At 39.2% G+C, this 72,089-nt stretch overlaps 1 pseudogene; it reads right to left on the reverse strand.

Annotated features, from left to right (window-relative positions):
- Positions 1–29,243: 29,243 nt before the first annotated feature.
- LOC123464323 lies at positions 29,244–29,393 on the reverse strand (annotated as a pseudogene).
- Positions 29,394–72,089: the final 42,696 nt, after the last annotated feature.

Here is a 72,089-nt window from a genome sequence, read left to right on the forward strand (position 1 = left end):
CCACCTATCTGCTGCCTGAGAGGGGTGCTAAAGTTGTCTGAATGCTCAAGCTGCAATGTACTCAAGCTGCCTGTGTTTGTACTTGGAAAGGGACTGAGGTACCAAGCCCTGAAGCTGCCCAAACTCTGGCTGGGAGCACTGGGACCTGGAAATAGTCTGTGCTCCCCCGCCATAGGAGAATGGAGGATGGCCCATGCGGCAGACAGGTAGGGGATAGCACCTGAGCTGGCACAAGCAAGATACGCAGTCTGGGCTTGTGTGGCAGTTGCTGTGGGACTGGGCTCGCTGAACATGCAGTGGAAGGAGCAGTAATGTGGGCAAGTGTGCAGAGCAGTTTAAGCTTCTGCTAACAGGGATTGGTTGGCACACAATTGGAGCACGGCAGCTGCAGTGGCAGGTGAGGCATTGGGCCTCAGTGGCTATTTGGTGGGAGGGGTGGTCTACCTGCCTGCGAGGGGATCCACAATTCCCTGTACCCACCCCCCTCCATGCCCTCCCACTGACAAGAAGACCTAGAAAACCCTTAATGTCTTGCCTTTCTTTCCCCAGGATTTGCAGCACAGCTAGGCAGTCACCATCTTGGCTGGAAGTCCCTCATTCAACCTTGATCAAACTCTCTGGCATGTGCAGAAGAATGCAGCCAGGCATTATCCTAGTATCCCAGTTCCAAAAAGATTCTCTGTTGTCTTTCCTTCCACTTTGAAAGTTCCAAAGCAAAGTCTCCAAATACATTTCTCTCTGCATTTTGCATCAAACTCTCACTATAATAGTGCATATAAATTGGTTTACCACTCTGTAAGGCTTCTGAGATTGCAATTACCAAATTCTGCCCCATTCCTCCAGCACAAAAGTTACAAGAGACCAAAATCCATGCAGTTAGACTCAACTTCAGCTACACCCCAACTCTCTGGTACAGAATTCTGTTGTAGATAATTTCACAATGCTATGATGAACCTATAAACAGGAAGCAGTATATGGGCAAAGGGGATTTATTCCAGGCTTATAGATTTGGGAGAAGTTCTGTCAGTGGCAGAAGAACCAGGCTCCCTTTCATAGATACAAGCAGAGAAACAACCAAACATGCAGCAAACACCAAAAGCAATGAGCAGAGTTCTGCCAGATTTCACGCAGCTCTCTCCACACTTTGGCTGGAATGAGATCCACTCCCAACACCTTTGGGCTCTACGCCAAGATCCATGCCCAGAGACTGCTCATCCAGCCCAAAAGCTGGAAACCCAAGTCACAAGCTTAAAAAAAAAAAAAAAAAAAAAAAAAAAAAAAAAAAAACACTGAGTCTATTGGGGAATATACATTCACATTCAAACCACCACAGACTCCCTCTTGTTTCCCACAGAGCAACTATAGCATCATGTTTAAAATCATTGATTTGATCTAAATATAATAAGTCTAATGTCCAGAACCATAAATTACTTTACTTAAAGTAATAGAACAAAATGTCCCTATAAAAAATGCCAACCCATGGGCTGGAGTGATGGCTTAGCCAGATGCACAAGGTAGCACATGTAACTGAAATTTGTTTACAGTGGCTACATACCCTGGTACACCCTTCCCTCTCTCTCTCTCTCTCTCTCTCTCTCTCTCTCTCTCTCTCTCTCTCTCTCTCTCTCTCTCTCTCTGACTTATACACCCCTTGACAGGTAGATTAATTCAGAGTCTATTTTCTGAGCTGTAAAATGACAAACATTGCCTTAATAGTTTCACAAAATATCAGTCTAGCATATAACAAGTATTCATGAGAGTCCCTGAAATGATCACCAGAATCCCTACAGTATGGAAACAAGTCCTTCAATGTACAAATTTAGTCATTTCTCCTTGCATCTTTTGTGTTCTCCTTGGAACTGTCAAGCCTGACAAGCATCAGGTCTTCTGAATGGTTTTGTCAACAGATTCTCTATTTATAGGCCTCTGGGTCACATCTCCTTTCCTTTGGCTATTCCCATGTGCCTCACACAGCTTCTAGCATAGTCATGACTGTTTATCCTATGTGGCTGGGCTAGGGTGAAAGCTTATAAGAAGATCCTAAGAAAAACAAACTGTACCAGTTGCAGGTATAAAGGAAGTAGATAAGTAACTGTGGTTATTTATGTCCTTTCTCAGAATAAGCTTTTTTAGCGAAATTGTCTAGGTAGTATATCCCACCATACAGTTTCTCTTCCCTCAAGATTTTCTGAGTTAAAAGAAGTTTATCAATCAGGAATAGCCTGTCAAGGCTACATGTGACTTCTATATTACCTGCTAGTTTTAGGGATAGTTATTAACTCCTTAGTTCCCTCTAGTTTTCAGGGAAAGCTTTTAACCCTTCAATACTAGTCAACTTCTCATTGCAGAAACAAAATACTTAACCAAAATCAGCTTAAGGAAGGAATGGTTTACTTTAGCTTACAGCTTCAGTGTGCAGTGCATCATGACAGGAAAGGCATGTCAATGAGAGCTGCTCACAGTCATTCCATCAGTGAGGAAGCAGAGTGATGAATACTGCTGCCTAGCAAGCTCCCTCCTTCTAATACAGTTCAGGGCCACAAACCAAAACTGTACCACCCACCACTTCAATTATCAGAATCAAGATATGCTCAGAGACTACCTTACAGGTGATCTGAGGCCCAGCCATATTGACATAATAAATATAAACCATTACAAGTCCAACCCTTGTCAACTTGACACCCAAACACATCACACTTTTAAATGATAGCATTTCACCCCTTATCTCCATTAAGCTCATAGCTATTTCATAATGCAAAATACATTCAGTACCCATAGTCTTTATCAGTTCCAACAATGTTTAAATTATAAAGCCCTGTCTGAGACTCAAGGTAGTTTCTTAATAATGAGTTCTATAAAAACAAACACAAGTTACATACTCCCAACATATAATGGCACAGAATAAATATTCCCATTTCAAAAGAGAAGAATGGGGGCATAGCAAAACTGAAACCCAACAGGACAAACATGAAATCTTGCAGCTCCAGGTCCATTGTCTGTGACTCATGATGAAAACCTCTGGGATCTTAGGCTTAGATAGCTCCACCCTTCCTTATCATGAGCTAAGCTTCCATGGTGCACATTTTTTTTTTCTCAGCCTTTCTATCTTCCAAATTGCCACAAGAATGCCCATTAAGCTCAGCTTGTACTATTTTAAGGCCTCTATAGTCAAAAGGTTGAAAACCTTCTACATTCTTCCTGCAAACCAGTTCCAAAAGACTTAGAACCAAATGATCAAGTTCATTATAGCAATAGTCCCACTTCTCAGTACCAGTTTGCTGTATCAGTTACTCTACTTTGCTGAAACAAAATGTATGGTCAGAAGTAACTCAGGGAATAAAGAATTTATTTCAACTTACAATAACAGAGGGTGGAGTATACCATGGCAGGGAAGGCATGGCAGGAGAAGAAAGCAAACTTATGTCAGCAGTAGGGAAGGAAAGAGTGATGAATGTGAGATGGTCACCCAGCTCTCTCATTTATGCAGTCCAGGATCCAGCCAATGGAATGATGCTACTCACAGTTAAGATTGGTATTCCTACATTCTCACAGACATGCACAAAGGCTAACATAATCTACACAATTCCTCACAGGTGATTTAGGTCTGTCAAGTTGACAGTCAATATAATCATCACAAACTCTATCTCAGATGTTCCCCTTTCCCTTCAAAAGAAAAAAGAACTTTCTCTGGAGGTTAGAAGATTTAGAAGAAATCCGAAGCTGAAGAACAGACAAGTGAGTCTTGTGAAACTGAGGTCTCAAGTGCTTCGGACAGCAATAAAAGAGATAATGAGACACTGACCCACAAAATGGAAACTAACATGGAGACCTGAGAGGGACAAATGACCACTAAGCTGGAAATTCTGCAAGAGGAGGACCTGCACACTAAAGAAATGCAGAAGAACAGAGAATTAGAGTGTTTGCAAGAGTAGGACCAGCACATTGAAGACATGCAAAAGAAAAGAGAATCCAACTGACAGAAAGCTGGAAGAAGCCATTCTACATGCAGTTCAATGGGAGAGATACCACCAGTGAGAATACACAACAGTGGACACTGCAAGCCTTAGATTTGGCCAGCCAGGCCAAATGAGCCAACAGGTGCAATAGTGGCATGTCTGTCATGGTGGCAACCAACTACGCTCCAATTGGACTGGAGGCCCGCTCCATGGGAGGGAATACATCCCTGATACTGAAAACTTAAAAGAGGGGTAGTCATGAGCACTAGGGGTATAACATCTGCTGATGTCTGCATAAATGTATATACTATGCTTATCAAACTGCCCAGTAAGCACTTTTCTTAATATTCGTGCCCTTATATTAATGCTACTCTCACTTTGGGTAGAGAATCTTCTCTTTTCAGATGGCAGTGACCTTGGGATGACTCAGAAGGTATCATAGTACTGGAAAGAAGTGACTGGAGTATTGAGTAATATCTCAATCACACCTTCCAAGGCTCAGGGTCTAATGTGGAAGAGGTGGCAGAAAGAATGTTAAGAGCCAAAGGAAAGGTAGGACTCCTTACAACGTGCTCCCTCAAGACATAAAATGGCCTGGGTATCCATGATCTCACAGTTCCTAACACTACCTAAACAAGACCATCATAAGAGAAGGAAACAATCATGACATCAAAATAAAAGAGAGACTGATTGAGATGGGGAGGGGATATGATAGAGAATGGAATTTCAAAGGGGAAAGTGGGGGGAAGGGGGGTATTACCATGGGATATTTTTTATAATCATGGAAAATGTTAATAAAAAAATGAGAAAAAGAAAAGAGAATCCAAACGAGCTGGTGTTGAGACTGAAGCTGACAAATTTGTCTTGAAAACTTTTTCTTACCACCTTCCTAAATATCTAAAGGCTGTACTGGCTAGTGTCATTTTTCCCACCCTGACAAATATTCTCGAATATATATATATATATCCAGACTATAGGATGCTGCTTTAAGGGGTAAAAAGGGAAAACTGAAAATGTTTTACTCTTTTTCCATAGTGTTGGTCTTTGGAATGTAGCTATTTTTGTTGTGAATCTTCTCAATTTCAGTACACATGGTATTCTGGTACTGCATTTGCTCAGTGAAATCGTTTATGAAAAGAATGTGTAGTGGCTATTTCAAAATATTAATGCTGAATATCCACTTTTTAATCCCACCTGTGTCCCAATCTTACCAGATGTGACTGTTTCTTGAATGGTTAATAAATTTTCTAGTGCTGGTGGCAGCTAATTCTGTGCAGGGAGTAATAAACTGTAGAGACTGTCCCAGTTTGTATTCCAGTTAAGCTCTTTGTGCTCATACAAATACCCAGTATGCACATTACTGTGAGTCTCTGCTCTGTGTCTCTTGCTTAAGCATCCTGTAAATGGTGTTCTCCCACAATCTTCACTCTGGGCTGATGTTTCATCCCAGATCAGCTGTTACTAAATTCTTTCAGATGCTTATTTGCAAACAAGAAGCTTTCTTGTTGTTGTTGTTGTTTCTGAATCTCTGTTAAAAGCTAAACTAAAGGTATAAATGGAGCATCTAGAAAATAGCTGAGCAATAATATTAAGTTCATATGTTTTACTCTTTGCTTAATATTACAGTTGGGCAGTAAAGGTACAATCTAACATTGTTTTTTCATAGAAGCAATGTGTCAAGAGTCAGAATACAATAAAAAATGTTTCTGCTGTTAAACAAAATAATTGCTAGATATTTCCAAAGTCATAATTTCTTATAAAGTGATGAGCTGAGCTTAGAGTTGATGCCATATTTTGCTCTTAGTTTCACTTCTCAAGAGAGAAATTGGTAATGTCTGCTATCAGATGAAACATAAATTATTAAACTAGCTGATGCTGTAGCTTAAATGCCCCCCCAAAATCCCTCTACCAAATTGTTCTAAATAATTACTTCCACTAATAAAAAAATCACAAGGTCTCAATATCCTATAAAAAAGATACTTATATATCCATGTTCATTGCTGTTCTAGTCACAATAGCTAAGAAATAGGATCAACCTAGATGTCCATCAACTGAGGAATGAATGATTAAAATAGGTTACACACAATGGAATTTTATAGATCTAGTAAGCCCGTCCTTTAACTTACATGGAAAGAAATTGATAAATCTATAAAAATTAAGCATTTTCTCTTGAAATGCTCTAGGACAAGGTACCTATAAGGAAGTGTAAGAGAAAAGCAAACGAGAACACCAGACCTGATCTCTACAGATAGTTCATTCAGAGAAACAGTGAGGGTTTTAATAGCCCTCCCTGAAAATTAGAGGGAACTAAAGCGTTAATAACTATCCCTAAAACTAGCAGGCAATAAAAAAGTCACAGAGGTAGTCAGCCTCATTAAGTTTAACACCTTCTCTGATGTACTCCCCTTGAGCTCAGATAGCCTTAAAGGGCCAGGGGCTATCTGAGTATCCTCCCTTAGACATTCCTGGCTAAAGAAGCCTATTCTGAACAAGGACAGAAACAGCTACAATCTTCTTACCAATTGCACCTGGTAAGGTCTGTTTCTTGGGATCATCCATATAAGTTTGAACCTCAACCTGGCTCAGGGCTTCAGCCTTCATCCCACAGGAAAGCTGCTGCCCCTCATTGCTTCCCTCAGTAAACAGTCTGTCTGTAGAGATCAAGTCCGGTGTTTTGTTTTGCTTTTCTCTTACACTTTCCTTACAGCACCCCAATAGAAGGAACCCTGAGTGGATGCCTTCTTGTGAAAAGACTTCAAGGAAACCTATCTGTTTATCCAGAAAATCTTTTTTTTCATGAGGAAGAAATCTGGGTTTCCAGGTAAAATGGCAGATCAGAAGCCTGACTAATAAAACTGGGTGAAATAAAAGTCAAGATAATACCCACTAAGCTCATTCCCTGAAAAAGACAAGATGCACATGAACTTAGTAAGCCAGGTAAGATCTTTACTGAGAATACTGAGAAACACATAGAAAATTGTTCCAGATTGGCCCTCCCAATCAAACTTAGTGAATGCAGTAGCAACCACTGGGAGCAACTTCTTCCCACATGCTAGCCTTAGAAGCTAAAAAAAAAAAATATGAGGATCAGCTGGGGTCCATAAGGCAATATTTCACAATCTCCTATCTGGCATACACACCAGCATCTAGACCGATGAAAACTATAGCTGAAGGAGAGGGTTTCCATTCACCCCTGCTCCACATGGCACCAAGTTAATCTCAGCTCAGAGTGCATTCAGGAAGTGAGTGCTCAGCTCACTACATGTGGGTCAGAAACTCACTCCAAAAGATAACTGCTCTCTCAACCCCACTGGGGCGATGCATACTCCTTATCTGGTTCTACACATTGGAATGGGAAGCTCAAATTATTGCACCTCTACTTTCGGTGCACTTTCCTAAATGAAACCTAACAGGAAAGGAAAGAATTCAAACATTACCTTATCACAGAGGAATGCTGACAGATATAATATTTTTCTTTTCTCATTAATGTATTTTCATTATAGTTTACCTTTTTTGATTGCTTTTTTTGTATGGTATGATGAACTTTTGTCATTTTAATTATGTTTTATCTTTTTTTGCCTATTTCTAATGTCATGATGGTTTTGAATGCATATCTTCTAATAGTTTTTCTTTTGTTCGGATATTGCTTTGTTTGGACATTTAGGATTGTTATGTGTATGTTTTGCCACCCAGTCTACAATTTAACACTCTCTACTGCTCTTTACACAAGAAGGCTAACAGTAGCAAACTAGAGGCTAATTAAACTTGGGTTTGGCCCCTAGCAAACAAAACACCTCCTTCAGCAAGGCCCTACCTCCCAGATGGGGGATTTATAATTCAAACTGCCACAACAGAGTTCTAAAAAGGCAAGTGGTTGACAAATATTTTTAAAGTATTTAAAATCCTCAGTCAGTGTGGAATTCAGAGTGACAGTTTCTCAAAAAACTAAAAAAGGATCTGGGCATAGTGGTGCACGCCTTTCATCCCAGCATTTGGGAAGGAGAGGTAGGAGGATTGCCATGAGTTTGAGGCCATTCTGAGACTAATAGTGAATTCCAGATCAGCTTGGGCTATAGTGAAATCCTACCTTGAAAAACCAAAAAAAAAAAAAAAAAAAAAAAAAAGAAATAAAGAAAAGGAAAGGAAAGTAAATGAAAGGAAAAAACTAAACATAGTATTACCATATGACCATGTTTGACAGTTTGAAAGTAGAATATCCACATAGCTTCAGATGTTTGTGATTCAACCTCTTATGTACTCTCCAGCTAGTGGAGCCTTTGAAAAGTGGAGCTTTGCTAAAGGAGGTGTACTGTTCATGCTCTCTACTTCCTCCTTACCACTATGGCAATATGATGCCTGGCTGTCTGTTCCTGTCATGCTTTCTGTACCATGATGGAACTTTTTCCTCAAAACTGTAGGCTGGAGATAAGCTGTTTCTAGCTTGCTGTTTTGCCCCAGCAATTGAGAAAGTAACTGCTATACGCAATCATACCACTTCTGGACAAGGTCTCAATATCCTACAAAAAAGATACTTATATATCCATGTTCATTGCTGTTCTAGTCACAATAGCTAAGAAATAGGATCAACCTAGATGTCCATCAACTGAGGAATGAATGATTAAAATAGGTTACACACAATGGAATTTTATCAACCATAAAGAAAAATGAAATTGTTAAATATTTAGAAACTGGAAAATATTATACTAAGTAAGGTAACCCAGGTGTAGAAAGACAAACACCATATGTTCCCTCTCATATGTGAATCCTAGTTTCAGATCTTTAGAGTTGTATATTTAAATGTGAATGAGTATCTGCAGAGGTCAGGAAGTTGTAAAAGAGCCATAGCAGGAAGGAGAATCACTAAAGCAGGGAGGGATATTAGAATATATGTGATGTGAAAGTAAGAGGAACACAAGGGTGGGAAAGTTTATGAAGGATGGAGCAGAACAGACAGATGGTGCAGACGAAAGTTAACTAAAACTAAAGATTTATGAAAAATATATGAAAACCTACTGACTTATAACTAATTAAAAATATAATTGTAGCTATTAGTCATAGTTGTGTGCTTGACATTGTTTATAGTCACCATGGAGACAAATCTCTGAGCATGTCTATGAGAGATTTTCTAGGTTTAGTTGAGGTGGAAAGACAGCCCAGGTGTGGGTGGTGTCATTTTACAGGCTGGATACCAGGCCACATAAGAAGGAGAAAGTTCGTTGAACAACAGGATTCATCTCTCTTTCTGCTTCTTGACACTGGACACCATGTGAATAGTTGTATTAACCTCTTGCTGCCATGACTTCATCATTATGATGGTCTGTATCCTAAATTTGAGCCTAAATGAACTCCAAATGACATGTTTCAAAGTAAACTGGACTGTGGGGCTATCATGGCATTCCCCAGAAGATTTATGGTGAACTTCACATGAGATATCATGGCCTCTAGGAGACTAACAAAAATAAAGTATATAAGCCCATAGCCAACTCTGGCAGTCATCCTTAAAGGGAAGAATGAGAGGAAATCTTTCCAGGATGGCAGTTATGACATCAGAGAGCACCAGGCAGAGAGGTCTGTAGGCACTTGCCTAATTGATTAAGGTTTTTGACCCATAAGTGAGCAATGAAATCAATTCTGTGAGTCCAAAGCACTTTTTTTCATAAAGTAGATGAGACTTGGCTGGAAAGATGGCTTAGCAGTTAAGGTGTTTGCCTGAGAAGCCTGAGGACCTGGGTTCAATTCCCCAGTACACATGTAAACCAGATGCACAAGGTGGTGCATGCATCTTAGTGTGTTTGCACTCACTCACCAAATTAATTAATTAATTAATTAATTAAAATAATTCAAAAATAGATGTGACTGGAAGAGTAACTGAATGTGTTGTGCATCGTTAGGATGAAGGCATTAGCTCCTGGGCTTACTGTTATTTCAGTAAAATATCTACATGTATTTGTGTCACGGATCACAATGCAAAATGTGTTATCTTGGCTAATCCACAATAAAAATGTTGAACAATACTTTTTTTTTTTTTACCAAATAACAAAAACAATTAGTAATTAAAAGCAGATACTTCATAAGAAGTATCTTATGGAAGATCTTGTGGGTGGCATCATTCTTCATAAGATGTTGTATGTGTATACATATGTATGTATATATACATTTATATCACATATAAATACAAAGCCTGTAAAAAATGATAATTACAGATGAAAAACTGCTCATATTCCTACTTTGAGGAAAGGTCAGTGTTACAGATGAATTATGTCCCCTCAAAATTCAATTGTAGACTGCATTTCCTTCAGGAAATTTCAACCTTCATTAACGTTTCATCTCGCCCTGGTCAGGATGTCTATCATCAAGAAAACAAATTACAAAAAAATCCTGGCCAGGGTATTGGAAAATAGAAACCCTCATTGACTACTGGTGGGAATACAAATTGGTGAGGTCACTACAGTAATCAGCATGAAAGTTCTCCAAAATATTAAAAATTGTACTACCGTATGACCTAGCTATAGTAACACTGAGCACCCTAAAGAGTCTAGGCCAACCTGTGCAGAGATACCTGCACTTCCATGTTTATTGCCATGATATTCACAAGAGCAGGAAGTGGAGCCAGCCTAGATCTATCTACTCATCAACACAGGTATCACAAGAAAACATGATATACATACCAATGAAATTTTATCCATTATTAACAAAAAAAAATGAAATTATAAGCCAGGCATGGTGATACGTTCCTTTAATCCCAGCACTTGGGAGGCAGAGGTAGGAGGATCACCGTGAGTTCGAGGCCACCCTGAGACTACATAGTGAATTCCAGGTCAGCCTGAGCTAGAGTGAGACCCTACCTCAGAAAACCAAAAAATAAATAAATAAATAAATAAATAAGAAATTATGACATTTCAGTGAAACGGATGCAATTAGAAATTTAAAATGTTAAGGGCTGGAGAGATGGCTCAGTGGTTAAGCTCTTCCCTGTGAAGCCTAGGGACCCTGGTTCAAGGCTCAATTCCCCAGGACCAACGTTAGCCAGAAGCACAAGGGGGCGCATGCATCTGGAGGTCCTTTGCAGTGGCTGGAGGCCCTGGCGTGCCCATTCTCTCTCATTCTCTCTATATATATCTGCCTCTCTCCCTCTCTCTCTCTCTCTCTCTGCCTCTTTCTCTCTCTGTCGCTCTCAAATAAATAAATAAAAATAAAAAATATTTTTAAAGAAAACAAGTTAAGCAAAATAAGCCAGAAGTAGACAAACACTATGTGTTTTCTCTCTTACACAGACTCTATATTTATCTGTGTGTGTCTTTGTGGGTGTGTGTGCGCTTGTGCACACATGTATATGCACAGGTATGTGCACAAGCACATGGGCTTGGGTGTCCACACCATAAAAGAAGAAAGGTGATTAGGGAAAAGAAAGAAATCATAAAAGAGGGAGTAATGCAGAGAAAAGAGAGAGTAATTGGGAGTAGGCCACAGCTCCTGGTCCCCCCATGACTGTGTGAGATGGCTGGCATCTTGGAGTGGGGCATGGAGGAGAATAGGGAAAGAACAGGGATACATCAATACATCAATGAGAGAAAGCCAACTGTCTGCCAGGTGGTGGGTCCCCTCCACCTCATCTGCCCAGACCCAGGAGTCATTACAGGCGAAGCAGTGACACACTACTGCTCTCAGGGCTAGCCTGTAAACCAGTTCCAGGGAAATCTCAACAGACACTGTGTTCACTGAAACTTCCTATAAACAGAGATCCAGAGTCTACAGAGAAAGCAACACTGTATCAGATCTCTATCTTGCACACCAAGGCTAAGGGAGCATCATGTAAGAGGAGGAAGAAAGATTTAAGAGCCTCCAAGTGTATGGAAATAGCCTGAGACACCATGTCTCCCCCACCCCTGCAGAGACTGACTGAGGCCTCTTGACCCCCAGAATGAATTCTGATAACTCCATTGAAGACCCTCAGCAGAATTGGGGTGGGGAGAGGGGATTATGCGTGCAACCTTTTTATTAAAAATAAATAAATAAATAGTAATTGAACACATGTGACATGAAAGCATAAGTGAGGACTATTTGGGGGAAAATGGGTACCAGTAAGAGGTCAGCAGGGAGAATGAGAAAGAGCAGTAGGGGAGGGGAATAAATGACAAAGTAAAACACATATATGTATGAAAATGCCATAATATAACCAATTGCTTTGTATGCTAACTTAAAAGGTTTAATCTTCTTTTTTTTTTTTTTTTCTTTTACAGATTCAGTTGCTACGTCCTGGCCTACAGTACCTCATTTGAACATAAGGTATCAACAAGCACTTACTTTAAATGTGTTCTTTAGAGTGCGTTCTAACCCCACATGCCTGCTATCCTGATGCAAAGGAGAATTAGCACATATACAGACAGAGGGCAGATCATGTGAAAGTTCAGAGAAGACAGTCATCTCTCAACAGGAACCAATCCCTGAACACATTGACTGTGGACCTCTAGCATTCAGAATGATGAGAAAATGAAATATTTGTCCTGTCAAGCATTCTGACTGCTATGGCAATCCTGGCCAATAAAAGTCTTTGATATAAGAAATGGAACTTAGCTCAGAAGAGCTCATGTCAGGATCTGCATGAAACAAGAATTTAAACTTTCTTTGCAGAGCAAGAGGAACAGAATGGGACACTGATTTGAATAAGGGAAAGTGCCTCTGGGATGCAGTGTTCTTGATCTCAGGAAAGAGGATGTGTGCTCACACTACCGTGAAAAGTTATGCTTGAGTCGGCCACCTCGGCACCATTCTCAGTGAGCAGTTGCATCCCCAGCAGGCTTTTCCTTTGTCCCAGTACTCTCCCCAATTTAAAACATGTTTCCCACTCTGAAGGTAGACACAGATCAAAAACGCAGCAGTCTTGCCTGGCTTGCAATCTGAGCTAAGATGAGCTAGAATGGGCTTGCCAGGCACTGAGCCTGCTCTACAGCAGGTGTGGCAGCCTGTGATCTTGCCAGGTCTGCTACACACGTCAAAAGCACAAGCCAGTTTGCCCGGCTACCTGCATAGCTCACAAATTTAAGTTAATAGCCAGATGACCCAGGAAATAAGTAATGTGTCTGTTTGAATGAACACCATCATTTCAGATGTCACCCTGAGTAACACACATCAGGATACCAAATTTTGAAGTGTTTATAGAACCTTAAAGTTCTATAAAACGTCTGCTTATCAGCCCACCTTTATATCCCTTCTGCCATAATTTAAATGAATGGGTTATCACTTTGTAGAGGGATTTGAATGCTAACCGATAAGGCCAATAATACACGTCAGATTTTCATGTAAATTAGAAAACTGCTTTAGCTGTCCTTGGTATAGGCGAGATTTCTTAAGTTGCTTTATTTATTCCAGCCTATCTTAAACGGAACTGTTTTCTTATCCTCTTATTTTGAAATGATTTTTGTTTTCATAAAGCCCAACTAACTTAAATACTGAGTCACAAACAAAATTTTTCACATTTCCCTTGATCTATCAACACATTTCCCATACATTATGAGAAAAAGTCATATTTTCCAATGACTTACCTTTAACCAAGAGCAAGTCAGCTTCTTATATGATCAGAAAATTTAACAAGAAAAAATCAGTATGACTTATGGTTTAGTTTCCTGGAAAAGAAAAAAGTTAATCTGAGGTATTTAATTTAATTTAATTTAATTTAATTTAATTTAATTTAATTTAATTTTGGGGTTTTTGTGTTTTTGAGGTAGGGTCTCACACTAGCTAAGGCTGATCTGTAACTCACTCTGTGATCCTAGGCTGGCCTTGAACTCACAGCAATCCTCCTACCTTGGCCTCCCATGTGCTGGGATTAAAGGTGTGCACGACACCTGGCTTAAACTGATTTTTTAAAATTAACTCTTTTTATGTTTGTTTATTTTTTATTTATTTATTTGAGAGTGACAGACAGAGGAGGAGAAGAGAGAGTGAGAGAGAGAGAACGGGCGCGCCAGGGCTTCCAGCCACTGCAAAGGAACTCCAGACACGTGTGCCATCTTGTGCATCTGGCTAACATGGGACCTGGGGAACCAAGCCTCGAACCAGGGTCATTAGGCTTCACAGGCAAGCACTTAACTGCTAAGCCATCTTTCCAGCCCTAAACTGAATTTTTTAAAGCTTTATTTCTCTAGTGTTTAATGTAGAGTTTTGCCCGATATTGATCATGTCTTATATTTCATTGTTAAAAGTGTTTATCCCTATCCCAATAAAGTTCACAATTCTAGAACTACCCAGCTTAAAAAAAATAAATTTCTCTTTCTCATTTTCATTTTTGTTCAATAGAATCTCTTCCTATACAAATCTGTAAAACTCATAACAAACTGGAAGTCTCTAAACTCAAAGACCATTCTCATTTTTACTAATTAATATTTACTTATTCTTTTCTAATAACTGTGGTTTTTAAAATATTATTTATTTATTTATTTATTTATTTGACAGAAAAAGAGGGAGAGAGAGAGAATGGGTTTCTAGGGCTTCCAGCTATTGCAAATGAACTCCAAATGCTTGCGCCCCCTTGTGCATCTGGCTAACCTGGGTCCTGGGGAGTCAAACCTGGGTCCTTTGAGTTTTCAGGCAAATGCCTTAAACTCTAAGCCATACCTCCAGCCAATAATTGTGTTTTAATGAATACATAAAGTTATACATATTTATGGGGTACTAGTTGATATTTTGGTACATGTATATAAATAATGCAATTTTAAAATCATGGTAAACCTAGATATCACCTCAAGCATTCATTATTTCTTTATAGTTCTTTCTTATAATGTTGTAAAAATCCACATTATAATTACATATAGTCTATCTACTGTGAAATAGCATACCAGAATATTCTTACTTTAATCTACATTTAGTACTCATACTCAAACCTTTCTCAACTCTCCCCATACCAAACTCTCCCCAGACTCTCAACTTCTGTAAGATCAAAAATTATAGATTCCGCATTTGAGTGCTATCTGGTGGTCCTTGTCTGTGTCTAACTAACATAAATATAATGGCCTCCATGGCTCCCCATTTATCATAGTGTCACAATTTCACCTGTCTTATTGTGGAATATTGTTTGATTATGTATATGAACAACATTATCTTTTATCGATTCATCAGTTGATGAGCACTTACATTGTTTCCATTTCTCAGTGATTGTGAATTGTGCTACAATGAAAGTAGCTGGGTAGATATCCCTTTATTACATTGATTTTTTTTTTTCTCTCCTGGATATATATCCAATAGTGGGATCACTGATCTACATGGAAATTTTAATTTTAGTTTTTTGAGGAACTTCCACACTGTTTGTCATACTGGCTATACTAATTTCCATTCCTGCCAATGAGCTCAAGATTCTTTTTCCTTCACATACTCACTAGTGTATCTATCTGTAGTAGGGGAAATGGTTGTCTATTATAGATTTTGTTTGTGCCCTGAGTAGTGATGCTGAGCATTTTTCCACATGGCTGCTAGCCATGGGGACCTCTTGCTTTCCTAGCTGCCTATTGTGGAACACATTGGTGCCTGCTTTTTAACTGGATTAGTTCACCTTTTACCATTGAGCTTTTTCAGTTCCTTATATATTTTGGATATTAACCTCTTGTCAGATATTCTGTTTGAAGGTGCTTTGTCCCATTCTGTTTGTTGTTGCTTCCCTATGTTGATTATGTCTTTTCTTATGCAGAAAGTGTTTAGTTTAATGAAATTTCTTTTAATTTTGTTTTCTGTGTTTGTTGGGGCTTGTAAAAAAAAAAATCTTACTCCACTCCAATGTTCAGGAGCATTTTCCTTATGTTTTCATCTAGTAGTTTCATGGTTCCAGGTCTTACCTATATGCCTTTAATCAATTTTGGGTTAATTGGCAAAACAAGCAAGGGTGATGTTTTCCTGATGAACCGGATACCAGTACAAAGGGGAAGGAGAACAACACAGAGAAAAATCAACTCCTACCAAATCAGAGAGCCAGAGCCTCAGAGGCCCCCAACACCTCAGCACTGAAGCAGACCAAAAATGAACCCAACATGGCTCAGGGAAATTTTGAGGAAGAGGGGGCAGAAAGAATGTCAGAGTCACATGTTGGATCATGATATGCAGAGACATTTATTGTACCAATAACTCTGGGCTAACTCCACAATGCACGTCCCATTTACATCAACAAGGAGGGTCCATTGGGAGGGGTTAGATCATGGATGAGCCTAAACAATGGTAGCAAACTGCCTGTATTTGCTGAAAAGAAAACTAATAAATTAAATTAAATTAAATTAATAAATACTTTAAAATGAAAAAAAAATAGAAAGATATTATTTCATTCATCTCCATGCAGATATCCAAACTTTCTAGTAACATTTATTTAAAAGATTTTTTTTCCAATGCATGTTTTCAGTGCCTTTTTCAAAAGTCAGTTGTCTGTATATGTATGGGTTCCTTTCCTGGCTCTTGATTCTGTCCCATTGGTCTATGTGTCTGTCATTTTTATTTTTGATATCTGAGTTAGCATCCAGTACTACATAGTAAACACTCATAAAATGGAGGGCGCATAAATAAGTTAAAGAGCACATTCATATAATCACTTATAATCTGAAATTCTGATTTTACTTTCCCATAAACTCTTACACACTGTGGGGTCACCTTGTGTCTTCTTGACTATACATGATTCTGTCTTCTATGTTAAAGAATAATAACTATAATTACAGTAAACTTTTGATTATCTATTCCAATGAAACAATAAAAGTGAGCAAAAATAGAAAATCCAATTCTTAATAAAATTGCTGGTTGAAATTGCCCTCATCTGGACTATAAAAATGCTTGTAAGTTGCTAAGACATGTGCCATGTTTTATGGTGGCAATTAATCTAGATTAACATGCAACTGCCTATGTGTCATTCAAAGTGCAGGAATGACTCACAAAACTATACAGTGAAGACATGAAAATCAAGTACCATTTTGCTTATTAACCTTCAAAACCTTAGCTCTTAATGAAGATGGTGTTTTGTTAAGAATTGCCTCAGCAAAGTTTAGAAGCTCCATTGGACACTTATTTGCACTAGGCCTTTATGCCATTCCTCTCAGATGGCTGCACGTCAAAGGGCGGTGTGGTTTTGCCCTCTGCTTCCCTTATGGCATTGCTTTAATAAATGGTTGGCATGATTATTCATGGTTTCGAGGATGTTCTTGTTCAATGAGGTCTGTAGATGGAGCAGTGCAGCCAGTCCTTACCAATCTTTGATGTACAGTCCCTTCCCAACATCAAACATTTGTTTCACACTGTTATATGCAAATTTGTAACCTCCATTAAACAGCTTCTATTTCAAAACCTTAGGTAAGGAATTTCAAAGGAAGTAGTAGGTATCTGTTTTGACTATAGAAAATCAGCAAAGAATGTAACTGTTAATTCTATTACCCTAAAATCTTGGTGAAAGTTTCAAAAGACACTGAAAAATAAATATAAGCTTCAAAATACAAGTGTATATCATCTCTATTAACAATTAAAACAATTCCTGAATTTGTATTTAGTATTCATAAAATTTTGGAGAAATACGGGCATAAAAAATGTGAGCTTTAAGCATTTGTTAGCTTTTTCTGTCACATGTTATAAGTACTCTCAGGCTTGGCAGGCCATCGGATTTTCACAATGTATTAAGAAATAACTAGTACTTTCTAAATTTTATGTACTTCAAAAATGTCTTACCAGACTAAATAACTTGTAAATTTGTGCTACTCCTTACATCTTTGAAAGTTTTCATCTTTGGTCTGTAAAATTAAGTTAAGTGCATGTCACAAGAGCACCTCATGATCTGCCTCCTTCCATTTCCCAAGGCAACTCTGACCCTGTTCTTCCATATCCCATACCCCATTCTTTTACTCCATACCCACCAAGTTCTTCCATATTCCACAGCCCACTATTTTACTCCATACCCACCAATTTCTTTCATACCTCACACCCCGTTCTTTTACACCATACTCAATTTTTTACATACACCATACTCCATTCTCATTTGCATGTGTATGTGTGTGGTGTGCATGTATGTGTATGTGCTCATATGCACATGGGTGTATTTTGTGGGAACAGATGAACATGCATGTATGTGGAAGCTGGAGTTTGACCTTGGGTGTCTTTCCCAATCAGCCTCCCCCTTATCTACTGAGGTGAGGTCTCTCACTTGAACCCAGAGCTCAGCAATTTGGTTAATCTAGCTAACCATTTTGCCCTAAGAACCCTGACTTTACTTTCAGAGTGCTGGAATGACAAGCAGACTTCCATGTCCACCTGGAAATTATGTGGATACTGGATATTCAATCTCAAGCACTCACGCTTGCATGGCAACTGCTTTATCCACTGAGCTATCTCCTCAGACTGTTACTCCATTCTTGTACTTACAAGTTTCTTTATGAAACATCTGACTTTGGTCTAACTCTTGCCCACTTTCCAGACTCAGTTCAAACAACTGAAATGAAAGAAAACATCTCTAACTATTCCCTTCCTCTCTCCTGGGCAAGGCTGCCTCCTTCTGTACCCACTCATTCACAGATTTTATTGTATGCCTTGCCCCTCCATTTAGATGCTGAGTGTGAATCAATAATTACTCATTCCTGTGGCAGTTCCCAGCATCAGATACAATCCATAGCAAGGACATATCTTCTACAGGTAATGGCAAAGTGAAAATAAAAAAATGAATAAATGAAAGGATATATAAGTTATAAAGCTACAATGACTTAAACTCAAGATTCTTGAGTCCAAGTTCTATGCCATTTGTAGAGCACCATATTATTTTCTAAGTTGTACTAAGGCTTGGAGATAAATAGTTGCAGAAGGCATGATCTATAGCTGAAAGCTGAATGCCTGCATGCCACCAGACCCCAAGAAGTTCAGTTATTATGAAACTATTAGACACATTATTTGACATTCTACATTCCTGACTCAGTACAATTCTTGGCATTTCCCCACAGAGCCAACCTTTGTCATCCTGACTCAGCAATTAAATGTATACCTCGTGGTAATATCTTGAACTTTTCTTAACCTTAGCAAAAGCATTAGATAGGCAAAGACACACAAGGAAAACTGTAGATTTTACAGAATACAAAATTAGCAACCATAAATCCTAAGCACCTTCAATTCTATAAAACTTTATCAGGCAGTAAAAGTTCTGAGATTTTCTGGGGTCTAAATTTCTTGAGTGCTGTGTAAATAATGATTACTTATGAAAATATCATATTAAATCACAGAAAATAGATTGTAATTTCTACTTAAAGATATAGGAATAGGCAAGGGATTTCTGAAAAGGACTCAAGTATCCCAGGAAATAATCATAAGAACTGACTAATGGGTTTGCATAAAATCAAACATGGAACAGCAAAGAAAACACTTAACAGTTTTAAAAATGGGAAGAAAACCTTTGGCAGTTTTTCATCATCACAGGAGCATAATAAATATATAAACTATATAAATAACTCCAAAGCCAATACCAAAACAAGAATTTGATCAGTTAATGTACAAATGAATTTAGCAGACAATTTTACAAAGAAGTACAAATAGTCAAAATAATATATGAAAGAATGTTTAACATCCTTAGCCATCAGAGGAATGCAAATCAACCCTACATGGAAATTCCATCTCACTCTAGTCAAAATGGCTATTATCATAAAAAATAACAAATGCTGGTAAGGATACTGGGGGAATATAAATTAGTGTAGCCACTGTGAAACTAGTATGGATATTCTGCAAGTAAATAAAAGTAAAACTATCCAGCTATACTACTACTTGGTGTATACCCACTGAAATATAAATTCATATACTACAGAGATACTTGGACACACACACACACATTATGAACTATTTAACCATAAAGAAAATATTATATCTTTCTGGGAAAATGGATAAACCTAGGCATTACCATGGGAAGAAATATAAGCCAGACTCAAAAAGATTAATACTGCATTTTCTCTCATATGCAGAATCCCAATTCAAGAAAAATAAGACATGAAAGAAAAATGAAAATTTAAAAAATTTAAATAGGGCTAGAAAGATAACTTAGTGGTTAAGGCTCTTGCCTACAAAGCCTAAGGCCCCATGTTTGAATCTCCAGATCCCACATAAGCCAGATGCACAAAGGTGAGGCAAGCACAAGGTCACACATGCCTACTAGGTGGCAAAGTGTCTGGAGTTCAATTGCAATGGCTGAGGCCGTGGCAAGCCAATTCTCTGTCTCTCTATATATATTTTTCTAAAAATAAATAATTAATTAAATAAATAATAACTTATAAATATGTAGAAAATATTATTTGTTTTGTTTTGTTTCTAAAGGTAGCCCAGGCTGACCTGGAATTCATTATGTAGACTTAGGTGGGCTTCCAACTCACAGCAATCCTCCTATCTCTGCCTCCTGAGTGCTGGGATTAAAGGCATGTGCCACCATACCCAGCTACAAAATAATTTTTAAAAGACATGAAAATGAGCTACTTGGGAAGAAGAAACAAATAGAAGTAGGTCACAGGACAGTGTAATGTATATGATAAAAATATGTGATATATATATGTATGTATGTATATGTATATGTATATTAAAATGTCATAATGAAACTGTTTTGTATAATGAATACTAAAAATGCATTAATAAATATACTAATATACTATACTATAATAATAAAGAAGATGAGGGTTAGGAAAATGGCTTAGTGATTCAGGTGCTTGCCTGAAAAGCCAAAGGACCCAGGTTCGATTCCCAAGAATTCACATAAGCCAAATCTACAAGGTGGTGTATGTTTGGAGTTCATTGTCAATGGCTAGAGGCCTTGGTTCCTCCTTTCTCTCTTTCTTTTTTTTCTCTCTCACTCTTTTCTCTCTCTCAAAAAAAAATACAAATAAAATATTTTTTTCAAAAGATGATTATTTTCTAGCAAAACTCTTCATGTCATTAGTCCAACTAAGGAGCAGTTCAGTTAAGAAATTTTATGAGCCAGTCATGGTGGCACACGACTTTAATCCAAGCACTTGGGAGGCAAAGGTGAGAGTATCGCCGTGAGTTCGAGGCCACCTTGAGACTACATAGTGAATTCCATGTCATCCAAGGCCAAAATGAGACCCTACTTGAAAAACCAGGAAAAAAAGAAGGAAATTTTATAGACAGAATATATGTATCTCATTTGAAGACATTACTGAATCAAATATAAAGTGTGAGAACTAAGTACTGTGGGTATGATTTCAGGGAAGCTGAGCTAAATGTGCAAGTTAACCTGTTCCTGAGGGCCAGTCTCCAGACTGGGGTTAGCTCTCATAGAGGCTGTGCTATGAGATTTAAGGAATGATTATCTTACACCACATCATTCATGACTAGGCATGCCATCTTCACAAATCTTCACATAATCACACAGAATATGAATCGGTGTAGAGATGTAAAAGATGTCAATAGGCCACTAGGAGAACAATACCTCTATGTAGGCGAGACATGGCACTGCCTACTTCCACATCTGAAGTATTCAACCTACAGTTTACCTATGACACACAGAAACAAATTTAGAGTCTTCTGCAGTGTTCATCAGTAAACTATCGGGCATGGGAAAAAATCATCAAGATTCTACAGTATTTACCACTACACTATCACAGAGAGGAAGAAATCAATAGGATTCCAAAGTATCCACAACCACACTATCACAGAGAGAAACACATCAACAGGATTCCACAGTATTCACCACCACACTATCACAGAGAAACAAATCAACAGGTTTCCATACTATTAACCACAGTATTCACCACAACAATATCACAGAGAGTAACAAATCAGCAAGATTCTACAATATTCAACACTAAAATATCACAAACAGGAACAAATCAACAGAAATCTATAGTTTTTACAACTACACTATCACAGAGTGAAACAAATCAACAGGATTCCACTGTACTCACCACCACACTATCACAGAGAGGAACAAGTCAATGCGATTCCACAGTTTTCACCACACACTATCACAGACAGGAATAAATCAACAGGTTTCCTCAGTATTCACCTCCATACTATCACAGAGGCAACAAATCAACAGGATTCCACAGTAGTCACCACCACACTGTTACATTAGACATATGTGTTTTTGTTCTAAAGTATGTATGATTCTTTAAAACTCATCATTTCTTAGGTGGAGTAAATTTACTGACAGCAGAATTAACTGGTGAAATAACCAATGTTCTTTGATAAGCAATTATTTTTCCTTGTAATAGTTTTGTTTGGTGACTTTTCCACTGGAATGTAGACTGATTCGAGTCTTCAAGCACCTCCTTGGGGTGCAGGGAAAAGGATCATTTCTTCATGGGGCCCCAGTGGGACAGAAATAAGAGGATGGATAAGTAAAAAGGAGAAAGCAGGATTTAGTTGATAAACATACTATGTTTTTCAGTGGTGTCCATGCACACAGCAAACAGCACTCAGTTAATATGCTTCTCCTTCAGGAGCATGACTCTGACATGGAGTGTGATTGTGACAAGGCCGTGCAACAGAGCAAGTGTTTTTTCTTTATTGTTGTTGTTGAATCTGTTTTGACTAGACCAACAAGGCTGTTTCTATGGACCATCTGCTGGGTGTTTGTGGTTATTCAGAATCCTTGTTGAACCTGCATCTGTGAACATGGAGTTGCTAAGTAAATTAATAGAATAAGCAAAGGAGAGGTGTTGTTGACTGAGAGAGAAGGCCTTCTGCTGAGCATTTGCATGTGCACAATAGATGTACTAATTACCGACATGGCACTGGTCAAGGTACTACCACAGCTTTCCTGTGATGGTGATGGCTGTGTCTCTGCTTTCCCTGGAATGTTTTGATAGCTGAGTTCTTTTAAGAAATGTTCTCTTCATCAAACATCTTATTCGATGGCAGTATCCCTTCATGAAAAATTATGATGAATTTGTGAGATTTTACTTAAAGATTTTGAACCCAAATGTCAAAAAGATTTCAGAGAAGTTACATAGTGGCTGGAGGGAAGGGAGGAGCAACACTTACGAAGGGAAGAGGAAGGAATATAATGAAGAGGAATAAACAGAAAGGAGAGAGAAAGAATAGGAAAAATTATGGGCAAAAAGAAGAAAAACTATGGGCAGAAGCAAGGAAAAAGCAAGGAAAAGTGGAGTAGGGAGTCTCTAAGGAAGAGGAAGTGGGTAGACCTGGAAGGAGAGGCTATGTTCAGGGCTTTCTGTTGAGTCTGTTGAAAATAACTGACTTATCATAGCTATCAATCACATGGAGGTCAAGGCAAAGCAGAATTAACAACTCCGAGAGAAGAAAAACCTTTCAAACTTGGCCTTCTCATTCTGCTATAGGAGGCATGAGAATGGGGGGGGGGGGGGGGGGGAGGAAGAGATAGAGACATAGAGAAAGAGAGATTTTTCTCTGGCCTCCCACTTTTGTCCCTGGATCCCAAATGCAGACTTCAGCAACCAGGTGTTCAATATGCACCATAATTCATAATGGTGGGATTGGAATATAAAGAAAATGATATAATTTTGGGCAGTGAGTGTATGTCCCTAATATTGTTTGTTATGTCCTCTGCATCATCTCTCTCCCTCTCTCTCTCCCTCTCTCTCTCCCTCTCTCTCTCCCTCTCTCTCCCTCTCTCTCCCTCTCTCTCCCTCTCTCTCTCTCTCTCTCTCTCTCTCTCTCTCTCTCTCTCTCTCTCTCTCTCTCTCTCTCCATGGACACAGGGAGAATAAAATTGTATTGGGAAAGAGATATGCTTACTGGGAGAATGGAAGTCCCTGTAGTCATACAACTTGTCTACATTATGAAAACTCCCTCAGAATCAAGCAGGACCATGAATATTCCCTGCCTTTTATACTATCACGACATTTCCTGATGGCTGTAACCTAAATAGTAGCTGCCATTTTCCTTTTACAGTAACTGACTAAAGAGTCGAGGGTTCACTCAATTTCCCCCACTGAACCCAAAATGGAGGGCCAGGTAGAGGACAAGTTCTCTTTGTTCAGATTGATTTCCTGGTCATGAGATTTCTAGGGAAAACTCTGCCCTCAAGGGGGGTCATTTAGAAGCAAGAAATTAATGACAACATTTTCTATTTCTCTTGGAAGCTCTGGAAAACAGAACATTTTTGTTGCTCAGGTTGTCTTACTGACTTCTTTTCCATCTTCTGTACATTCTGCATTCACTGCACTATACCTGGACTTCGGGGCCTATTATGTTAATGGTGCTTATTTTCTCTCCTCTCTTCCCTGTCGAAGATTTTCCCTGAAGCTGATTTCATTATAATTTTAAAACTACCATCTGCCTAAGAGTTTTCATCTCTCTTTCATATAGATCTGTATCTGTTCTCTTTCATGTGGTTCTATTGAACTTCTCCATGTGCAGAGTAGCCAGCCGTTACACAGACTCTGGTCAGAGTCAACGGTTTTTAAGCATTGCTGTGCCATTGTAGGTAGTGTTTGTCACTAATAACTTTGGGCTTTTGTGGCAGTGATTAATTTTCTTTATTAGCTCATCCAGCGTGACATCTGCATAATTTAAAGCAACACATCCTCACCGATGTACAGTTCATTGCATTCACCCCATGTCCGCAGCCTGGCTCATGGGAGCTCTTCTCTTCTCAGGGCACCTTCTGGCAGCACCTTGAGTCCTTCTGTACCTGTGTGATTTTCTGCTGATGGGATTCTTTTTTGTGTTCCATTTTATTGGTCATAACCAACGTGCACAATGCTGACGATGCTCACGATGCACCAGGCGTATTCTTTCATTGTCCTCTCAATTAGTAACACTTTGTTAATAGCGTTATGGAAATGAAATGTAAGAAAATTGTAATAGTTTTCCATGTGACCATTTAATTCTGACTGCTTATGTATGCCAAAGATTTTCTTTACTCCACAGTCTTTATTCCCCTTAGTGCACTTTGCTTCTTCTTAATAATTATTACTATGCTCATGTCCTTGATCACCCTCACTTTTCTCATAATTTCCAAGTCATTATATAAGTTGTTATAGCAGTTATTTTCCCAGTCTGGGACAAAATACTCAACCAGAAGCAGCTTATGGAAGGAACGGCTTTATTTTGCCTTGCAATTTTAAGGGAATGTGTATCATGATAAGGAGAGCGTGGCAGGAGCAGAGTGCAGAACATCGATTACTCAGAATGGAAGAAGTAGAAAAAACAAGCTGAATACACCAAGCAGGGTTGGACTAATAACATCCCATGACCCCTCCAGTGACACAATTCATCCAGTAAGGCGCCACCTCCCAAAGGCTCCACAACCATCCCAAACAGTGCCACAAATTAGGGAGTAAATATTCAAACTCCTGTGGGAGAAATTCTACACTCAAACCACCACAGATGTACTTTAATATGATTGAAAAAAATTTAAAAGCACGTGAATTATTGTTCATGCGTTTGCTCTTTGGTTTTTTTGTTTATTTTTATTTTTTTATTTGAAAATGACAGAGAGAGAAAGAGGCAGATAGAGAGGGAATGGGCATGCCAGGGCCTCCAGCCACTGCAAACAAACTCCAGACATGTGTGCCTGCTACTAACGTGGGTCCTGGAGAAGCAAGCCTTAAACCAGTGTCCTTAGGCTTCATAGGCAAGCACTTAACTGCTAAGCCATCTCACCAGCCCTTGCTCTGTGTTTTTATTATTTTATTTGGGGAGTCTAGCTTTTGTAATCAATGACTTAAAGACAGATTCATGTCTTACCTTTCTTTCTTCCTGCTTTAACAAAATGTATAGTATACAAGTGAACATTTTATGACCTGTCATGGTTTAAACAAAGGCAAGACAGTGCCTCTACAATTTGTGTTGGATACAGAGGTTATAGTATAGAGGATGCATTGTTTTCATTGATCCACCATTTTTTTGCATTACCTTTTATAATCCTATCATAGAAAATAAAAGGAACAAAATTGTTGAGAAGCATTCCTTATTTGTACACTGCATTGCAAGAAGGAGAAGAGGGCTTGTTGTGGGGTCTGGTGTCACACAAGTGAGACCACTGACTCACAAAGCTCTGAGTGAGAACCAACTGCACATCAGAGGTTGGGATCTCTGAGAGCAGCCCCAAACTGCTTGGAGTGTCAGCTTTTGTTGGAGAAAACTACAAGATGTTTATTGCAAAAACAGGATGGGAGTTACCATAAATCACATAACTCACATGTTACAGTTACAGCCATAAAAGTAATTTTAAACATAAAGGGTTTCGGGTGAATTACGAAAGGGGCATTCCATTCTTAGAAGATTATAGGAAAAAAAAAGACCTTGTGAAACTGGTCTGTTGGTCAGTCACAGGAAGCACCAGGGGGGTGTGAGGTAGGCCTGTGAACAAGATTCTCTGAATCTGAATCTGAATCTGCCCTTAAGGATTTTGCTTAACAATGTAGGCCCCAGGGTAATGTTATTGAGACCAGCAGCGCAGCCTGTTTACCTACCATCCTGATCTGCTTAAGCAAGTGTTTCATTCCACTCTTTTATGAGCTACAAGAAAGTGATTTCTATTTTTCTCTAAGTTTGATATAAAGAAATGTAGAGAGATGTAACATTTTACTCTCTTTACAAGCTCACTAGCTGGAGATACTCATAGTAGTTCATACACATGAAAAAAATAGCTGATTTTCTTGGGTACCTGAGCATCATCAAGTCTTGATAGATTATCTTTATGGTGTGCAAGAGGAGCCTTTGTGACTGTACTAGGTGCTGCAGGAACTTTACCTCATGGAATAAAATCAGAAATTAGAAAATAAAAGTATATCACAATTGTGCTTTTGAAAGAGATAAGAAAAATCTTAGTATTGAATGGGTTGTTGCCACGTTTAAAGGTCTTTACTTAGGCACCTTTTTATTTACTAAACATATTAGAAAGACTTGTAGTGTGGCATGGTTTTCCTCTTTCTGTTGATCTTTTGTCTCTTTTATGCATCATCTTGGGTCATTTCCTCTTTGAAAAAATTGTTTGGTTTTTAATAGCATACAAAATAGTGGGTTTTCCTACAGCTGGCCCACACCCGTTTGCCTCTTTCCATCTGGGCCTGAACCCCTTGGAGCGGGAGAGACTGGCCCTATCAGGCCCCCAGCTGTGGCTTGAGATGAGCTACCCAGACAGATTGGCAGCTGAGCACATCCATGCAGAGCACATGGCATCACTGACAAGCTACCCTCTGGCATGACTGCAGACATTCAACGTGACTCCACACCATCACCAGCACTCACACATTCACTCCCACCTCCACCTCCACCAGCAGGACCCCCTTCACCAAGGTTCAGCGGGCCCAGTTCACCTCTGGCTGACCCCTGACCACTGGCCCTCACCTGGCATGCTTCCCTTATCCTCCTGGTACCTTCCTCAACCCTGTGCTTGGACAGCCTCCACATGAACATGAGATGCTGCACCATCTGGTTTTTGGCACCCCCTATCCCTGACACCTGCCTGGGGCCATCCCACCTCCCATAACAGCAGCCCACCAGCTGCAGGCTATGTATGCCCAGTTAGCTAAGCTCCAGAGACTGACCATGGAGCAGCAATGGCTGCATGGACACCCCCACATGCATGGTGGCCACCTACCAAGTCAAGAAGGTTATTACAGTCAACTGAAGAAAGAAGGTGACAAGCAGTCATAAGTTATTTATTTGTTAATGCTGGCTGTGGAAACCTCAGTTCTTGGGGGGCAGAAAGAGGACTTTTTATATACAGAAGGAGCTGCAAAAGCAAAAGGAATATCTTCTGAAGATTTCTTTATATATTTAAAATCCACAAATAAAAATTAATCACATAATAGTGCTCATGTGTTGACGATTTCCTGAGACTGGTTTATTTCCCTGCATGACAGTTCCCCAGAAACTTAGTGAGTTCTGGGCTGGACTGAACACCGAGAAAACTTCCCTGCAACCTTGGGGTTTGGCTTTAGTTTTCTTTACCTTGATTTCTCAGTAGGTGCTAGAATCTGTTCACACCCTTCACTGTGGGTGCAGACACAGAGTCAGGTAGGTTCCAGAGCCCACAAGGTTTGCAGACATGTGGCATATGAGTTGGAAATCAAAGAGCTATAATTTTTAAAGAATCTTTTAGTTCAATACACTGTCGGAAATCTTCATAATTTGAGAAAGTTCTGCAGCATGGCTTTTTACATTTGTAAATAAATTTTACAAGTCTTTTTTTTTTCTTCCTTCCAAAAAAACCCTCTAAAAAACAAAATAGTGGGTTTCATTAAAGCATTTTCATACATACTTATTTTTGTTGACCTCCCTACTTCCCTCCATCCTCTCCCCTCTTCATACACCTTTCCACTTTCATATCAAAGATATTCCATTACCCCCTCTTGTTTCTTTCCTCATCACTTCAAACCCTTTGTCCCTCTCTTATCATCCATTTTTCAGTTTTATTATCTATACCCACTCCCATACACACACACACACACACACACACACACACACACACACACACACACATAACCTAAGATCTACAATTGAAAGAGAACATGTGACATTTGTTTTTCCAAGTCTATTCAGTTTCCTTTAAATGTCACAATTGTATTTTTCTTAATGACTGAATAACATTCCATCATGTATATGTACCTCATTCTCTTCATCCATTCATCTGTTGATGTATGTCTAGGGTGGCTCTATTTCCCTGTTATGGTGAATAGAGCAGCAATGCAAATGAATAAAAGCATCTCTGTGGGAGTATACTGAGTCTATCAAGTCTAGCAGTGGTATAGCTAGATTATATGATGGTTTGTAGTTTTTGAGAGGCCTCTACATTGATTTCTATAGTAAGTTTACTAGTTTATACTCCAACACACAGTTAAGGGTTCCCTTTCTCCACAGTCTCATCAATAATTGGTTTTCTTGATAACAGCTATTCTGATTGGGGTGAGGTGAAATCTAAAAGTAGGCTTTCTTTTTGCCTGCCATCTGCCTTTTTTAAAAAAAATTTTATTAACAGCTTCAATGATTATAAAAAATACCCTATGGTGATACCCTCCCTCCCCCCACTTACCCCTTTGAAACTCCACTCTCCATCATACCCCCTCCCCATCTCAATCAGTCTCTCTTTACTTTTGATGTCATGATTTTTTCCTCCTCTTATGATGGTCTTGTGTATGTAGTATCAGGCACTATGAGGTCGTGAATATCCAGGCCATTTTATGTCTGTAGGGAGCACGTTGTGAGGAGTCCTACCCTTCCTTTGGCTCTTACATTCTTTCCGCCACCTCTTTCTGGAGTACTGAGTAACATCTTGATCACACCTTCCAAGGCTCAGGGTCTAATGCAGAAGAGGTGGCGGAAAGAATGTAAGAGCCACCTGTCTTTTAATACTGCAAGAATTATGGAACAGTGTGAATGTTGTCCCCCACACCACAGATTTTGCAGCCAAGTTTCTCAGAATTGAGGAAGTCACATATGGAGTACAATGCATAAGCCTCACCCTGGGAAAACCACCTTTTTGACTGTGGAATCTCCCCACCAGGCAAGCATCTCAAAGTACTTTCAACTTGCATTTTCCTGATGGCTAAGGACATTGAATATTTTTAAACAATACCAGGGATGGGGAGATAGTTCAGTGGATAAAACACTAGCAGCTCAAGCCAAAGTGCCCAAGTTCAGGTTTCTAGACCTCACATAAAATCAGAAAGACTGCTGATCCTAGCATGCTGAGTGAGTTTGGAGGCAGAGACAGGAGAGTTTCACTGAAGCTTGCAACCCAACTTGCCTGGCCAGTGCAGCAAAGAACAGAAATGACAGCAAGAGATTGTGCCTCAGATGAAGTGGATGGCAAGGAATGACATGTGGAAGTTGCCCTCTGACCTCCATACCTGTCACATGGATGTACACACACACACACACAAACAAGATTTATTGCCATTTATGTTTCTTTTTCTTTTTTGAGATCTTGTTCAGTTCATTGGCTCACTTATTGACTGACAAGCTATTTTTTGTATTCAATCTTTTCATTTCTTTCTACCTTGTAGATATGAACTTTGTCTGAAGTGTGGCTGGCAAAGATCTGCACCTATTGTGTAGTTGTGAGTTCGCTTTGTCGAGAACAACTCTTGCTGCACAGAAGTCCATAAAGTTCTTTTTTTTTTTTTTTTTTTTGGTTTTTCGAGGCAGGGTCTCTGGCTCAGGCTGACCTGGAATTCACTATGTAGTCTCAGGGTGGCCTAGAACTCACGGCGATCCTCCTACCTCTGCCTCCCGAGTGCTGGGATTAAAGGCGTGCGCCACCACGCCCGGCTTACATAAAGTTCTTGTTTATTCCTATATCTTGAACTGTTTTGCTCTCATATTTTTGAACTTTATTTATATGTTTATTTTTAATTTTTTAGATTAAAATACAAAGTCATATGGCATCTTTCATACATATATTTCATTATACTCTTCCTTCATTCATTTCCCTCCACACTGTCCTACTTTATAACTCCTTCCTTTTCCAGTTGAATCTCTTTCCTCCTCCACGTTAGTCTCCTTTATGTTTTCCTATTAAATACATACCACTATCGAGCTATTTCTGGATGTCCTGAAGATACCTGCTCCCTTTTCATAGTCTACTTTCTAGTTTAATGACCTACAAACACACCTACATAAATACACACACTTGTGTACACACACATAGAATAAAATTCAGTTTTTACCTATGAGAGAAAACAGGCAATATTTATCTTTTTGTGTCTACCTTATTTTGCTTAAAATAATGATTTCCAGTTGCATCCATATTCTGGTAAATGTCAGTTTTCCATATGGCTGCATGCAATGCCATTGTGGTGACCTACCACAGTTATTATTATATATTATTATTCAGTCATCTGTCCATGGGCACCTAAGTTCTCTTCATTTCATAGATACTGTGAAGAGTGCAACAATGAACATGGATGTGCATGTAGGCTGAGTTGGAGTCCTTTAGATACATATCCAAAAGGACCTAAGTTCAATGGGACTCCAGCTCCCACTTACATGGCATGGAGGTAGGACAGGCTACCTGTACTCCCACCACCCAGGAGGCAGAGACAAGATATCCTCATGAAAGCTGACTTGTCAGCTTGACTATCTCAAGAGTGATCAAGAAAGACACTGAATGTTAACCTCAGGTCACCACACATATGTGCACACATATGCACATGTATGCCCCCACACACACATGCAACTACATACATGCCAAAGAATTTTGAATCTATGTTCATCAAGGAAATTGGTCTATAGTTTTCTTTTTCTGTTGATTCTGTGTCTGGGTTTGGTATCAGGATAATGCTTGCTTCATTTATTGTGTTCCCTCCTTTGTATTTATGGAATCATCTGAGGGGTATGACTTAGTATTAACCTTTTGTATTTATGGAATCATTAGAGGGGTATGATTTAGTGTTAACCCTTTATATTTATGGAATCATCCGAGGAGTATGATTTAGTATTAACCATTCTCTAACGGTTTTGTAGAATTTAACAGTGAAGCCATTTGAACTGGGACATTTCTTTCTTTGGAGGTTTCTTGTTATAGCTCCAGTCTTGTCAATTGTTATGAGTATCTGTTCAGGTTATTTAAGTCTTTTTGATTTAATTTTAGCAAATTTACAATTTTATATATATCTCTGAGCTTACCCATTATTTGTAGATTTTCACTTCTTTTGGAATATACATTTTCAAAATAATCACTAAGGATTATCTCTGTTTCATGGAAATCTGTAGTAACCCCCCACCCTTTGGATCATTTCAATAAAATGATTTGGGCCTCCTGTTTCTCTTTTGGTTAATTTGGATAGGGGTTTGTCAACTTTATTTATGTTTTTAGAAGCTCTTTTTTAAAAATAAATTCTAACATGGTTCTCTTAGTATCCATTTCACTAATCTTTGCTATGTTTCTAACTGTTTCTTGCCATCCACTGGTTATGGGTTTGAACTGTTGATGTTTCTCCAGGACCTAGAGGGGCTTCATTAGACTATTTATTGGAGATCTTTCTGATTTTGAATGCATATACCCATAGCTACAAACTTTCCTTACATGCATCCCATAGGTTCATTTGTGATTTCATTTTTATTTGATTCTAGGAACTTTGTAATAGAGTCATCTTCCCCTAAATAGTGTACTGGTCATCATCCATAGATTTGGGTAGTTTCTGCAGTTTGTCTTGCTATTGATTTCTAGTTTTATTATACACTATGATAAAACACAAAAGATCATTTTGACTTATTTTCTATTTGATAAGACATGTGTGACATAGGATATTGTGATTGTTTGATTCAGGTGAACCCCACAAACATAAGTGTTCTGAATATAGTTCCCCAGATGGTGGCAATTTGGGAACTGATGCCTCCTGGAGGCAATGTAATGTTGGGGGTGGGCTTACAGGTATTATAACCAGCTTCCTCTTGCCAGTATTTAGCACATTTTCCTGTTGCTGTTGTCTACCTCATGTTGGCCAAGAGGTGATGTCTGCCCTCTGTTCATGCCATCATTTTCCCCTGCTATTGTGGAGCTTCTCCTCAATTCTGTAAGCCAAAATAAACCCTTTTCTCCCTCAAGCTGCTCTTGGTTGAGTGTTCTCTGCCAGCAATGCAAAGCTTACTGCAAAAGATATGATTTAGAGAAGATTCTATGGTTGGCAAATGAGAAGCATATAAATTCTGTTTTTATTGAAGAAAAATTCTGTAGATATCTGATTTCTTCCTTTCCTATTCTTTCCCTTTTATTTGTTTCTCTAGTTTTATTGCTCTAGCTAAAACATTGAGGACTATACTGAATAAACATTGAAAGAATGAGTATTCTTGTTCTAGATTTTAGATGAAATGCTCTTGGTTTTTCCCCATTTAGTATAATATTGGCTATTGTATTGTTGACACCTTTACTATATTGAAGTATATTGTTTATAGTCCTAATTTCTTTAGGATTTTTTAAAATCATAAATCCATGCTAAACCTTATCAAATGCTTTGTATGTATCTATTGAGACCATTCAATTTTTATTTTCGAAATTTATTTATTTGCAAGATAGGGAGAGAGAGGAAGAAAGGAAGGGAGAGAGAATGGGTATACCAGGGCCTCTAGACACTGTAATCAAACTCCAGATGCATGCCCCACCTTGTGCATCTGCCTGATGGATACTGAGGAATTGAACCTGGGTCCTTTGGCTTTGCAGGCAAGTACCTTAACTGCTAAGCCATTTCTCCAACCCCTATTTACACATGTATTATATTAGTGATGTTCACATGTTGAACCAACCTCCCCTCCCTGACATGAAACCAATTTGGTTGTGGTATATAATTTTAATATATTTTTGAATTCTGTTTGCACTTATTTGGTTGAGGTTGTTTTTTGTTTTTTGTTTTTTTTTTTCCATCTATGTCAGTTAGGTAAATTGGTGCATAGTTTTCTTTCTGTTTTTCTTATTTTGCTATGTCCACATCTGGTTTTGGCACTAGCACTAGGGTATTACTAACTTCATAGAATGAGTTTGGTAGTGTTTCTTCCCTTTTTATTTTGTGTAGCACTTTGAGAGATATTAATGCTAGTCCTTCATTAAAAGTTTGATAGCAGTGAATCTGCCTTATTTCCTGGTCTTTTTTTTTAATTTAATTTTTATTTTTATTTAAGAGAGAGAGAGAGAGAGAGAGAGAGGGAGGGAGGGAGGGAGGGAGGGAGGGAGGGAGGGAGAAAGAGAAAGAGAATGGGCACAGCAGGGCCTCCAGCCACTGCAAACGAACTCCAGATGCGTGTGCCCCCTTGTGTATCTGGCTATTGTGGGTCTTGGGGAATCAAGCCTCGAAACAGGTCCTTAGGCTTCACAGGCAAGCGCTTAACCACTACGCCATCTCTCCAGCCCCCAAAGCAGAATTTTTGTAGTTAGCACTAAGTACGAAGCAGATACCAAATATCAGGACATCTTGACCTCTGGGTGAGAACAAACACCAGAGGCCTTGCTGGGAACCATCCTCATTCTTGTAATTAATGCTCTGTGCTAATCTTTAATCTCTTATGGCTCCTTGAGAATGTCAAGATGGTTGAGTGGACTAAGATGGCTTCCCTTTGGTCTGTTCACCAGAGGTTGTTTCACCACAAGGTGCACAAGGTGATGCATGTGTCTAGTTTTTGTTTGCAGTGGCTAGAGGCCCTGATGTGCTGGTTCTATCTGCTTTTTTTTTTTCTCTGTCTCTCTCTAATAAATAAGTAAATAAATAAAATTTTAAAATTATTTTTTTAAAATTGTTTTGAGCCAGGCATAGTGGTGCATGCCTTTCTTTAATCCCAGCACTCAGGAGGCAGAGGTAGGAGGATTGAGTTTGAGGCCACCCTGAGATTACATAGTGAATTCCAGGTCAGCCTGAACTAGAGTGAGACCCTACCTCGAAACAATTTTTTTTTTTTTTTTTTTGTTTTTCTGCCTCTCGAGGGCTGGGATTAAAGGCGTGTGCCACAACGTCCGACTCACTGTGTTTAAAGTAGGCAGAGATAGGAGGATCGCTTTCCTGGTCTTTTTCAGTGGGACACATTCAATTACTGTATCAATATCATAGCTTGTTATGGGTTGGTTTAAATTATTTATGATATATGTGTTTAATTGTGATAGGTGAAATGAGTTTAGAAATTTATCCATTTCTCCTTGGTTTTCTAGCTTTTTGGAATTTAAGTTTTCAAAGTATTCCATAATGGTCCACTGAATTACATTGGAGTGTGTTGTAACAATTTCATTTTCTTCTCTAATTTTATAATTTGAATCTTTTATTTTGCCAGAGGTTGTCAATCTTGTTACTCTTTTCAATAATTCATGCCTTCTGGTTGATTTACTGTATTGTTCTTTTACTACATTTGAATTTGTCTTTTTCTTATTTTTTTATAATCTAGAAATGTATCAATAAGTTGTTAATTGAAAATCTTTCTGGTTATTTTTGTGTGTGTATGTTTGTGTGGTTTGTCCATGTGTGCATGAATCTGCATGTTTGTTAATGGATACATGTGCATGCGTATGCACTGTATGTGGGGCCAGAGGTCTTTCCACAGCCAGACCTTAACTCCCTAGCTCTTGTGGTACTGCTCATGGGTCACTTCACTGGTGGCCACAGCTACTTATGGAAGAAGAGTCAAGGATTTGGACAGCCAAGGTCCTTCTCTTCTCTGAAGAGATTCTCATTTTGGCTTGTGTTTTTCTTTAATATAATTAGAGGCTCATGTATCTTTAACTTATTACACTCATCCATTTACCCAGATACAGCTTCTACTGGAAGTAGATGATGATGGTAGGTGGAGCCTTTAGGAAGTCACACAATGTTAAGCCTAGTGTTTTAGTTATGTGCCCTGCAAAGTTCACCTGTTGTAAGCTAAATCTTCAATGCAATGATGTTGACGGGTGGAGCCTTTGGGAGGTGACTGAGTCTTAGATTAGTCATGGGACTCATTAGTTACTGAAGGTGTAGATTCTTCATGAAAGAAGAAATCTGGCATCTCTTCTCTCTCCCTTTCCTCCTCTCCCCTCTCTCTTTCCTTTCCTTATCTCCTTTACTTCTCCCTCTTCCCTTTCTCTTTTATGCTTTTTTGCCATTCTGCCTTCTGGCATGGGATGATGCAAAATAGAGACCACCACTCAAACTCAGATCCCTTGAGCTTGGACTTTATAGCCATCAGAACTATTAGAAATAAACATCCATTATTTATTAATCATCCAGTCATGACATTCTATCACAGTAGCAGAACCTGGACAAGTTTCTGTGTCTTTCTCCAGCCTAGGAAATTTTTTTTTTTTTTCCCAACTGAGCCTGAGTGGCTGAAGTGATAATCTTCTCTTATCCAAACATGACCAGGGGACTATTCATTCCTTCTTGCTATACTTACTATTTTAAAGATTCTTGCCGGGCATGGTGGCGCACGCCTTTAATCCCAGCACTTGGGAGGCAGTGGTAGGAGGATTGCCATGAGTTCAAGGCCACCCTGAGATGACAGAGTTAATTCCAGGTCAGCCTGGACCAGAGTGAGACCCTACTTCGAAAAACCAAAAAAAAAAAAAAAAAAGATTCTTGACTACTCCTTCCCCAAGGTATAGGGAAGACCCCTTTTTTTACCTCCCCATCATTCTCCTTGAGCTCATGCTCTCAATGCCTCTTTGCACAGAGGCATCTGCAGCAGATTCCAGCACAAATGTAGTGACATGTAAGTGGTGTCATAAAAGTGGAAATTCTAGTGCAGCATGGGAAGACTTAGGCACCTGTGTCTTTGGTCTTTTTCCAAACAGGAAATTTAAGAGAGCCACTGAGCAGATTTACTCTCTAGGGTGGCTATTAGTTCAGCCTCAAAAAAAAAAAAAAAAAAAAAAAAAAAGATTCTGAATGAATCAGAGCAATGGTTCTCTCATTTCCAGAACAATTCAAAAGCTTGATGGGTGATTTGAATTCTGAAACTCATGGTTATTGACTGTGGCCAATTATACTAAGTACCAGTGTCACATACAGAGAAGGAAATCACTATAGAACTTTTTCTGAGGAGGGATCTATAATTCAATTTCCTTGGGCTGATGCTGAAAACATCCAGTATCTTCTAAAACTTTTATTATGTTGACCTACTTTCATAATAAACTTGAGCAAATAGATTTTTCTACATTGATATAGACAATTTTCTTCCATTTATATCAATTTATTCTTATTTTCTTTATTTTTCCCTTTCTTCCCTATTTCAATGAAAGCTTCCTAAAGAGATGAGTTGATGCTTCATACTTTTGCATGTTTAGTATCTAGCAGAATACCTAGTGAAAAGGTATTCAAGAAATATTCATTGAGTGAATAAGTTAATGCATTAAAGTAACCCAGGAAGGACAGGTCTCCCCTGCTGCACAGAAGGAGAAACTTCTTTGGAGGGAGCTCAATCAATGGAAGAAAATGTCAGTGAATACTTTGTACTAGTCCCTTTCTTTTTTCTTTTTCTTTTATTATTATTTTTTTATTTTTTATTTATTTATTTTTTTTGCTTTCCGAGGTAGGGTCTCACTCTAGCCAGGGTGACCTGGAATTCACTATGGAGTCTCAGGGTGGCTTCAAAATCATGGCAATCCTACTTCCTCTGCCTCCCGAGCACTGGGATTAAAGGAGTGGGCCACCACGCCCTGCGTTTTTTTAATTAAAATATATTTTTTTTTATTTATTTGTTGCAAGCAGAGAGACAGAGAGAGACAAAATAGGTGCTCCAGGGTCCCCAACCACTGCAATCAAACTCCAGATACATTCACCACTTTGTGCAACTGGCTTTACGTGGGTACTAGGCAATTAAACCTGGGTCCTTAGGCTTTGCAGGCAAGTGCCTTAACCACTGAGGAATCTCTCGAGATCCCCATTTTCTTTTTGCAAATAATAAATACAGCAGAATGGGTAAGTTTTAATGAAAAGAGGTTTACTTTTGACTCATGGCTCTGGAGGTCAAGTTTGAGGGACTGTAGCAGACAATGGCCATCTTCCTCATAGCTTCCTAAATTGACCTTGGCTGTCACATGGCAGGCAACAGGAAATACCTACACATACATGTCTCTTCTGATCTCCCTTCCTCTTCTTACACAGCCACCAGGAGTTTATTCTGAGGATTCTGTCCTGATATGTAATCTAATCACCTCCCAAGGCCCTTACCTCTAAACACCAGAGTGTTTTACCTTCAAGGTATTTTTTAATTTATTTCAGAGAGAGACAGACAGAGACAGATATAGAGAAAGAGAGATAGAGAGACAGAGAGAATGGGCATGCCAGGGCCTTCAGTGACTGCAAACAAATTCCAGGTACATGTGCCATCTTGTACATCTGGCTTATGTGGGTCCTGGGGAATCGAACCTGGGTCCTTTGGTTTTGTAGGCAAGCGCCTTACTTGCTAGGCCATCCATCCAGCCCTGTTTTACCTTCTTTATCCTTCAATCAGTGAAATCCCAAGAAAAACACAAAACTATATCCAGCTATTGTAAACTTGAACTTTGATAAAAAGAGGAAGAAATTATTTCTGCTCTCTACAGCATTTCAGGCTGAGCTCTGGGGTGAGGGAGGCCCAAGTAAAGCTGAGTGAAAACAAAATGAGGTGGAAATCAAATATCAGCTGCATTTGTACCAGCAGCATTTACAGTAAGATCAAACAGCAGTGTGGTCACTGCAGGGCTGGCAGGTGATATCCGTGTGAGCTGTTCCCATGTCAGCACTGGAGAGGGGCACCATCTTCCAGGCAGCTCAATGGTGGTGGCGACTCTTTGAGCTGCCTCCAGTCATATGACTGTGATGCACAGGTAAGAGGAAATGGAGGATGCTATGGACAGCTGAGATGATGGTTCACTAATGTCCACACTGGGGATGTGCATAAATGTTTGTGAAGCAGTTGAGGGAGCATAAGTGCTTCCAGGCCATTGGAGAAGAGAGGAAAATTGTGACTGGAGTGGGCCTATTCCCATTTCTGCCTATGACTTTTCCATCCTCTCCCATGGGTTGGTAAACATGGATTGATGGAATGATGCTGGTGTTTTCTCCCCCAGTAAGTTTAGCATTGGAGTTTACTTCAGAAAAATTTAACCTTTTACTAAGTAACGACAACAATGGATTTCTCTGTTGATCACAATTAGAGTCTCCCTGCAAACCTCCCTTGTTTATCTGGATAATATTTGAACATTTTTTTTGTTATATGCAAAATATATACATGTACAATATGTCCATGTAGGACCAACATGTCACATTGGGACTCCACATGCTTCCAGGAAATTATGTATTCTAGATAATCTGTCCACAGTCTTAATTTCCTCCCATCTTTTCTGCTTGGATTTTTGTTCATTTGGGTTCAAAAATTCAGAGGCACTGCTCCCTCAACATCGGAGAAGCTCATTTTGTTGAATGCCCTACCATCTGCCACACTTCCCATTTTTTCACTCGAATGTGATTCCTCTGCAAGCTTTCATCTTATATTCTCTGTACCAGGTGTTTGATGCTTATGCACATCCAATCTCATTCTCGTCAACTGTGCTTTCCTTACAGCCTGCAGAACTACAGTTCTATCACAGCATTTCCTAAGGTGTTTGCTGAAAATGTCAAAATTCTTCCACCCAAGAAATTGCCCAGGTGCTCTGCGTTCACCAGACCTGTCAGGTCCATCAGAGTGAGCCAATCACCAAATGGAGACATATTGGACTGTTAGTGACAAAATATATACAGCTGTAAATTCCCCAATCCTGTCAGCTCTGAATGTTCCTAGAAACAAAGAAATTGTATGGGCTGGAGAGATTGTTTAGTGGTTAAGGCATTTGCCTGCAAAGCTAAAGGACCCAATTTCAATTCCCCAGGACCCACGTAAGCCAGGTGCACAAAGGGACACATGCATCTAGAGTTCTATTGCAGTGGCTAGAGGCTCTGGCACACCCATCCTCCCTCTTTAACTGTCTATTTCTCTCTCCCAAATAAATAAAGAAAAAATAAAATATAAAAGAAAGAAATTTTGTTTTGAAATTTGGCAAGGCTAGGAAGTAATCACACTGGTGCTCACCTGAAATTCTTCTCTCCTCTGCTCAGGAGGTTTAAGATGCTCTCCCTGCAAAAGAATGACCTAAATTTCAATGAATAAATTACCTTCTATTCAAGATCTTTGCGTTTTCCTCTATAATCTATCAGTGAAGAAGGTGATTTGGTATTAGTTGTTATATAGAGATACTAGATCACTGGGTGAAAGCATGGCTTCCCTTCTTATTCCAATACCATGTCAGCAGTAATTTTTTTAAATGGACAGCATTTGGCTTAGAACAACTAGGTGAAAGGTTGGAAAGCTCAGAGCAGGAGTGGAAGCTGTGTGCTCTGCTATCATCTACGATTCCAGGTGGAGACTGCCCTTCCTTACGCTAGCTAGGCTTTTGTGTGATACTGCCTAGTTTTGCCTTCTAGTAATTTAAACAAATTTATGTTAAAAAGATGTGTGCACGCACCCACACATGTGTGTGTGATATAAAATTTGATTTTTGGTTCCTCACAGGCATTTTAAATGAAGTTGCTGATAGGATGTGGCATCCTCGAGGGGACTGGAGAGGTGGATCTGTTGAGGCTGGGTAGATACATGCTTAGGAACAGTCGGAATGTCAGAGGTTCTGTTCCCTCAGATTAGACTTTGGATTCAAGAGCCAGTAGAATTTGTAGTCAATGGAAGTATGCAATGAGGCAATGATAAAGTAGACCTGCATGTGACTCCCTGTTACCTAGGGAACAGTGTGGGACAACCCTCCCTATAGCTTTTGCATCCTGCAGAAGAGAACAGGAGATTAGAAACAAAGCTGGCTGTTGGACTCTGGAGGAGTGATGGGAATCTTGAAGATGTGAAAGTTTCTAAAATTGAACTTTGAAAGTTTCTTTTACTCATAAACTCTTCCAGCCATGTGGACAGGTTAATAAGTTTAGTTATTTAACAACCTCCAAATGGAAGTTTCTTTGTTGCTGTCATGTGGTTGATCTGGTGATAGATTGTGCTGTCTTGGGTAGTGACTGAGGACCCACACACTTTATATAATGGTGTCCAAGTAAGTGTAGATGGAAAATCTCTCAGCTGATGTTCAAACTTAGTTGGTGAACAAAAAACGCCACCCCCAAGACAAATATGTTTATACAAAAGCATTTTGTATGAGATTTTGAGGCTTTTTTCTCATTGTAGTTTGAATTCCTGCAATATTAGCTGCTCTAATTTATGCTCCAACATGGACTCCACAGGTGGAATACAAAGGATGACTCTCTTATATTCAAATATGACCATCTCCCACTTTCAAAATTACATGTACAGCAGGATTCTCAACAGGTTCCTGGGTCTTCACAACATGTGTAAGAATTGTGTTGGGTTTATTGTTTATCTCCCAGATAACCAGGAATGATGTAGGTTCCACAACTGATCACAGTTTACATGCTCTGCCTTTCTTCTCTAAGAGTAATTATACTTTTAAATATCTTTCTATAGACATCATTCACTTTTGATTTTATAGACAAAAATTGTTCACTGTTCATGGACTGAATTCTATTATCTCCACATATATCAGATTTTTTTTCATTCTTCTAGAGAATCTTAGTTGTAAAATTAGCTCGAGTCAAATTATGCTAAATTAACCTCTGCTAGGGAAATTTCTAACTTTTAATGTAGAAAATATCTGTTTTGTGCTCTACATTTTAGTACTTTATCTCTAGTCATTTCAGATAAAAGGCACACAAGGCTTCCTGCAGCTAGGTTCTAGATTTTTTCCTGACCTGATGGCATAGGTTGCTTCCACACTACAAGTTCTCTCCCAGGAATTGTGTTAACCTTTCCAAACATCTACATAGCAACTATTTTGGGACCCAAACTAACATTTTTCCTTGACATAGAAATGGACATTTTATGTTGTATTCAGCCATATTATTCAGTAGGCCATTCTACTTGATTAAATGAGGATCCATTTATAATTTATAGCTTGTTAATTTCTGGATTTCAACTGTTCAAAATCATTTTGTCTGCCTGCCAAAGTTCTACAGCTAGAAAGATGGTAATTTAAGTTTCCAAAATCTTCTAGCTCATTACTTCATCTATATTTTATAGGGTGATATTCACTTAAGTACACGTTGGAACATTTGGCTGGCATTAGAACTTGTGAAAGAGTGTTGTGTCCCATTTGCAGGTATCTTGTTTTAAATCCGCACTCATCAGGATGACACATCAGCCAGCAAGCAGCTTCATTGTTAAGGTCATCCCAGCTGGACAAAGACAATGCATGCTCCTTAAACCAATGTTACAGAATACTAACTTAAAATAATCATGAGTTTCTACAGGTCAAATCATCTGATAGTAACCTCTTTCAAAAGCTGGCTGAAGGCTGGGTGTGGGTCGTGGCATACGCCTTTAATCCCAGCACTTGGGAGGCAGAGGTAGGAGGATCACTGTGAGTTCAAGGCCACCCTGAGACTACATAGTGAATTCCAGGTCAGCCTGGACTACAGTGAGACCCTACCTTGATAAACAAACAAACAAAAAAAAAAAAAGAACAACAACAAAAAAGCTGGCTGAAGAAATCTATCTTGGAGAGGGATAGTGATGGACAGATTATGTACCCAAAGGGAAGTGTCTGATCCTCATTATTGAGCCATATTATTAAGATGCCACATACCTAGATCATATTATTATTCTCTGCTCTTTATTTGAATTTCTTTAAAATATTATAACCTTTTGTTTTTAGTTTTCACAAAGTTCTTACACAAGAAACCATATATGGAAGTTCTTCAAAATAGGTTTTTTTAAGTGGTATTTGAAAATATGTCTTTGATGTTGTTCACAGTCTTCTACGTAAATGTCCTGGTGACTAAGCCTTTGTGAGGATGGATGATGACCAATTATTCATCATTCCAGGAAACTAGACTGACATTAAACAGTTTCATAAAATTATTCCTTTGGCTGCTAGAAAGTTAACTTTTAGCTAGTTCTTGCATATTTCCTTAAGCTTCTCATTAATGTTTTATGCACTTTTCCATTTTTTGATTTTCTATCTTTGTTTCTGTGGCATTTATTAATTCAAATGTGGACTTACTACTTTTTGTTTTTATGTTGACTATTACTCACTAATTCAACAAATGCTTTTTGAGGTCCTAGTATGTTCCAGACATGTGGGGATGAGCTATAAGAACAAATTGTGGGGTTGAACTATAAGAATGAAATATGGAAATGAAATATGGAAAAGATTATGGGAATATTTTTTCTGGACCTTATAAATAACTTTTATGAGATTATTGCAGTGAGATGCTAAATTCCTTACTTGTAACTTGCCCTAAATTTAATCTTACAATTGTGTAATCTACACACTTAAAGCAATGTGACGGGCTGGAGAGATGGTTTAGCAGTTAAGCGCTTGCCTGTGAAGCCTAAGGACCCCGGTTCAAGGCTCAGTTCCTCAGGTCCCACGTTAGCCAGATGCACAAGGGGGTGCACGTGTCTGGAGTTCGTTTGCAGTGGCTGGAAGCCCTGGCGCGCCCATTCTATCTCTCTCCCTCTATCTGTCTTTCTCCCTGTGTCTGTCGCTCTCAAATAAATAAATAAATAATGAACAAAAAAAATATTAAAAAAAAAGAGGAAGCCTTTTAAAAAAAAAAAAGCAATGTGACTAGGTTTGTGCCTTGGTGAACCTTTGACCTGAACAGCACAGATCACCAATAGTGACCAGCAATATTTAAAGACCTGCCCTATGTTAAGGTATGCTCTTTGCCCATTTCCTCAGTAACTTGATTGGATGCTCAGAGCAAATATACCTATATAAGAAGTGCTGAGTATAGTGTTGAAGTTAATGAGGTGAGTGACTAAGGGTCCACAGACCTGCTGAAGTGGGCTTAATGTGATCATATTTGTGATCAGAGTCTATGTATGTTCTGGATCAGCAGAATTCATACTCCTAAATACTCCTAAATCCCTCCCTTTAACAAATGATTAATGATTATCTAGAATCAAAAGTTCCTTACCCTTTGTTCATACAATGCACTACTTGTTCATGTATTACTGGTTTTTAGCTGTTTTACAAAAATGGTACTGAGCATGGTGGCTCAGAACTTTAATTCCAGGGAGGCTGAGGTAGGAGGATTGCTGTGAGTTTGAGGCCAGCTTGAGACTACATAGTGAATCCCAAATCAGTCTGGGCTCAGAGTGAGACCTACCTTGAACCCATCCCCCCAAGAAAGAAATTCCAGTGAGTAACTGGACTCTGTACTGTACACAGAGACAGCCGCAGCCACGGCCTCCGTGACATCAGAGCAGCAGTGACCGCAGGTGCAGCAGGGTTACTAATGGCTGACACTAACAACTCTTCAATTTCTCAGTTTCTTTTTTCCTCAGGCTCATGCTAGAGGCAGCTGTTCCACTCCTGGGCTGAGTATACCAGGAGTTAGGTTAGCTCTCCTACTTCTCAGGCTCTGTTCCTAGGCTGGGTTTACCAGGGGTTAGTTCGCCCACCTCTCGGGCTCTGCTCCGAGAAGCAGTTTGCCCAATTCTGGAAGGAAAATTTCCAAAAATTATTCTTCTAAATTCATGTGCCCCCTCAAAATAGGGCATAGGCACAGTAATAGGTTTAGTGGGTAGTGGTTAGAGAATAGAAAAATAAGTTATTCCTGTTTTTAAAATGTTTAGACTTCGCAATCATTTATTGTGAGTTGTCTCCAAATATTGGGTAAGAACTGAAATGTGAGTCTGTACTTTATCTTTACCTGCCATTGTAATGCCTTCAGCAGTCCCTTCTCTGCACACCACCTCCCCAGCTATATCTCAGAGTTTGCAGAGCATGTGTGATGCTTTCTTCTAGGCATATGTTCTCAAGTGCATACCATCTGTCCTTCTTTTATTTTAGAGAAAGAGAGAGAGAGAAATTGGTGCCCCAGGCCCTCAGCTACTGCAACCAAACTCCAGACACTTGTACCACCTAGCAGGCATTGTAACCTTGTGCTCGCCTCACCCTTGTGTGTCTGACTTATGTGGGATCTGGAGATTCAAGCATGGGTCCTTAGGCTTCATAGGCAAGCCATCTTTCCATCCCTCTTCTGTACATTTTTATCCTGGCCTCTTCTCCAGATTGGTCTTCAGAGCCCTCCTATCCAGACGATCTTGCAACACTGTCTGCTGAACAACACTCCTCTGCCAACATGGGTTGTTCCATCTCTTGCTCATCTTGTTCACTCTGTTCCCACCCCTACCTCATTCTATGAGGATAAATTTCAGACTGATGCCATGTATACCCAGTGTTGTGTAGAGCATCAGTGAGAGAGTTCTCTCTCTATCTCTTATTTGCAGCTCAATTCCTGGGACTTTATATGCATCATTGATTCTGGCTATCCAAATCCCCTTATCCATCCTAAGTTCATACTTATGTTGATATATTCACTGTATACTTTTAACCAACTCTGTTGAATGAGCATAAGCTGATGTGGGGTTTCACAACTTTTCATCTACTGTCATCAAAAGCCATTCTATTAGCCTTATCTATGTTGGTCAGCATTTAAAATAGTATGATGATATTTTCTATCAGTTACTGAAGCCATAGTACAAAATTTCTGTTGAGAGCTTAGTGACATGCAGAAAGACACATGATTATCTTTCTAAAGCCTTTATTCCCTTTTTTTTTTTTTTTTTTTTTGAATGAGGAAAGAAACTCTTGATTTTCACTGTGAATTAGCTTCTGCTCAATGTCTGCAAAGCTTTGTGGTCATGACAGCATAAGGAAAGGTAGTTATGCTCTATTTCCAATACATGGTCAATCACGCAGTTAATTACCTGTGAGTGAATTGAGAAGACTTGTCATGTTAGCATTGCAGTGCAGGGAATTGAGCATTACACCAAGGAAGGGAGAAGAAATAAGCTGACATGAGTAATGAAGGGAAAGAACTTGTTTTATAGATAGAGGTGGTAGCATTTCAAGCTACCTTTGGTTATCTTTCTGGTCATTCACTTTATGCTTCTATCAAACTGCTAGAATACTTTAACTTACTGTCAGAGATTCAAGTGTGTTCTGAGTTCTGTAGCAAATCAGAGTAACATACTGACAGGGTGGAAGAGGGACTGATTCAGAAGTGGATATTCTTAAATGGGAGACATTAGCATGATATATGCCTAAGAAATAATTTAATACAATTATGTAGCTGCTTTTTCAGGACTTTCAAAACTAGCTTATTTTGGAAATATCTAAGGGATTTTATTTTTTAAAAAATATTTTATTTATTTATTGAGAGAGAGAGAGAGAGAGAGAGAGAATGGGTGAACCAGGACTTCTAACGTTTGCAGATTAACTCCAGATGCATGGGCCACCTTGTGTATCTGGCTTAAATCTGGTCCATAGGCCTAGTAGGCAAGCACCTTAACCTGTAAGTAATCTCCCCAGCTCTCACTGCTGACTGTCTGGAAGGAAATGAACCACTTTTCACACAAACCTAGGGCCTAGGTGAAAGCACAGAGGAATTGGTGAGATGAACAAGAGCGTTGCTTCCATGGTGAGCCTGACAACCTGGGCCAGGGTGATGGAGACAGACACTGAGGATGCTCAAAACACATCAAAGCAGGAATCCAGAAGCTTCTGAGAGCTCAACACTAACATAGACTTAAAGCACACCCACCAAGGCTCATGGAGGTTTTTGGAAGCGTGGGTTGAAAGAATGTAAGAGTAACAGGATGGGCGGGAATATCCATAGACATTGCCCACCCCTTCCACAAAATGACTGACAGCTGCTCTCACAACTCGTAACCCACAAACAAGTCCTTGGTGAATACCAGAAATCCCACTAAGGAGGGCCCTTAGTGGAGTGGGGACAGGGAGGAGGGAAATGATGTGTCCACACAAAGTTTCTACTTAATAAAAATATTTTATTTATAAGAGAGAGAGAGAGAGAGAGAGAGGCCCCAGAGCCTCCTGCCTCTGCAAATGAATTCCAGACACAAGTGCCCCTTTGTGTATCTGACTTCATGAGTGCTGGGAAGTAGGACCCTGACTGTCAGGCTTTGCAAACAAGCCCCGTTAACCACGGAGACATTTCTCTAGCTCTCAAATGGAATTTTTAGGTCAGAAAATTGGGGCACCTTTAGTGTATCAGGTAAACAACCACACACAGCAGTTAGGGATGGGAAGTGAAAGTCTGTAGAGGAGGATTTGAGGCACAGTCGGTAGGCAGTCTGCTTGCGGTTTCAAAGTGGACAAGTTGGAGCATTGCAGGAGTCTGTGAAGTGAAGTACATCCAGCTGCTGATATGGGTTGCAGAGGCATAGCTGAGGGGTGGTTCATGGAAAGCCTCTGCATCATTACTGCCCCACCAAGTGAGCAAACACCAACTGGCCAGCAAAACCAATGGCTGGGAAGCCAAGCTGGATGTAGATGGCAGTCAAGAGCCAGAATGATGGTGTCTTAGGAAAAGACATTTAAAAAATAATAGTTCTGCTTTACTTCTGCCTTCCAACCATATTCAGGCCCCCCCTTTGGTCAAGCTCTAACTCAGAGATACACACGGAAAGGAACCATAAGAAGGGTAGCTCCTAGCTTAACAAAATGGACACAAGCAGATCCAGCAGATCATTTCAACTGGAAAAGATGCTCTTGGGAGACTAGGGCAGGAGGATCATGAAGTTCATGAACCTAAGCTGTCAAAATTGAAACAAAACAAAACACTACAAAATCCTCCCAGATCTGTCCTGATAAAAGACAGAGTGCAATGGCAAGAATTTTATAGAAAGACAGCATTTCAATAGTTTCCCATTATACTGTACTCAAGGTCTTGAGCACCATGGCAACCCTTAACAAATACCATCCCTGTGTCTACGTCAGAGTTGTTGCATAAATATTGGTCAAACTAATATTAATGAACATTTTGGAAGCCAGGCTCAGTTCTGTTGCTTATCAGTTTTGTTTTCTGTCTCTTGGCTCTCACGTCACATCTCAGTTGCCTTCCTGTGTTCTCCTCCATATTGCAGATGGTGGGATGTCTGAAAAACCACATTTTCTAGAGACCCTAGACTTAGCTAGTGAAAGAACTTGCATAAATAAGTTCAAAGGATGAGAACTAAGAAGAAGCTATTATTTTCTGCTCTTTTCTTCAGCAGCTGCAGGAGCAAATAACTGTGGATTCTACAGATGGGAGAGACTAGAAAAGAAGCTGCTTTAGAACACCTGCTCTGCTGACTTCTGGTTACTGTCATAAGGCATATGGCTTCTCACTTCCTGCTCAGTCTCACATGCTCATTGGTTCTAGGCAATACCATGTTCCCTTGTGTCATCAGCTCTGGGAGTGGTAGTGGCTCCTGCCATTTTCAATCATCATCTCTTTTTCTCTAATTCTTTTGTAGCTCAATCTCTATATCAAGTCAGCTTCAACTGAAATAATGAGTGTGGATGGTTTTCCTGAGTGGATCACATTAACACATTAACACAACCTTCTTCCTGCTTCAGAACCAACTATTTGACTGGAGTTACCACAACTGAAAAATGATGCTAATACTTCTGCCATTGCAAAAGTGCCTTGAATACTACCGATGATTTTGGACACATAATTTAATATTAAAAAACACATGTTTCTTCTAAAGCAACATACACATAAGTTAATATTAAATAAGCATACATGTTAATAGTTAATAACACATGTTTCTTATAAAGGGATATTATTAAAACCTTTCACTTCAGCTATTGACGAAGTTAAAACCCAAACTTCCTTACACGTGAGTGGGCAAGTAAAAGCATTTGTTTCATGTGATATATGTATTAAATGAGATGTGAATATAAAGTGATTAACTTAGTATTGCTATTGTTATTCTGTTCAAGTGGAAGGAGTAGGGGGTGGTAGACCACTGGAGAGCTGCAAGGCAGACACAGGAAGATCAGAGTATTAACAAAAAATGTACAATACATTAACTTATTTCTTGATGTAATAGAGAATAGAAGGGAATATATTTTCATGGTTTTCAGAAAAGACACAGAGCTAATGACTGCTTTATTCCCGGAATACTAAAATATTGATTTCTGTTTACCTTAAAAAGTTAATGTTTTCATCATTAAGAATGTAATAAGTTCTGGGAATGTAGCTCAGTTGGTAATGTGTTTGGCATGCACAAAGCCCTGGGACTGATTCCCACATTGCATAAGCTGGGAGTGGTGATGCATGCTTGTGATCCAAACTTGGGAGGTGGAGACATGAAGATCAGAAGTTAAAGGTAGCAGATTACTAGGGGTAGAAAGGCCTAAGTGAGGTCAGAGGAAAAGATTGAGTAAAGAAAGGGTGGTGGGAGAGTTAATCAAAATCTAAGAGGGTATGAATAAGTCATATAGAGCCTACTTTTTTGGACAATAGTGCATCCAAAACCCATAGATTGTTACTAGAAAACTTACAGTGCCAGGGATGAGATGCGTTCCAGTGTGTTGTAGTCAGGTTTGTATTGCTGGCAGAAAACACCTAACCAAGAGCAGCTTGTGGGAAAAAAACTTTGTTTTGGTTTGCAAACTTGAGGGGAAGTTTCATGATGTCAGGGGAAAATGATGGCATGAGCAAAGGGTGGACATCACCTCCTGGGCAACATCAGATGTACAACAGCAACAGTAGAGTGTGCCAAACACTGGCAAGAAAAAGCTGGCTATAATATCTATAAGCCCACAATAACACCTTCAGGAGATATTAATTCCCAAATCTCCATCAGCTGGGAACCTAGTGTTAAGATCACCTAAGTTTATCGGGGACACCTGAATTAAGCCACCACACAGTGAGTTTTTGGCCAGGGAGGTCGCTAATGTCCCCAAAACATTGCATATTGCTGAGGCTCTTGGTTTCTCACCAAGAATAGATGGTAAGACCCTATGCTGAAGACTCCACATGCTTGGGCTGCAAGGTCACTGAGAAATCTTTCTGGAGCTGAGTGGAAAGCCTCCTCCATGTGGACCAGTTGACAGCTTAAAAAAGCTGCACTGCATGCAGTTCCATGGGAGAGAGAGAAATCACCAGTTAAGATAAACAACTGTGGGTACTGCAAGCCTTAAATTGGGCCAGCCAGGCCAAATGAGCCAATGGGTGCTATAATGGCATGTCTGTTATGGGAGAAACCAGTCACTCTCTAATTGGACTGGAAGCCTGTTACATAGGAGGGAATACATGCCTGATACTGAAAAGCGATGACTGGGGAATTCATGAGCCCTAGTGTGTAAGGCCTGCTTGTGTCTAGCTAAATGCATATACCATGGTCACCAAACTTCCAGGTAAGGGGAAAGTGGTGGGGAGGGAATTATCATGGTTTTTTATTTATAACTATGGAAGTTCTCAATAATAAAAATAATAATAAAATAGAATTTCAATGATGAACAAAGAAGTTAGAGATATTCCTTGGCTACACAGTAATTTCAAGGCCAACTTGGAATATGATGAGACCCTGTCTCAAAAATCTCAAAGTTAATAACAAGAATATACTAAGTATAGAAAAATTCAAAGCTACCAACACAAAAGCAAACAATGAAATACCCTAACTACAATATCAGTTCATGAGTATGTTAATATCTTGTTAACAGTTATTACACTGTAGCCTTTTTTTGTATAGACACTTAAATACATACACAAATGTACAATTCCCAGTAATTTTTATTGTGGGTAATTTTTGAAAGGTTTGATTAAAAATAAGTACTTCAAGATGAATTAAATGTCTACTGAGGACACAGCTCTTGTCTACCCTACTAGCTTGCCCTCAGATTTTACATTTAGCCATTCATTTAACTAACATTTAAAAGAAATTGACATTGATATGGAAACTTGAACTGATGGCTACATCCCAAGTTAGCAAAGTTGTCTAGCTGTCCACTAAAAATATTCTACCCTAAAGGGAAGGTGTATCTGAGACGGCATCTCAGGGGGCAAATATGAGCAAAACAAGGTATATATGGATTAAAATGTCTTAATGTAACACATTGTTTTGTATTATAGCTAAAAACGTCAATCTCAGTCTTGCACCAAGGTAAGCAAGAGGCAGGTGCACAGGTTGGGGTCACATTTGTCAGTCCATCTTCCATTTAAGGTAGTGCCCACTAGATCCATGTGATTGAGAATTACTAATGGAAAGCAAGCAGAAGTGATGTGGGTTACCTCTGTTTCAACATAAGTGGGAATTGATGGGGAGGTAATATGATGGAGAATGGAATGTCAAAGGGCAAAGTGTGGGGGGAAGAGAGGGTATTACCATGGGATTTTTTTTATAATCATGGAAAATGTTAATAAAAATTAAATTTAAAAAGTGGGAATTGAATTTGAATTTTATGCCCTTCCTGTCTGGACCCTAGGGCATGGTGAAACTGTCAGAGGAAAAGTGGTGCCTAATTCCCTGGATCACCTTATGGAGAACAACTTTCAGCAGACAATAACACATGCATCAAACTTGCATTAGTGAGAAATTTCTCTTGGCTTAATCTACTGGAACTAGAATTATAGTCACATATCCAAACCTACATGGCCTAGTCATTCTTTCATCTTCACATCTTTCTTGTACGAATTATTTTTAACATTTTCCACAGCACCATATATGCACAGCTGGGACTGAATTAATGCTAATTAAATTTAAGCAGGATTTTAGAAGTTGAGTTAAAAATCTTTCAAGGCAGCATGCAGAAAGTGTTACATTCAGTATTAAACAGACTGAGTTGAAGAAAATGTTAGTAAAAATATTTAAAAAAGGGGGGGTGGAAAGATTGCTTAGTGGTTAAGGCACTTGCCTGCAAAGCCTAAGGACCCAGGTTTGATTACCCAGGATCTACATAAGCCACATGCACATGGTGGCACATGTGTGTAGAATTCATTTGCAGTGGCTGGAGGCCCTGGCACACCCATGAATTCTTTCTCACTGAAATACATAAAATAAAATAAGATAAAATAATAACTAGAAAAAATGAGTTCCAGGGTTGGAGAGATGGCTTAGTGGTAAGACACTTGCCTGAAAAGCCAAAGGTTTAATTCCTCAGGACCCACATAAGCCAGATACAAAAGGTGATGCATGCGTTTGGAGTTCATTTGCAGTGACTGGAGGCACTGCTCTGTCCATTTATCTCTTTCTCTCTCAAATAAATAAATAAATAAATAAATAAAATATATAAAAAATATTTAGGGCTGGAGAGATGGCTTAGCAGTTAAGATGCTTGCCTGTGAAGCCTAAGAACTCATGTTCAAATCTCCAATTCCCATGCAAGGTAGACACAGCAAGTATGTAATGTCACACATGCGCACAAGGGAGCGCACATGTCTGAAGTTTGTTCAAGTCGCTCAAGGCCCTGGCATGCACATTCTCTCACTCTTTCTCTCTCTGTCGCAGAAAATAAATATATAATGTTTAAAAAATGAACTCCAGTAAGAGGTTTATCTGCTTCTTGAAGTACTTAAAATAGAAAATTGACAAAGGTCACATTTTTGTTGGTATCAGAGTAGCTACAACATTGAGATTGTCTTTGTTTTACCTATTGTTCTCATTGACTCCAAATTTTTTCTTGTACATCTCCAAACATATTAGCGTTGCTTAAAGAAGAGAATACCAGAGAGCTGTCTTTTATTAAAGCAGTTCTAAAAGGATCATCTTAACAATTACTTCCTCTCTATGACATTGTGGTGGTGAATACTGTAAAATCCTGTTGACTTGTTCCTCTCTGTGATAGTTTGGTGGTGAATACTGTGGAATCCTGTTGATTTGTTCCTCTCTGTGAAAGTGTAGTGGTGAATATTGTGAAATACTGTTGATTTTTGGCCTCTCTAATATTGTGGTGGTCAATAATGTAGAATCCTGTTCATTTCTTCCTCTCTGTGATAGTTTAGTTGATATGGATTTGTTCCCGTCTATGATTGTGTGGTGGTGAATACTGTGGAATCCAGTCGATTTCTTCCTCTCTGTGATAGTGTGGTAGTGATTACTGCAGAATCCTTTTGATTTGTTCCTCTCTGTGATAGTGTTCTGGTGAATCTTGTAGAATACTTTTGATTTGTTTTTCTCTGTGATAGTGTGCTGGTGAATACTGTGGAATTCTGATGATTTGTTCCTCTTATAACAGTGTAGTGGTGAATAGTGTGGAAGCCTGTAAATTTGTTCCACTCTGTGATAGTGTGGTGGTGAATGTTGTAGAATACTGTTGATTTGTTCTTCTCACTGATAGTGTGGTGGTGAATACTATGGAATCCTCTTGATTTTTCCCTCTCTGTGAGAGTGTTGTGGTGAATTATGTAGAATCCTGTTGATTTGGTCACTCTGTGATAGTATGGTGGTGAATACTGTTTAATCCTGTTTATTTGTTTTTTTCTGTGAATGTGTGGTCATGATTTCTGCAGAATCCTGCTGATTTGTTCCTCTCTGTCATAGTGTGTGGTGAATACTGTGGAATCCTGTTAATTTGTTCCACTCTGTGATACATTAGTGTTTAATACTGTAGAATCCTGTTGCTTTCTTCCTCTATGTGAGAGTTTGGTTGTCAATACTGTGGAATCCTGTTGACTTTTTCCTCTCTGTGATAGTGTAATTGTGAATACTATGGAATCCTGTTGATTTGTTCCCTCTGTGATAGTATACTGGGGAAAACTGTAGAACCCTGTAGATTTGTTCCTCTCTGCGATAGTCTAGTGGTGAATACTGTTTAATCCTGTTGATTTTTTCCTCTCTGTCATAGTGTGTGGTGAATACTGTGGAACCCTGTTTATTTCTTCCTCTCTGTGAGAGTTTGGAGGTGAATGCTGTGGAATCATGTTGATTTGTTCCTCTCTGTGATAGTGTAATTGTGAATACTGTGCAATCCTGTTGATTTGTTCCTCTTTGTGATAGTGTAATTGTGAATACTGTGCAATCCTGTTGATTTGTTCCTCTCTGTGATAGTGTGTTGGTAAATACTGTGGAAACCTGTTAATTTGTTCCTCTCTGTGATAGTATAGTGGTGAACACTGTAGAATTCTGTTGATTTGCTCTTTCTTGTCATAGTGTGGTGGTGAACACTGTGGAATTTGTTGATTTGTTTCTCTCTGTGATATTGTGGTGTTGATACTGTGGAATCCTCTTAATTTGTTCCTTTCTGTGATATTGTTGGAGTGAATATTGTAGAATCACGTTGATTTTTTCCTCTCTGTGATAGTGTGGTGGTTATTATTGTTTAATCCAGTTGATTTTTTCCTCTCTGTGATATTGTGGTGGTAAATACTGTAGAATCTGGTTGATTTGCTCCTCTCTGTGATTGTGTGCTGGTGAAATCTGTTGATTTGTTCCTCTCTGTGTGAGTATATTGGTGAATACAGTAGAGTCAAGTTGATTTGATCCTCTCAGTGGGAGTGTGGTGGTGAATACTGTGGAAACCTGTGGATTTGTTCCTCTCTTCGAGATTGTGGTGGTAAATACTGTGGAATCCTGTTGATTTGTTCCTCTCTGTGATAGTTTGTTGGTGAATACTGTGGAATCCTATTGATTTGTTCCTCTCTGTGATAGTTTGTTGGTGATTACTGTGGAATCCTGTTGATTTCTTCCTCTCTGTGTAAGTGTAGTGGGGAATAATGTGGAATACTGTTGATTTTTTCCTCTCTGATAGTATGATGGTGAGTAATGTAGAATCCTGTTGATTTGTTGATTTGTTTGCTCTGTGATAGTTTGTTGGTGATTACTGTGGAATCCTGTTGATTTCTTCCTCTCTGTGTAAGTGTAGTGGGGAATAATGTGGAATACTGTTGATTTTTTCCTCTCTGATAGTATGATGGTGAGTAATGTAGAATCCTGTTGATTTGTTGATTTGTTTGCTCTGTGATAGTATGGTGGTGAGTACTGTTTAATCCTGTTTATTTGTTTCTCTCTGTGAATGTGTGGTCGTGATTTCTGCAGAATCCTGCTGATTTGTTCCTCTATGTCATAGTGTGTGGTGAATACTGTAGAATCCTGTTGCTTTCTTCCTCTCTGTGAGAGTTTGGTGGTGAATACTGTGGAATTCTGTTGACTTTTTCCTCTCTATGATAGTGTAATTGTGAATACTATGGAATCCTGTTGATTTGTTCCCCTCTGTGATAGCGTGGTGGTGAATATTGTGGAATCCTGTTGATTTGTTCCCTCTGTGATAGTATACTGGGGAAAACTGTAGAACCCTGTAGATTTGTTCCTCTCTGCGATAGTCTAGTGGTGAATACTGTTTAATCCTGTTGATTTTTTCCTCTCTGTCATAGTGTGTGGTGAATACTGTGGAACCCTGTTTATTTCTTCCTCTCTGTGAGAGTTTGGAGGTGAATGCTGTGGAATCATGTTGATTTGTTCCTCTCTGTGATAGTGTAATTGTGAATACTGTGCAATCCTGTTGATTTGTTCCTCTCTGTGATAGTGTAATTGTGAATACTGTGCAATCCTGTTGATTTGTTCCTCTCTGTGATAGTGTGTTGGTGAATACTGTGGAAACCTGTTAATTTGTTCCTCTCTGTGATAGTATAGTGGTGAACACTGTAGAATTCTGTTGATTTGCTCTTTCTTGTCATAGTGTGGTGGTGAACACTGTGGAATTTGTTGATTTGTTTCTCTCTGTGATATTGTGGTGTTGATACTGTGGAATCCTCTTAATTTGTTCCTTTCTGTGATATTGTTGGAGTGAATATTGTAGAATCACGTTGATTTTTTCCTCTCTGTGATAGTGTGGTGGTTATTATTGTTTAATCCAGTTGATTTTTTCCTCTCTGTGATATTGTGGTGGTAAATACTGTAGAATCTGGTTGATTTGCTCCTCTCTGTGATTGTGTGCTGGTGAAATCTGTTGATTTGTTCCTCTCTGTGTGAGTATATTGGTGAATACAGTAGAGTCAAGTTGATTTGATCCTCTCAGTGGGAGTGTGGTGGTGAATACTGTGGAAACCTGTGGATTTGTTCCTCTCTTCGAGATTGTGGTGGTAAATACTGTGGAATCCTGTTGATTTGTTCCTCTCTGTGATAGTTTGTTGGTGAATACTGTGGAATCCTATTGATTTGTTCCTCTCTGTGATAGTTTGTTGGTGATTACTGTGGAATCCTGTTGATTTCTTCCTCTCTGTGTAAGTGTAGTGGGGAATAATGTGGAATACTGTTGATTTTTTCCTCTCTGATAGTATGATGGTGAGTAATGTAGAATCCTGTTGATTTGTTGATTTGTTTGCTCTGTGATAGTATGGTGGTGAGTACTGTTTAATCCTGTTTATTTGTTTCTCTCTGTGAATGTGTGGTCGTGATTTCTGCAGAATCCTGCTGATTTGTTCCTCTATGTCATAGTGTGTGGTGAATACTGTAGAATCCTGTTGCTTTCTTCCTCTCTGTGAGAGTTTGGTGGTGAATACTGTGGAATTCTGTTGACTTTTTCCTCTCTATGATAGTGTAATTGTGAATACTATGGAATCCTGTTGATTTGTTCCCCTCTGTGATAGCGTGGTGGTGAATATTGTGGAATCCTGTTGATTTGTTCCTCTCTGTGATAGTCTGCTGGTGAATACTGTTTAATCCTGTTGATTTTTTCCTCTCTGTGATATTGTGGTGGTGAATACTGTAGAATCCAGTTGATATGCTCTCTGTGAGAGTTTGGAGGTGAATGCTGTGGAATCATGTTGATTTGTTCCTCTGTTTGTTCCTGTGATAGTGTGGTGGTGAACACTGTGGAATCCTGTTGATTTCTTCCTCTCTGTGAGAGTTTGGTTGTGAATACTGTGGAATCCTCTTGATTCGTTCCTCTGTATGGTAGTGTAATTGAGAATACTATGCAGTCCTGCTGATTTGTTCCTTTCTGTGATAGTGCTGTGGTGAATGCAGTGGAATCCTGTTGACTTGTTCCTCTTTATGATAGTGTGGTGGTGAATACTGTATAATCCTGCATATTGGTTCCTCTCTTTGATAGTGTTATGGTGAACACTGTAGATTCTGGTTGATTTGTTCCACTATGTGATATTGTGGTGTTGAATACTATAGAATCCTTTTGATTTGTTCCTCTCTGTGATAGTGTGGTGTAAATACTGTGGAATCCAGTTGATTTCTTCTCTGTGAGAGTGTAATGGTGAATACTGTAGAATCCCATTGATTTGTTCCTGTCTGTGATGGTGTAGTGGTGAATATTGTAGAATCTTGCTAATTTGTTCCTCTCTGTGTTAGTGTAGTGGTGAATACTGTAGAATCTGTTGACATGTTCCTCTCCATGATAGTGTGGTGGTGAGTACTGTAGAATCCTGTAGATTTGTTCCTCTGTGTGATAGTGTTGTGGTGAATGTTGTAGAATCCTGCTGTGTTTTCATCTCTGTGATAGTGTGGTGGTGAATATTGTAGAATCCTGTAGATTTGTTCCTCTCTGTGATAGCACCATGGGGAATACTGTCGAATCCTGTTGATTTTTTCCTGTCTTTGATCTTGGGGTGGTGAATGCTGTGGAATCTTGTTGAATTATGCCTCTCTGTGATAGAGTGGTGGTGAAGACCAGGGAATCCTGTTGATTTGCTCCTCTCTGTGAGAGTGTAGTGGTAAATACTGTAGAATCCTGTTGATTTGTTCATCAGTGTGTGCATGTGGTGGTGAATACTATGGAATCCTGTTGATTTGTTCCTCTCTGTGAGAGTGTATTGTAGAATACTGTAGAAACCTGTTGGTATGTTTCTCTTTGTAACAGTGTGGTAGTGAATGCTGTGTAATCCTATTGATTTGTTCCTCTCTGTGTAAGTGTAGTGCTGAATATTGTGGAATACTGTTGATTTTTTCCTCTCTGATAGTGTGGTGGTGAATAATCTAGAATCTGGTTGATTTGTTCATCTCTGTGATAGTGTGATGGTGAATATTGCTTAATACTGTTGATTTGTTCCTCTCTGTGAATGTGTGGTACTGATTTCTGTGGAAAACTGTTCATTTGATCCTCTCTTTGATAGTGTAGTGGTGAATACTGTGGAATCTTATTTATTTGTTCCTCTCTGTGATGGTGTAGTGGTGAATACTGTGGAATCCTGTTGATTTCTTCCTCTCTGTGAGAGTTTGGTGGTAAATACTGTAGAATCCTTTTGATTTGTTCTTCTCAGTGATAGTGTGGTGTGAATACTGTGGAATCCAGTTGATTTCTTCCTGTCTGTGATTGTGTAGTGGTGAATATTGTAGAATCTTGCTAATTTGTTCCTCTCTGTGTTAGTGTGGTGGTGAATACTGTAGAATCCTGTTGATTTGTTCCACTCTGTGATAGTGTACTGGTGAATTTTGTAGAATCTTGCTGATTTCTTCCTCACTGTGATAGTATTCTGATGAACACTGTAGAATCCTTTGGAAGTGTTCTTTTCTGTGATAGTGTGTGGTGAATACTGTGGAATCCTGTTGATTTCTTCCTCTCTGTGAGAGTATGGTGGTGAATGCTGTGGAATCCTCCTGTTTTGTTCCTCTCTATGGTAGTGTATTTGAGAATACTGTGCAATCCTGCTGATTTGTTCCTCTCTGTTATAGTATAGTGGTGAATACTGTAGAATACTGTTGATTTGTTCTTCTCTGTGATAATGTGGTGGTGAATACTGTAGAATCCTGTTGATTTGTTCCTCTCTGTAATAGTGTGGAGGTGAATATTGTAGAATACTGTTGATTTGTTCTTCTGTGTGATAGTGTGGTGGTGAATACGGCAGGATCCTGTTAATTCTTTCTCTCTGTGAGAGTTTGGTGGTAAATACTGTAGAATCCTGATGATTTGTTCCTCTCTGTGATAGTGTTGTGGTGAATACTATGGAAGCCTATTATTTTGTTTCTCTTTGTAACAGTGTAACTGTTGATTTGTTGTCTCTACAATAGTGTGGTGGTGAATACTGTGGAATCATTTTGATTTGTTCCTCTTTGTAACAGTGTAGAGTTGAATACTGTCAAATCCTGCATATTGGTTCCTCTCTGTGACAGTGTGGTGATAAATACTGTTTAATCCTGTTGAGTTGTTTCTCTCTGTGTGAGTGTAGTTGTATAAACTGTAGATTCCTGCTGATTTTTTCCTCTCTGTGAGAGTGTAGTGTTGATTACTGTAGAATCCTGTTATTTTATTACTCTTTCTAACAGTGTGGTGGTGAACACTGTGGATTCCTGTAGATTTGGTCCTCTCTGTGATAGTTTGGTGGTGAATAGTGTCGAATCCTGTTGACTTGTTACTGTCTGTGAGAGTGTAGTGGTGAATACTGTAGAATCCTATTGATTTGTTCCTCTGTGAGAGTGTGGTAGTGAATATTGTAGAATCCTGTTGGTTTTCTTCTCTTTGTAAAAGTGTGGTGGAGAATACTGTGGAATCCTGTTGAAATGTTCCTCTCTGTGATAGTGTCGTGGTGAATACTGTGGAATCCTGTTGATTTGTTACTCTCTGTGATAGTGTTGCAGTGAATATTATGGAATCCTGTTATTTATTCCTCTTTGTGAAAGTATGGTGGTGAATACTGTAGATTCTTGCATATTGGTTCCTCTCTCTGATAGGGTGGTGATGAATACGGTTTAATCCTGTTGATTTTCCTCTTTGTGATAGTGTGGTTGTGGATACTATGGAATCCTGTTCATTTGCTCCTCTCTGTGATAGTGTGGTTGTAAATACAGTGGAAACCTATTGATATGTTCCTCTCTGTGAGAGTGTAGTGGTGAATACTGTAGAATCCTGGTGGTTTGTTAATCTTTGTAACAGTGTGGTAGTGAACATTGTGCAATCTTTTTGATTTGTTCCTCTATGTGATAGTGTAGCTGTGAATACTGTAGAATCCTGTTTATTTGCTCCTAATTGTGATAGTGTGCTAGTGAATACTGTCGAATCCTGTTGATTTTTTCCTCTCTTTGAGAGTGTCGTGGTGAATACTGTGGAATCCTGTTGATTTTTTCCACTCTGTGTAAGTGTAGTGCTGAATACTGTGGAATTCTGTTCATTTTCTCCTCTCTGATAGTGTGGTGGTGAATATTCTAGAATTCTGTTGATTTGTTCCTCTCTGTGATAGTGTGTTGGTAAATACTGTAGAATCCTGTTGATTTGTTCCACTCTGTGATTGTGTAGTGGTAAATTTTGTAGAATCTTGCTGATTTGTTCCTCTATGTGATAGTGTGGTGGTGAGTAATGTATAGTGTGGTTGATTTGCTCCTCTCTGTGATACTGTGGTTGTGAATACTGTGGAAACCTGTTGCTATGTTCCTCTCTGTAACAGTGTAATGGTGAATACAGTGGTAGCCTGTTGATTTGTTCCACTCTGTGATAGTGTGGTGCTGATTTCTGCAGAATCCTGTTTATTTGTTCCTCTCTGTGATAGTGTGGAGGTGAATATTGTAGAATAATGCTGACTTGTTTTCTCTGTGATAGTGTAGTGCTGAATACTGTGGGATCCTGTTGATTTCTTCCTCTCTGTGAGAGTTTCATGAGGAATACTGTAGAATCCTGATGATTTTTTCCCTGTGATATTGTGGTGGTTAATACTGTAGAATCCATTTGATTTGCTCTTCTCTGTAATAGTGTGGTTGTGAATACTGTGCAATCCTGTTTATTTGTTCCTCTCTGTGAGAGTGTATTGGTGAATACAGTAGAATCCTGTTGATTTGTTCCTCTATGAGATAGTACAGTGGTGAATACTGTAGAATCCTGTTGATTTGTACATCTGTGTGTGCGTGTGTGGTGGTGAATACTGTGGAATCCTGTTGATTTGTTACTGATGCGTGAGAGTGTAGTGGTGAATACTGTAGAAGCCTGCTGATTTGTTACTGATGTGTGGGCGTGTGGTGGTGAATATTTTGTAATCCTGTTGATTTGTTCCTCTTTGTGATAGTGTGGTGGTGAATACTGTGGAATCCTGTTGATTTATTCCTCTCTGTGATATTGTAGTGGTAAATAATATGGAATCCTTTGGATTTGTTCCCATCTGTGATAGTGTGGTAGTGCATACTGGGGAATCCTGTTTATTTGTTCCTCTCTGTGATAGTGTGGTAGTGATTTCTGCAGAATACTGTTGATTTCTTCTTCTCTGTGATAGTGTGATAGTGAATCCTGTGAAATTCTGTTGACTTTTTCCTCTTATAACAGTGTAGTGGTGAATACTGTGGTAGCCTGTTGATTTGTTCCACTCATTGATAGTGTGGTGTAGATTTCTGCAGAATCCTGTTGATTTGTTAATCTCTGTGATAGTGTGGCAGTGAATATTATAGAATACTGTTGATTTGTTCTTCTCTGTGATAGTGTGGTGGTGAATACTGTCGAATCCTCTTGATTTGTACCTCTCTGTGAGAGTGTTGGAGTGAATACTGTGGGATCCTGTTGATTTGTTCCTGTCTGTGATATTGTGGTGGTGAATCCGGTGGAATCCTTTTGTTTTGGTCCTCTCCCTGGTAGTGTAGTTGGGAATATTGTAGAATCCTGTTGATTTGTTCATCTCTGTGATCATGTGCAGGTGAATACTGTAGAATCCTTTAGATTTGTTCCTCTCTCTGGTAGTGTCATTGTGAATATATGGAATGCTGTTTATTTCTTCCTCTCTTTGATAGTGTTATGGTGAACACTGTAGATTCCGGTTGATTTGTTCCTCTCTGTGATAATGTGGTGGTGGAATCTTGTCAATTTGTTCCTCTCTGTGATAGTGTGATTGTGAATACTGCAGAATCCTGTTGATTTGTTCTTCTCCGTGGTAGTTTAGTCATTAATGCTGTGGAATCCTGTTGGATTATTCCTCTTTGTGTTAGTGTGGTGGTGAGTACTGTAGAATCCTATTGATTTGTTCCTGTCTATGATAGTGTCATGGTGAGTATTTTAGAATCCTGCTGTTTTGTTCCTCTCTGCGATAGTGTCTTGGCGTATGTTGTAGATCCTGTTGTTTTGTTCATCTCTGTGTTAGTGTGGTGGTAAGTACTGGGGAATCCTGTTGATTTGTTCCTCTCTGTGATAGTGTGGTGGTTAATATTGTAGAATACTGTTGATTTGTTCTTCTTTGTGTTATTGTGGTGGTGAATATTGTGGAATCCTGTTGATTTGTTCCTCTCTGTGAGAGTGCCGTGCTGAATACTGTAGAATCCTGTTGATTTGTTCCTGTCTGTGATAGTGTAATGGTGAATTTTGTAGAATCTTGCTGATTTGTCCCTCTCTTTGATAGTTTATTGGTGAATACTGTAGAATCCTGTTGATTTGTTCTTCTCTGAGATAGTTTGCTGGTGAATACTGTGGAATCCTGTTAATTTGTTCCTCTCAGTGTAAGTGTAGTGGTGGATACTGTGGAATCATGTTGATTTGTTCCTCTCTGATAATGTGGTGGTAAGTTATGTTGAATCCTGTTGATTTGTTTTTCTCTGTGATAGTGTGGTGGTGAATTTGGTGGATTCCTGTTTATTTGTTCTACTCTGTGACAGTGTAGTTGTGAATACTGTGGAATCTTGTTGATTTGTTCCTCTCTGTGATAGTATCATGAGGAATACTGACGGAATCCTGTTAATTTCTTCCTGTCTTTGATAGTGTGCTAATCTCAAAACTCTATATAGGTCATCTGACATAAACACAGTTGAAACTTGAAGAAGTATCTTTGAAGTATGGATTTCTACTTAAGTTCTTTCATAGGTTAGCAATCAAATGTACATTGCCAGCTATCACACCCCCAGAGGAGACAATGTATGGCCCTTCTGGTAGAAATCAAACATAAATATGTGTGTTTGTGTTATGCATGCATGTGCTTATATGTTAATATTTGTATGTGTGAGGGTACATGTCTGTGTGCAGGTACACATGCATGTGTAAGCATGTGTATATAGAAGAGAGAAGTTAACCAAAAATGGTGTTCCTCAGGTATACTATTGTGGTTTGAATGTAAAGTGTCCCTGATAGGCTCATGTATTTAACTAAACACTTGGTCCCTAGCTGTGGTGTTGTTTGGGAAGGTTATGAAAACTTTAGGAGTTGGAGCCCTGCTGTCAGAAGTAGGTTACTGGGGGCAGGTCAGATAGGGAACTACAATGAAGGTGTTTTCCCAGATGGGTTTCCCTGGCTTCCTTTTAAACTGTCTCTCCTCATAATACCACATTCCTCCCTTTTTGATTGTGAGTCTTTACTCTTTGCCTTTTTATGTTGTAAATATGTAATTTGTTGTTTGGTTTTATAAGAAGTCACACTTAAGAATCTGCCTTGAGTCTCAGAAAAGACTTTGTACTTTTGAATAGTGTTGGGGGACTGACTGTTAAAGAATAAGGAGAACTTTGAAGAATGAATACATTTTGCATCATGAGATGCCCATGTTGTAGTTGAATGTAAAATTCCCCCATAGATTCATGTGTTTGAACACTTGGTCCCTAGCTGCTGTTTGGAAAGATCCTGAAACATTTAGAGGGTAGAGCCCTGCTAGAGGAAATAGGTCATCAGGCATGGACCTTCATGTTTTATAGCCCAGCTCCACTTCCTCTTCACTCTCCTGTCCTGTCTAGAGTTAATTTCTCACTCTTCTTACCACGTTTGTCTAAAAAGATAGACTGTTCCCCTAGAACTATAGGCTTAAATAAACTCTCCTTTCCTTCCTTAAGCTGCCTCTTGCCAGGTATTTGACCACATCAATAAGTAACATAACTAATACATATACTATCAAACTTTTTTGAGACAAGATCTCTCAATGATCTGTAGTTCTCAAGTTAGGCTAAACTGGATGACCAACAAATCCAGTGAGTTGCCTGTCTCTGCCTCCCCAGAGCTGAGATTCAAAGCACCCCACAACATTTATCATTTTTAAAAATTTATTTATTTATTTATTTGAGAGTGACAGACAGAGAGAGAAAGAGGCAGATAGAGAGAGAGAGAGAGATTGGGGAAGCCAGGGCCTCCAGCCACTGCAAACGAACTCCAGACATGTGTGCCCCTTTGTGCATCTGGCTAACGTGGGTCCTGGGAAATTGAGCCTCAAACTGGGGTCCTTAGGCTTCACAGGCAAGTGCTTAACTGCTAAGCCATCTCTCCCACATTTATCATTTTATATAGGTACTATGAACCAAGTTCAGGTCCTAATCTTATTAGGGAAACACTTTACCAACTGAGCTGTCTCCACAGCCCTAACATATGTATATATATGTGAGTGTGTATATGTCTGTGTATATTGCCTTACTGAAGTGCCAAAGTAGTTTATAAATATAACATCCATGTGCCAGCAGAGCCTAAGTACCCAGTCTACAGATAGGAAGAGAAAACTGACCCAAAGAAGTAGAGTGGAGACAACAGAAGTGCCAGGGAGAGAACTGTCAGGGTTCTGGTGACATAGCTGTCCTTCCTACTTTGAGCTTAATGTAAGCATCTCCTTATCATTTATTTATTATTTATTTACTTATTTGTACACACCCACACATACATCAGTGAGTGTCTGCGTGTGTGTGTGTGTGTGTGTGTGTGTGTGTGTGTGTGTCAGTGCTTCTTGCCACTGCGTATAAACACTTGATATTTCTCCATTTTTTGTTGCTGGCATACTTAGGTGGCTTGGGAATTGAACCTGGGCTGACTTTACAACCAAGCACCTTTAACATTATATTAAATCTCCTCTTTCCTTAAACTCACAAGTATATTCTGTTTCTGCCACCAAATAAAGTGAGAGATTAAGCTTGTGGTTACAAAGCTAATATAACAGCACACAAAACTGATGACCCCCTTGTTAGCCTTCCAAGCTTACTACAGGCAAAGACGTGCTTTCCGTTAGGCTTACTTACACTGAAAAGATTCAAGATCCACATTTACCATCTTCACAAACTTAGAGAAACCCTTAGTTGAGGATCACAAAACAGGCATGAATATTCACATTCTTTTCTCTAAACCTTTCTAAATATATGTCCATTACAAATAAAGATGCTTTAGACTCAGCCAGCTTTTTTTTTGGTATCCATTATATGCAGGACTACAACAATGACTCCAGTATGTTTACCCATGCAAGACACCATTGCTCACACTGTTTTTATTAACATTTTAATAAAGATACAAGAGTCCACAAATGAAGTAGAAGGCACAAGATGGTAAAATCATGAAAAGTCTAAACACTGAGGTTGTGAGAAAAGAATGGAGTAATTAGTTGAGCAAGAGTCCATGAAATTCTCAAAATACCAGATAGATACTGAGCGATTGACATGTTCTGCAAAGACAAAGATGGTGAGAAGAGAACTTCAGCAAAGCTTGAGGCTCAACATTGCAGACTTTCTCCAGAAAGGGCAGGAGCATTATTTGGCCTAGGTATAGGATGCCTGGGGACATAAAGAGGCAGAAAGACTAGAAATACATGCTGGCAACATAGCTGGTTATATACAAAGGTTTCTGAAATTTTATTCTATTACTAAGATGGGGTGGGGCAGAAGTAAGGTTTAGAGCAATAAACTGGTAAGATGAATGTTTGTATTTGAAAAAAAAAATACCCTCTGGAGATAAGCTAGAAAGAACAGGAAGTTAAGGAGAGCTGTGAATCAGGTTAGGAAGACCCTGAGGTGGTCTAGGTGAGTTAATGAGGTGCTACTTGAGGCAGTTTCAGGAAGAAGACAGATGAAGGATAGACCTGAGAACACTGCAAAGGCAGCCCTGACAGCAGGGCTGATGGATGATGTAGGAAAACTAGAGGTAGAAAAAAATGATTGAAAGCCGCTGAAACCAGGGAGATTTGTTTTCCTATTTTTTTTTATTTTAAAAAAAGAGGTTCACATTTTCTTCCTCATAATATTTTGTGAGACTAAAAAGTATAATCCACAGAAAAGTGAACACCTAGCAAAAAGCATTACATATAATAAATTAATGTCTTTCCATTTTATTAAGGATGTTTGTTAAAATGCTTTCCCTTAAAAAGCTGAGAATATACACCCATAGTTTTTATTATTCTTCAGCTCAGAATTCTTACATTTGATCCACACCTTTAACCAAAGTTGATCCAGATACCAAGTATATTCATTCACTATAAATGCACTGCCATGGTGGAATTTTGGCAGGGGCGGGGGCAGTGATAAGCTTCAAAGGCAGCAATTTTCCAAATATCCTCACTTTCCTTGATAGTCCTGGTAAGCACAAACATGGTTTTTTTTATTCCAAGACAAATTACTAATATTGAGTCTCAAAGTGCACATTACCAGTCATATAATAAACATCTCTACCCCCCTCTCTCCACCTTCCCATGTCTGTGTGTGTGTGTGTGTGTGTGTGTGTGTGTGTGTGTGTGTGTAGGCTACAGAATGACTACAGAAGACTTAAAAAAGCAAACAGTTTCAAAAGGCCTGAGTGACGAGAGCTGGGAAACTGATGGAAACACACGAGACAACAATTACTGGGTGCTGACCTTAAAGTCGGCTGCAGGGTCAGAGCTGAGCTGCATAAATCAAATTAAGTCAAGGACAGTGAGGCAGTTTAGGAATAATAGGGCCCCTGAAAGTAAACTAAGTGTCCCAAGACAAGAAATGTCCTTGAGCCTATAAAGGGGAATCTGACTTTTCTTATCTCTTTTTCCCTAAAGGATTTCCTCCCTAGATCTCTTCCTCCCTAAAGAAGTTCCACTTCCTATAGAAAAAAAAAAAAAAATAGCTGAGATGCCAATAAATTGATGATTGCATAATGAAGATGGGGTGTATATACACAATGGAATGCAACTTACTGGTAAAGGAAAAATAAAATATTGGCATTTGCAGGTAAATGGACAGACTTGAAAAAATGGTGCTAAGTGAGGTCACACTTCTCAAAAAGACAATTGCCTCATGTTCTCACTCATATGCAGTTCCTAAGATGCAACTTGTTTTAATATTAAGATGTAATAAGCATCAATAGCATTGGCAAGGAACTAGAATGAAGCTAGGTGAATCAGCTTCTTTCAAAAATGGAAGTGAAAACTGGGGAGAACCAAGATCCATAACTATGACAAGGAAGGATAGCCAATAGCCTAGCATGAGATGAAACATCTCTATTACATCTTCCAGGACCCAGGAGACATTACAAAAGGAAATGGCAATTTAAACATGAGGGCTGCTCTCACTGCTAGCCTGACAACCTCCTCCAGGGAGATGGTGGTAGACAGTGAGGAGTCTCAAAACTCATCAAAGCAGAAATTTAAAGGATGCAGAGAGTTTCACACTAAAGGAGACTTATAACATGCCTACTAATATTCAGGGAATATTGCAGAAGAGGGAAGAAAGATTGTAAGAGCCACATGGTGGGAAAAAGTATTCTGAGACACTGTTTCCACCCACCACAGAGAGTGGCTGATGTATGCAGTTCATTATATAATGTGCATTTTATTAACTTACATAAAATTTTCTGTTCCACAACTCTCTTTCATCCCAAGTTCTATCAGAAAGTAACAGAGTGGGCATTTGAACCACATACATTCTTTTTTTATTATTATTAGTTTTCTATTCTGCAAGTACAGGCAGTTTGGTACCACTATTAGGCTCATCCATGACCTACCCCCTCCCCATCAGCCCCTCCTTGTTGAGGCATATGGGTCATGCATTGTGGGGTTAGCCCACAGTTATTGATACGATAAATGTCTCTGTATATCATGACCCAACATGTGGCTCTGACATTCTTTCTGCCGCAAAATTTCCCTGAGCCATGTTGGGTTCATTTTTGGTCTGCTTCAGTGATGAGGTGTTAGGGGCCTCTGGGGCTCTGGCTCTCTGATTTGGTAGATGTAGATTTTTCTCTGTGTTGGTCTCCCTCCCCCTTGTGCTGGTATCCATGAACAACATACATTCTAATTAAGAATTGTATTTAAGATTCTGTGTTCCTGCATGGACAATTTAGGCACTTCTTGTGATATATTTCTTCTTATTATGGCATCTGTTTTGGGATCCTGCACTGTACAAAGTGCCTGGCACAGTCAGCCCCTGTGTAGTGTAGATGTCTGGACAATTCACATCACTTTCTTTTTAAAAAAAATTATTGAGAACTTTAATTTATGAATATACTGTAAGTATCCCAATGAAGTGATCCTCTTTTTGTCCTCTCTTCCACCCATTCTACTAAGGATTCTCCCCAGTGAATATATTTATAATTACTTCAAGGTCATGAGTTCATCAATTGGTTCAAATGGGAAGGACAATGCTTCACAATATACTTTCACATCCTATGGCTCTTACATTCTTTCTGCCTCTTCTTCCACAATATTCCCTGAGCCTTGGAAGATGTGTTATAAGTCTCCTTTAGTACTGAGGGCTCAGCAATCTTGGATTTTTCTGCTTCAGTGGATTTTGTCTCTCCTCATGGTCTGAGGCCATCTTTCTGGAGACAGTTCTCAGGTTAGCAGTGAGAGCAGCACTTCCTCTGTAATGTTTCCTCGGCCATGACTAGTGTGATAGAGATGACTCATCCCTTAATAAGCACGAAGCTTTCTCTTCTCATTCTGATGCAGCTTGGGCCTCCCCAGAACTTGCTAACATCTATTAAAAAAAAAAATCAGGGCTGGAGGAATGGCTTAGTGGTTAAGGCATTTGCTCGCAATGCCTAAGGACCCAGGTTCAATTCCCCAGGACCCACGTTAGCCAGATGCACAAGGGGGCGCACGTGTCTGGAGTTCCTTTGCAGTGGCTGGAGGCCCTGGCAAGCCCATTCTCTCTCTCTCTCTCTCTCTCTCTCTCTCTCTCTCTCTCTCTCTCTCTCTCTCTCTCTCAATCTGTCTCTTCTCTGTCTCTCAAATAAATGAATAAATAAATAAAATATTTAAAAAAAAATAATAATCAGGTTCTATAGCCAGGAATGAGAACAGCATGGACAAAATGGGATAAACATACTCACTTAAAAGGCTTTTGGGTAGAAATAAACTCTCCACTTAGCCAAAGAACAATACAAGCTTCCCTATAGAGTCTATAACCTTCCAAGCCATAGGCTAGGTTCTCAGGACCAAGTATGAATTCCTTCCCACTAAGTAGGTCTCATATCCAATCATAGAACAGTTGATTACTTCCATAACTTATGTTCCACTATTGCACCCTTGGGTACATTTTGCCTGACTGATATGTGTGTGTTTGGGTGTGTGTGCTTACATATGTTGCAGTATATCCCCTCTCCCCCATTCCCATTTTCCTGTGGGTCCTTGCCATTCACTGTGAGGTAATTATGGCCTCTGTTTCTGGGAGGAGCTGTGTTTCTGGGTATTACTACCCCCCTTGTGACTCTGACAATCTTCCTGTCCCCTCTTCTGCAACAATCCCTGAGCCTTGGAGGGTGTGTTTGCATTTGGTGTTGACTTCTCTGTTATCTCTGCATTTCTGCTATGCAGTGTTTAGGTTCATCACAGTGTTGGCTTTGTTGCTATTTTCCTGGATGTGAATGCAGGGCTAACACTGGGAGCAATACACATGTTGCTTCTTACTCTGCAATTTCCTCTGGACCCCGATGAATATTATGATCTTTTGATCTCTTCTTCCCCACCCCAATTCCACTGAGAATCGTCTTCAGTGAAAATACTGATAATTGCTTCGAGGTCATGAATGCATCAGTTGATTCATGTGGTAAAACCTGTAAAAAGCAGGTTCTTTAACCAAGAGTAATATGGTAAGTGGGATAGAAATGACACGTCTTCTGGAGAGCAGTCAGCTGGCTTTTCTTGTGTTGAATGATACTGGATCTCCCTAGTATTCTCTGTCATCTGTAAAGTTAAACAGTTAAACCAAGAACCAAGGGTGAGAGCAGATTTGATTGAAAGGGAGAAGCACAGGTGCTTGAGAGACGTTTTGATGAGGCTACCCACTCAACTAATACTAGAACACTGTGGGCTTCTCTCTGGGTTCCATGTTTTTCCTAACCATAGGGTACTGACTTGGTTCCCAGTACCAGTTATAAGCTCTCTTCAACTAAGCAAGCTTCATGTCCAGTCAGAGAGCAGTTGGTTACCCACCAAGACTGTGTGACACTCTTGCATGAGTGTGTACTTATTGTGTGGCTGGCAGATTGCGTGGATCACAGTGTCTCCTGTTCACTCATGCTGTTGCTGACCATTGCCACCTAGCAGCTCCTATAACACTTTTCAGCACCATGAGGGCTGCCAGGAGAGAAATGGCTGTCCTCTCAGTTCCCAAGTTGTCTCTCAGTGTTCTGAGATGGCAGCCTGTGGAGTCTTCAGCAATAGGATTTAGCTTTTCCAGGTAACCAAAAGCCATCACTGTTTTGGGGTATCTCATGGATCACCCCAGCCAAGTGCTCACTGCAGGGGGCTAACCAAGATCTGACCCTGGGATCCACTAACCAGAGCCTGTGGCTTAAGGACTGAGTTTCTCCACCTTCTACTGGACATTTTGGTCTGGTCTGTCCTCCTTCCTTATTTGGGGGTTCTATTTTGTATACTGATATCCAAGAGAAAAGTTTATATTGTACTAACTGCTTTAGCCTTCAGTTTTTCATATTCACCTCCCCACCCTGTCACCCCTATGTTTTCCCTTTACTAGCTTGCCTGGTATCCCCTCCTCTCCTTCCTGCTTGATTCCTCTTTTTCCTGTTCTCATTCTAGGTACATGTCCGCAGAACTAATGCTTATCCCCTTTTACATTCCTCTTTATATGGTCCAGTTTAGGAGACATATATGAGAGAAACTGCCCCATTTTTTGAATGGATTACTTTTTTATTGCTAAGTTTTGAGTTCTTTGTATACTGTTGATATTAAGCCTCTGTCAAATGTAGAGCTAGCAATGATCATCTCCATCCTGTAGATTGTCTAATGATGCCATTAATGGTTTGCCTATCTATGCACTAGCTTTGTGGTTTCATGAAATCCCAGTGGGTATTTGTCATATTCACTGGGCTCCTGAAGTCATATTCATAAAGTCTTTTCCTACACCTATGATGTAGAGTGTCCCTACTTTTTCCTCTAGTTTTCACAGTTTTGGGTCTTAGATTAAAATTCTTGATCTATTTGGAGTTAATTTTAGTGCCGGGTGAGAGAAGAGGTCTAGATTCATTCTTCCACGTGTGGTTGTTCAGTTTCTATAGCTCCGTTTGTTGAAAATGCTGTCTTTTCTCCAGCATTGGTTTTGGGCTCTTTGCCAAAGATCAGGTAACTGTAGTCACTAGAACAAATACCTAAATCTTCTATTCCAGTCCATTGATCTATGTGTCTGTTTTGTATCAGTACCATGCTGTTTTATTACTAAGTCTTTGTAGTGTATTTTAAGGACAGATGTAGTGATATCACCAATAGTTTTCTTTTTGCTGAGTACACTTTTTGCTATCTGAAGGCTTTTATTCTTCCATATGAGCTTTAGGATTATTTTTTCTATTTCTGTGAAGAGTGGTACTATAACTTTTATTATAATTATATTGAATCTGTATGTTACTTTTGGTAGGTTGGCCATTTTCATGATAGTTATTCTTCCAATCTATAAGCACAAGAAATCTTTCCATCTTCTCAAGTATTCCTTGATTTTTTTCTTCAATGTTTTAATGTTTTCACTGTAGAGGTCTTTTGTGTCCTCTGTTAGGGGATATTCCTAGATACTTTTTTCTGTTTCTGCTATTGTAAATAAGACTGTTTCTCTGATTGCTTTGTTGGTATGTTTATTATTGATGTGTATGAAGCTTATTAATTTGGGGGTGTTAATTTTATATTCTGACACTTTGTGGAAAGAGTTCATTGGTTTCAGTGGGTTTTTTGTGGAATCTCTCATGTCTCTTAAGTATAAAATCATATAGTCTATAAATAATGGTAGCTTGATTTCTTCCTTTCCAGTTTGTATCCCTTTTATTTCTTTCTCTTATCGTATCACTTGAGCTAATACTTAAAGTACTATGTTAAATAGCAGTGGGAACACTCCCTGTCTTGTTCCAAGCATTAGTGAGAATGCTTCAACTTTATCTGCATTTAGTATGATATACAAGCTTTAGATTTGTCATAGCTTTAGGCTTGTTGCATATAGCCTTTCCTGAGTTGAAATATGATTCCAATTTCTCCATCCCTAATCTCTCCAGTGTATTTATCATGAAGGGATGTTGTATTTTGTTGAAAGCCTTTTCTGCATATATTGAAATGATCATATGGCTTTTGTCTTTAAGTGCATCCCTGATCAAGGCAGATATTTTTGATGTGTTTTTAGATTTGATTTACAAGAATTTTTGTATCTATGTTCATCAGAGATATTGGGCTATAATTTTCTCTTTTTTGTGATGTGTTTGCCTGGTTTTTGTATTAATGTAATACAACCTAGATGGAGTTGAGAAGTATTCCCTACATTTCAAGTTTATGAAATAACTTGAGAGATGATTCTATACTACAAACAGCTACTCTAACTGGCTGTGTAAAACTATAAAGAATGCTGTACTTACTCATTCAACCAATATTTGGTGAACCTAATGGAAGACTGAAATGCATTTTAAATATTTACTGCATACTCTACAATCCACCCACTCCACCTAGTTTCTAAAAGGCATAGCCATTACCCTTTAAATTTGATATCACCTTATATTTTCTGCCAATGTACCTGATCATCTTTCCTTTGTGCTTCAAAAAGAAAACAAATTCAGTGGATAAGGGGGGATAGACTTGGCCTAGCTCCTTCCTGAGTTTGAGGGCCAGTTCTGGCTGGGTAATATTGAGTAAATCACTTTATTTCTGGGTTCTTATGTTTCCTCTTTTACAACATAGGGAAAGTGATGACTTCCTCTACTAGCCTTCTAGAGCTGTCCTGTGGTTTGAAGTTGATTTAGTATAGCAGTTAGAAAGAAGAGCTCTTGGCAGGTTAATTAAAGACTCTATAAGAGTAATCTATAATTATGTAATTTCCATTGCCAAAATATTTCACCTATTCAGTAGTCCCTTTATGGTGAGTGCAACCTTAACCTTTTCTATCTAC

This window comes from Jaculus jaculus, chromosome 10 (genome assembly GCF_020740685.1).
Source record: "Jaculus jaculus isolate mJacJac1 chromosome 10, mJacJac1.mat.Y.cur, whole genome shotgun sequence".
NCBI classification, from domain to species: domain Eukaryota; kingdom Metazoa; phylum Chordata; class Mammalia; order Rodentia; family Dipodidae; genus Jaculus; species Jaculus jaculus.